This window comes from Taudactylus pleione, unplaced genomic scaffold (genome assembly GCF_031769625.1).
Source record: "Taudactylus pleione unplaced genomic scaffold, aTauple2 ptg000279l, whole genome shotgun sequence".
Taxonomy (NCBI): domain Eukaryota; kingdom Metazoa; phylum Chordata; class Amphibia; order Anura; family Myobatrachidae; genus Taudactylus; species Taudactylus pleione.
This window is the reverse complement of record NW_028284681.1, coordinates 1,440,363-1,512,451: the sequence shown is the minus strand read 5'-3', so window position 1 is coordinate 1,512,451 and position 72,089 is coordinate 1,440,363. Positions and strand designations below refer to the sequence as shown.

Genomic DNA, 72,089 nt, shown 5'->3' with positions numbered 1-72,089 from the left:
CCCCCTAACCCTAACCCTCCCTTAGGGGTGCCTAACTTCCCCCCCACAGTGCCGAACCCTAATCCCCCCTCTAAGTGCCTAAAGCTAACCTTCCCTTTCCCGCTGCCTAAACCTAAGTCTCCCGGTGGGTGCCTAACCCTAACCTCCCCCTGGGGGTGCCTAACCCCAACCCCCCTTTCCCTAGCCTAAACCTACTAAACCTAACCCTCCTGGGGGGGTGCCTAATCCTAAATCCCCCCCAGGAGCCCTGAACCTAACCCTCCCCCCCGCGGCTGTCCACGCCCATCTTACCTTCGTTCGGTATGCCGGGTGTCGGGCTCCCGGCGTAGGCCTAATGACAGGCTTCGGGATTTTGACACCTGTCATTTGCACCTTGCCGGGATTAGACAGTCGGGAAGCCGGCGATTGGGATTGCGTCCATCGGCTTCCCATGTCAAGGCAACAACCGGTCACTGAGAAGTAGAACAGACTGTTGCCATCAGCTAAAGTAGTTACAGTTTTAAATGGATTGATGCTTTTAGAAAATTTTTGATTCTACGTTCTACGTCATCGACCATCGACAGCACGCCCCCTTTAGTGCGAGACCCATAACGACGGCTTGGCCGTCGTTATTCGGGTCTCGCGCATGCGCACGACGGAGCTCCCTCCGTCGTGCGCATGCGCATGTGGGTACCATCGACCCGCTTGCGAGCGTCCTGCGCTCGCGAGCGGGTCTGAATGAGACCCTGTGTTACAAGTAAAACTAGAAGCCTCAACCTGCACAAAAACAGCCTATCTAGCCACTCTGCCTAGCACTAAGCAATCAACTCTAGGGGGTAAATTTACTAAAGGTAAATTTAACGATCATTTAGTCATTTGCAAAAATTTCTAAAATAACCAGCGATGCGCGTGCCTGCTTGTCTTTTAGACATCTATCATCGTGCAAACATGCTGGACAACCTGACGATAACGTCAGGTTGAGCATGTTTGTAGATGATTGATGAGCCTGCACTGAATGACTGCTCGTTCAAATGACTGCACGTTTACAATGACGTAACCGTGCAGTCGTTTTCATGGCTACTAGTGGATGGGCACCTAAAGATTCGTGTTGGTTCGGGATTGCAATCTTGGGTGAAAATATAACTTTTTTGCTTATCAGGAATTTACTATTAATAAAATCGGGTGATTTTTTCATCTTTTGGGGGTGAAATCGGGTGTGTTAATGCCGCAAATTCGTCAGTTTTTATCCCTAGAAATGAATACACCATCAGCTCAAATCGGAAGTACTTTTCAGTCACTTCAGCCTAATTTGGGAATTTACCATTATTCGTATTGCTCTATTAGGCCATTTTTGCAGCCAAATCAGGGAGTCAATAGAAGTTGCAAATGCACCAAGACCTGAGCTGTGAGCTTCCATCAAACATACACAAATCAGTGTAGTTTGTGTATGTTTAATAATGGAACCTGTGTTTAAGGGTTAATTAAAAAAATAATAATGGGTTCTTCCCCAAAAGACATAACCAGCCCCAGACTGGTCAGCCAGTACTGGTTCCTAAAATTACAAGGGAAAAAAATGTGTAGGGTTCCTCCGTAATTTAGGAACCATAACGTGGCTGTAGGGCCAGTCCAGGTTTTAAATATAGGGGGGGAAAAAATGCGTAGGGGTCCACTTCTCAAATGTAGAATCCAATGGCTGTACCTGGAATAAAGATCTGATACTCACCTCCATCCTCGCGCTGCTCTCCGTAGCAGCCGGACGCTCTGACAGAGTGCTCGCTCTGAATCAGGGCCGTCCCTCTGTTTTTGTAGAGCGGCCTCCTGGCCGCTCGCATAGCTGTGGGTGACAACCGACAGCTATAGCGAGCGGCCAGGAAGATGGTCGCGATGGCCATCGGGCTTGCGACGAGACCCTTGTGGTAGGGTCTCGTTGCCGCAAGCCCTAGAGTGCTTTCGGCTCTACCAGAGCCGAAAGCACTCCCACTGACATCACTTGTGATGTCAGTGGGGCCGGCCCCAAACGATAGGCATTCCCATGGGAACGCCTCCGTCTGGCCAGCCACGCCTCTGGGCCGCCCACCAAAGGGGGCGTGCTGTCACTCAACATCGACAGCACGCCCCCTTTGGTACGAGACCCGGAGCGACGGCTTGTCCGTCGCTTTCTGGGTCTCGCGCATGCGCACGACGGAGCCGGCTCCGTCGTGCGCATGCACACTGGGCCTACATCTACCCGCTTGCGAGTGCTCACCGCTCGCGAGCGGGTCTGGATCAGGCCCAGAGTGACCCACAGCCAAACAGACAAGTATTGGTATGTGTTGTCACACATACCAACACTTCGCGAATGCCAGCTGACTGGCCACTTCGTACATTCCCACGGCCTGCCAGCCAATCAGAGGCCACTTTATATATAGCGGCAGCTCATTGGCTGGTTACATGTGGGTCCCAGCCAATGAGCGGCCGCTATATGTAAAGTGGCCTCTGATTGGCTGGCAGGCCGTGGGAATGTATGAAGTGGCCAGTCAGCTGGCATTCGCGAAGTGTTGGTATGTGGGTCCCGCTCATTGGCTGGGACCCACATGTAACCAGCCAATGAGCTGCCGCTATGTGTAAAGCAGCCTCTGATGGGCTGGCGGGCCGTGGGATTTCCCGAAGAGGCTCTTCAGCTGACATGCGCAAAGTATTGGTATGTGTGACAACACATACCAATACTTGTATCATGACCGGTTTGGGGTGATAATGCTTTGGCCATGGAGACCTGGAGATAGGGTCTCCTGGCTGTGGCATTACACTCCGGTCGGTTTGGGTCCGGTGCTGGTTTTAAATATAGGGGGGACCCCTACGCATGTCCCCCCCCTATATTTATAACCAGGACTTGCCCTGCAGCCAGGTGCTGGTTCCTAAAGTACGGGGGAACCCTAAACGTCTTTTCCTCTGTAATTTTAGGAACCAGGACTGGCTTACCAGTCCAGGGCTGGTTATGCTTTTGGGGGGGACCCCACATCAATTATTTTTATAAATTGAATCCTTAACATGAAAAAAAAAACAAGCAGCCTGCACATATTTCACTGATATGTGCATGCTGCTTGTTCGGGAGATAAAGTCGGGCAGGATCGATCAAATACACCACCAAACAACTCGATCCTGTGAAAACCGGTAGCTTGGTAAATTCACGATTTTTTAAGTGACAAAAGGTCCTATCCGTGTTTAAAAAATGGGACAAATCAGGACCAACACGAAGCTTAGTAAATTTATCCCTAGGTCCAGTTTAATCCCATACGTGAACTGCCAAATTGGACAGATTTGAACATTTGATTAAACTGTTGGATCCTCCCTGATGCACTGACCCAATTTTACATACCCTTTACTGTATATGACATTTATATTTATATCTTATATTAAACATGTTAATGTTTCTGCTGTGTTTGGATAATGATTGCAAAAAACAATATTTTTGCTGGAATTTGTACTCTTTAAAAGCAGATTCTATTTTAGGTTAGATATTATTATTATTGAATACATTTCATATAATTCCATAACAAAAAAATAGCTGTCGTATGAAAGAAAAAATGTTAATCGAATTGTTTGTAAGTTTTCCTAGAATTTCTGCTGTTGCAGTGTATAAAGCCTCCTCTCATTCATATTTATTCTGTACACATCCTGTACAAACAGACAGTGTCTGACATGGGAAATGAAAGCATGTTTTTTTCTGATACTTCAGTCATTTTGGCGCAGTTGCTGGACCACGCTTATGAATTGAGGAAGGGGTTAATTGCAGCCTCGTTGCCAGGTAACTCTGGTGTGAGAAACAGCAGGTCCCTACCCGGCTCACGAGTTGCAGAACTATATTCTGGCTCACAGGCTGCATCTTTTTCCAAAGCAGGCAACACTTGGAAAAATAAGAAGAGGGGGGAGACGCCAAGTCTTTATGGAGAGGGAGGAAACCCCTAAGGAGATACATATGCAATGTTCATGTGTTCATATGTGTAGCATATTTAATATGTGCAGACCTGATGTGTATTCTGACACAGGTTCTTGACATATTATTAACATGGAGAATTTCTGTATACAGATGCAAGTGTTTATTCATCATCATCATCCTCATTTATTTCCAGGTACCCACATATATCAAATAGTACCAAACAGTCATCATACAGAAATTACATACATGAATACAATAAACAAATCTAATAGATACAAGAATATGACTAATCATAGTCAAACATACAAACTAACATAGGGATAGGTACGAATTGCATGCATGTATGTAGACAGCATAAACTTGGCATGACAGGAAGATATGAGGTAGACAAAGAGTGGACAGCCATGAGACAAGGAAGACGGTCTACATTCTAGAAGGAGTGGTCATGATGGATGGAGAAAGTAGAGGAAGCAGATATGAGAATTAAGAGGGAGCAAGCTGGAAATCACGGAGGGATGGGGTTTGAGGGTGTGTTTAAAGTATTGTAGGTGAGGGTCTGGTAGGAGATGGTAAGGAGTTTCAGAGGTGTGGAGAATGATGGGAATGTAGATGGGAATGAAAGGAAGCTTTAGAGGGGTAGAGAGGCAAAGATCAGAAGTAGAGCAGGGTGGTCAAGCTGGAGATTATCAGCCATGCCAGTTTCCCGGCAATCTGCACATGCGCAGTAGATTCAGTAGAGTCAGTCTGCTGCCGGCTGACGGGGAGAGAAGAGGGGGCCCCATATGGGGAATGCATATGGGCCTCCTCCTCTCTTAAATATGGAAACTATTGTGCACAGAAGTATATGCGCACTTTTATTTTGTATTTATATGTGGTGTCTATTGCCTCATTTGCCATGCCTGGCAAATATCTCCTGCACAGTAGTAACCAATGTGTACACCTACAAATAGTTTAGTAAATGTTGTTTAGGGTGTAGTGCAGGCCAGACCAACCTCTGGATCTCCTGTTCCTGCATGCTCTGCCTCAGTTATCTATTAGGGAATGCTAAATCTGTGGCAGGGCATGCTGGAATGTGTAGTTTCAAAACACCTGGAAAGACACAGGTTGGCCAGGCCTAGTGTAATGGTTTTTAAATGTAAAAAGCAAGAATTACATTAAAGGGGTATCTGAGCAAATTGTTCTAGGCAACAAAAAAAATAGTTAATAAACCACATGGGTGGGACTGGTCCCAAATCGATATCTAGCCAGCTCATATAAGCATGTGAAAATACCACGTATGTTTACCTCACGAGGAAACAGCCTATCAATTTTGCCTCTCCTCCACAATCTTATAGAGATCAGATTTGGCCAGCACACGTGTCATGCACATGACTGGGCCAGCCAATGAACACATCGGTGAAGCAGTGAAAGAAGGATATTATCTTGTTAAAAGTATACACATACAGTCCCTTTCCAGTGCAGGCAAGTCACAGGATAAATCCAAATAAAAATCATAAAAGTGGCTTACCAATATCTATAGTCAACGACCACTTGTAGAATGATGGAATGCCATCCCTTTCGGTTGTGGTAGTCTGGGTTGTCTGTGGGAGCAATTATGGGGATGTGGGTGTATCAATCGCCCCAGCACTCTGGGCCTGATTCAGACCCGGTTGCAAGCGCTGAGCGCTCACAACCAGGTCAATGGTGGCCCAGAGTGCATGCGCACTACGGAGCCGGCTCCGGATAGCGATGGGTAATCCATCGCTCCGGGTCTCGCACAAAGGGGGCGTGCTGTCGATGTTGGGTGACAGCACGCCCCCTTAGGTGGGCAGGCCGGGGGGGTGGCTGCCCAGACAGAGGCGTTCCCATGAGAACACCTACCATTTAGGGGCAGCCCCACTGACATCACAAGAGATGTCAGTGGGAGAGCTTTCGGCTCTGTTTGGCAACCCACAGCAATGCGAGCGGCCAGGTGGCCGCTCCATAAATTAAAAAAAAAAGACGCCCTGATTCAGAGCGAGCGCTCTGTCAGAGCGTCCGACTCTGAATCAGGACCACTGTGTGTAACCACGATGCAGTATTCCAAATACTGTTTGATCCAGTCACTGCCTCTGGGGTAGGATAATAAACCGATGGTACAAGGTATCCAGTATTGCTTTTGTCACTTACACACCAAAACACAGATAGTGAAGATCCGACACCAAACAAACAGGAGATTGTGTGGTACTCACCAGGGGTGGCATACCATCACAAGACGATTGCTAGTCTCCTGCTCAGGGAAATGGGCTGTCTCTAGCGGGTGGCGTGCCTGGTAAGTGCCGGGGTGTGGAGTTCCAGGATGTAATTAAAGGTGCCACGCCACATCCTAAATGTGCCATCCATTAATTCTCCGTAAACGCCTCTACCGTAGCCCAGAAAAACTCTACATGTTGGCGATCTCGAGCCCAACATTGTGTCAGATGACACTCCGATGAGATGCTGGACATGACCAAGGCTCTTCTGCAGCATAAATAATGTCAGCGGTTGGTCTCCCTCTAAACCAAAATATGGACCCTTCTTCTCTGGATCTCAGCATGAGCATATTCATCCATGCATTATTTGCTGCATAGTACAGCAAATCCAGCAGACAAATCAAGCTCTCCATGCTACACACAGGGGCGCCGAGAGGGGGGGAGCGGGTACAGATTACCCGGGCTTCTTGAGGGGCCCGGCGGGGCCTGTGTCCGGCGCCGCCCCCCCCCTCCCCCACAGCAGCCCAGCAAAACTTTTTTTTGTTGTTGCTGGGAAGAGGGCATGGCCACGCCCCCCCACAATAAGGCCACGCCCCCTGTTACCCGGGCCCGCCGCGGCTCTCAGCGGGCCTGGCTACACATGTGCTTGTCAGCCATGAATACAGCAATGCATTATGGGAACCCCACCCAGTTCCTTTATAGCAAGCCCCCATCTTTGCTGGACCTCACTATTGTGCCACTTTAAATGACAAAACTGTGTAAAACACTAAAAAACCCTGCTTATGTCTGAAATGGGTCGACCCTGGAATTTCCCAGGTCTCAGGTGTAGTGTGAAAGGGGGTCTCAAACAAAAACACAGGATTTTGCAGAGGAGAAAAACCCAGGCCTGAGCAGGGTAATTCCCATGTCGTATTTCCGAAAGGAGTATAAGAGACGCTAAGGGCCTGATTCAGAGACGGACGGTAATGAAAACTGAATACTCTCATGGATTGCAGTTGCTAAAATATGCTAAAGCCTTCCAAAGCATACCCATGCATAGGGAGGCCCACTGCTGCCTTCTCATATCTGTATGACGATGTGCAACAGTGTAACATCGGTTCCATTGACGCACATCGGGAGTCAGGCAGCATGTAAGTCAAGTCTGACCAGCCACAAACACTGCAGCTCTCCTGACATATAGAGACCTCTCATGCTGTGTAGAAGAACGCAATTACTAATTTATGCACGCCCACGAATCGGCATTTAAGCGGTCAGACATGCCTGCGTTTTCTAACCATCCTCTGTTACCTCCCCCAAACGCTGACTACCTGTCACTCACTTTGTGGGTGGGTCCTCTGCGTGTGCCTGATCGCAACGCAATTACTGCGTGTGCGCAGTGCAGTGTTTCGCGCATGCGTATCAGCAGACAATCCCTCAATCTGTGTAAAAATCTCCATTGTGCCCATCTCTCAATCAGGCCCTAAGTCTACATAGGTGACAAATCTTCTGAAGCCAAAGGAAGGTGCAGATAATGGGTTCTAAGGATGTTTTCCACACCTCAGGGAGGACAGTTATGTACCTCTGCAGATCAATGACTCCCAAATGTTTCCTGCTATATGGGTAATCTAGTCATATACCACTATACCAGAAGTTATGTGGACACCTTTGACAAAAATGTTGTAACTCCTCTGTAGACCCTGCTAGTTTGACAAGGTGACCCCTGTATTGAAAGACCTAGGGGTATCTTAGACCACGCTAGCATGACAATTAGAACCTATTTGAGGGGTAACAAAGGAGGTTGTGTATCCATAAAAAGAAATGTCACCCAACAATGAATGTTCATTCCTTGGGGAGCAGCCACGAGCTGGGGATGCACCATATCTCTTACAATTGTGAAATCCCCCACAACAGAAGTACCAAAGGCCTCTGTCGTAAGTGTCCTGGATTTCTGAAAGTTACTCCTTTTATCTCTGAAACTATGTTTTCATAACAAATCCTTGGAAATATTTTTTGGATGAAAAACATTTAGTCTAGCATATTCTCTGTGATTCTTATTGAACTTGTGAGGCCCATGTAACAAACCTATGTGCAATTAAGTGTGAAAAATTAATATTTGTTTGGAGAACGTAAGGACTCCAAATAATATTCCTGAGTGGTGGCAGAAAAATTGTGTTTGTCCGTAAGTGACTAAAGTGTGCACCGCCACGACCTAGCTAGTCCAGGTTGCTGTACCTGAGAGTCACCTGGGTTTGTGACATCTTCCAAAAAACAACTCTAAAGAGCCTAAATCTTTGATGGACGTAGATGCGGCCGCTGCGTCTTTTGCCGAGGATCTATGCCTTTATGCAGCCTGCAATTAGTAAAGAATTGCAACACCAACTTGCAGGTTCTTGGGACTGGTATTGGGGTGAAGGGCTCTCTGGGCTGGTGTGGCTGGACTGTTTCATGTATGTACACTCTTTCACTTCTTTAGTTGTTTTTTTTTATATATGTAGCACTTTATACACTTTTTATTATATCCTCCTACTTATGTAGGACTTAACACATAGGCGTTCCTTATTATTCTTTAACCCTCACTTTAAATCTCACACTAATGTGATGCCATGGGGCGGTTCTGCTGGGTTGGCCTGTGGGGTCCCGTGCCCTGTATTTGTTCCATAGGAGTGTTAGGGACCTGCCTGATGGAGGTCACCTGAATGCGGTGGGCAGGCCCATAATTATGGCCATCATTATGCTAAGAACCTCTTTGATGCAATTTAACAGTATTATTATTAGGTTCAGCATAGTTAGAGTGTGCATTTGCATTTGTTTCTTTTTTATGCTTGCAGCACTACAAGTCTCAGCAAGTAGCACCTCACATTGTGCTTAGGGTGTGCAATCTAGGGCCCCTCCCCCTATTGGTTCTTAGACAGTGAAGTTCCATTCGGTGCCTATTTAGATGCCACATTGGTTGTACCATCGAAACTTGCAGAAGCCCTATGGCAGGTGCAGTTTTTCCCTCTAAGTATGGCCTGTGTGAGCGGCTGTGCGTCTTTGAACGCAGTCGCTTTCAGCAACATGCATGTGACATGCCTGCTTCTTCTGCTTTTTGGCAGATGCCTACAAGTTGTTAGGTGCGTAGTGGATGTGAGCAAGGAGGTTACTCCACATGTTGATTTCAAACGAGAGTAGGTTTTATTGAATATAACAGGATACACATGATAGAAGACAATCAGTAGTCAATACGATAAGGTATCAATCCCTCTTGGGCTAAGTACTGTACAGCATTGTGAGGCTCTAATAACACAGCGATAGTCTTGTGCACAAGCAGATCCTTTTATACATGCAAGTAAACAAGTCTTGCACCTGGTGTCTACAGAGCCTGACCTTTAAGTTTGGTGAATATTTACTCAGACATGTGATGTTTTTCAGACAGATGAGTCATTCACAATAACAAAGTTAAGAGACAGCACCTGGCGATTAACCATTTAACACAACCATATCAACACTGCTACCTCGCAGGAATGTCCACTAAAATTCTCAGACCGTGCATCGACTTCTGTGCTGTGTCTCTGTGCACAGGCAATCAGAATGCATGCACAGACATAAAACATTAGCCGTTTGCGTGTAATATCGACACTGCGTCCACCTTTGAATCAAGCATCTGTCTCCACATAGTTGCATGAGTGGAAGCTGTCATGTATTTTGCTTGGCTGCGATAACAAAAAAAATTATACAACAACTGAACAATACCCCAGTGCTAGTGGACAGAAACCTGATGAACCTCATCAATCAATATCTAAATACTGTGCTAGCACTCTATTATGCATCTTCCTGCTATGAGCTACCTGTTTTATGCAACAATTGTACAAAAGAATTTATATATTAAAAATATTACTGAATAATGTCTGTCTCTTTAAAAATGGCCATTCTGTAGTCCCACATCTGTCTTGTTCTCTCCGGATGCATTACAGCTTTAGCACCATTATTCATTCCTGTCCACCCCAGCCTCCAGCTGTTTTGAAGCTACAATGCAGGTGTCAGCGCAAAAAAAATGCAAATAAACTAATGACCATACATGATGTTCTTTGTCTTGAAGACATAAACATAATTAAACATGAGAGTGGAGAATTGCCTCACATTGTTTCGGATTTAAAAAGTGGGACCAAATTGCTATAGGCCCACTCTGCAGTAGCTGTTGCCTGCTCCACCCAGATGCATCCATAATCCGATTTTACTGTATCCAAATTTAGGGCAATACAAATGTACAAAAAAAACAAAACTTTAGAAATTAACATTTCATCTTTCATAATGGAACTTCCTGCAACTATCACTAATAAAAGAGCAATAATCTGCATTGCATATATGTATTAAAGAAAAATATGTTCTTAACATAGGGCCTAATTCAGAGATGTATGGAACTCTGATGTTCACATACATCTTTGATGGTTTGATATCTGCGCAAGAGCAGAAGGGAATGGGTATGAAGTATTGGCGGCAGAACAAATCCCGAACCCGGAAGCTCGAACGCTGAAGATCCCTACAGGTGTGGTAAGTATACTATCCCTACCCATCTCCCCCCCCCCAAACCTCCCTCTTTGGTGCCTAACCTTAACGCCCCCCCCCCCCCCGCCGTAGCCTAACCCTAACGCTCCCCAGGGGGTGCCTAACCCTAATCTCTCCCCCCCCCCCCCGCATCGCAACCTAGCCCTAACCCCCCCTCATCGTAGCCTAATCCTAATCTCCCCCCAGGGTTCTTTATTATATTTTGAAGTAGACTCAAAAGGCAACTTCTGACAACATTCAGTGTCAGACAGCTGTCTGTCAATTTCTTATATAGAATACTCTGGCTACTTTTTCATATTTTAGTAACCACATGGTACTGAGGACTTATAAAAGGATACATAAAATGTTTGCAGTAACCAACTTTAGAATATACATTATTTATACATATGTACATGCATTTATGATATGTATCTATGTGTACCAATTATTTTACATTCCCGGGAATTAATATTTAATACTAAAGTTATAAGACTGTAATTTTTATTGCATATTTAGTTTTTATACAATAAAGTTTGAATTAATTGTATGTAGGTTGTGTGTGTAGCGCCCATTTTGTCACCTTTCTATCATAGCCTGAACTGTTTCAGCAATTTGTGCCACAGTAGCTCTTCTGTGGGATCGGACCAGACAGGCTATGATCCCCACACACATCAATGAGCTTTCGGCACCCATGACCCTGTCACCAGTTCACCGGTTGTCCTTCCTTGGACCACTTTTGGTAGGTACTAACCACTGCATACCGGGAACACCCCCACAAGAGCTGTCGATTTGGAAATGCTCTGACCCAGTCTCTAGCCATCACAATTTGGCCCTTGTCAAAGTCACTCAGATCCTTATGCTTGCCCATTTTTTCAGCTTACAACACATCAACTTCAAGAACTAAGAGCCTGACTCACTACAGATCGCTATTGCGATTGCAACTGCGATTACGCACGCAGACCCTCTGCGAAATATGCTAATGAATGCTATCGCAATGCTGTCACACAGCCAGCATAGAGATGCCCACTACCGCTATCTCACATCTTGCAGTCCTGCGTATACATCGGGAACATCTGTCCCTCATGCACAATTGCAACAGGTCTGACCTTGTCGCATGCACTGAGCTGCGTATGCCTTCGCAGTGGCTCATTTATGTACGTCATGCATGGCGTTCAAACAGACAGGCACGCCTGTATTTCTCCGACCACTCCCCGCACCACCCCCAAATGCTCACTTCCTGTCACTCACGTTGCGATGACTCTGTGATCGCAGTGGGATTGCAGTGATGCCTTCGCACACTGCGATGCATACGCAGAAAGCAACAATCGGCGTCTGCGTGCGTAATCGCAATCCGTAATGAATCTTTCCCTAAAGGTGGGTACACACCTAAGCGATATATCTGCAGATGATGGTCATTCATACACACTGAACAACCATCATCTGCATACTGCAGCAGGTCCTGGCAGCTGGATGGGTCGGTGGGGGGTCGTCGTGGGCGCGGGTGTGTCCCACTCCCCTCCCCACGGCTGCTGCTGTGTGTGTACAGGAGGTCTGCAGACATATCTGTCCATCGGCTGTGCAGCGCAGCCAATGCGATATGTCTGAACGATGCCGTTCACAGACATATCGCTGGTACACACTGGCCGACGTGCAGCAGATATATTGGCCGATCAATTGATCGGCCAATATACCTGTCAGTGTGTACCCAGCATAAGTGTTCACTTGTTGCCTAATATTCCACAGAAGACAGAAGCTGATTAGCAGCTTTGTTTGTCAGACCATCTGTGAGAGGCTAATAAAGGGCATCAGTGTCTGTAGTCGTCAGTCTCTCACTGCCTGAGGCCTGTTGAGAAACACTGTGATTAAGACTTCTGTTCTGTGAGAGGGACTTTAGGTCCTTCCACTCTGGGAGAGGGAATAAATTTGTTTAGTTAGAGCCGGTCAGGCCAGGATTTACTTTAGTTTTATTTTTATGCTGCTTATAGAACTAGCTGGGGTACCAAGGCCCTGAACTGGTGTACTGCTAATTGGCTGCAGCATGACAAGTGCTACTGTTTATCCCAGGAGACGGCACCCTTGCCCTGATCCACAAAATAACATTACTAGAATTGTTCTTGTACAAAGGCAATACTACTGTGGACAAGCAGATTAGCCAACAGATATCTTGTTGTGATATACCAGAAGAGGGGGTATTGGCAAGAAAGCAAAAATAAATAAAAAAATGATTAAATGATTTTAGCAATTGTCAGTTTTTTGGGGCCAGTCAGCTGCTAAGGAACAGTCCACCTTCTGATTGCCTGAGAGCGCCCACTGCCATGGAAACCGGCATCTCCATTTAAGTGAATTGAGATGACCGCAAATTACCTAAGGTCATTTTAGGTTGCAGCAGACACTGGGCCTGATTCAGATATGTACGCTCACCCAATGGTTCGCACATCTCCAATGTTTTGTACTTTGCGCAGGACCCTTTCTGCACATGGGCAGAACAGCTCCTGAGATACCGCATGGAGTTCGCCCAAGCCTCTGCCTGATTAACAGGAAGAAGTGTTTGGGGTGCAGTCTGGGGGCTGCCTACATTTCCATAAATGGGCGCTTGTCGCCCGTTTTCTGGGAGTGCTGAGGCCAGGGTCTGCGTCCATGGATGCAGACTTCCTGGCCTTACAAGCCACCAGGACCTGGTCAGGCTGCTGTAAGCTTCAGCTACTGCGCCCTGGCCAAAGGGATTACGCAGATGCAGAAAGGAGGTTTCTGTTTCCTACAGACACCTCCTGCTCCATTTGAATTTTAGATGGACGGAATGACAGAGCTGCATGTCCGTGGGCTCACAATCAGTATGTTTTTTTACCAAGACCTAGGATTGTTACTGGAGAAGAGAACCGACCTCCTTCAGGGAGTATGTATGTATGAAGTGTGAGTGAATGTATGAATGAATGTGTAAAATGACAATATTCGTTCTCTGTGTACTGTGGTTAATATTTTGTTTCATGTGGGGATACAGCTGCCACCTCCCTGTTGGCACTTGTATTTCTCCAAGTGCCAAAGGACAGGCTTGCCGGTGCCTGTAGTTTTTTTTTTTTGTGTGGGGGGTGGATTGCTGATTAATGCTTTTGCAGGAGGAACCCACACAGCTGTGGCGTTACCACCTTGACTGCTTCAGCCTGGTGCTGGTTAATGGAAAATAGGGGGAACCCCACGCCAGTTTTCCCCCTAATTTTCCATGACCAAAATAGGCTAAAAGGTCCAGGCCTGGTTATGGGTTTAGGTGAGACTCGTCGGCGGTTTTTAATTTTCACTTTTAATCTATTTTAAGCATAAAAAGCATGCACAGATCATAGCGGTTGGCAAAGGAATATTGCATTGAATTCCAGAATTGGTCTCCTGAGTGGAATGACCCGGTTCTTCGTAGCCAGGTCAAGATGGGTTCTGCCGGCAGGTCAAATATATATTACTGCAGTATCCTGCTCCTAATACTTTGAAAAAGCGTATACACTTCTATAATATGACAAACAGCTCTCCTTAATTCTCTCTTTTGCTTTTTCCATCATACCTGCACTTTTGAATCCATGCCATTGCTGGCCCTGACTGATGGTTTTAAAACAGCAATAAGAATTAATGCTATACAAGCCTTGTATCCGATGATCGGAAGGCTTTGATAAACCGATGGTTAGTAAATCTAGCCCCAAGTCTAGGGAATATGGTGGAGGTCCAGCTAGGCTTGCAAAAAATTTCTACAAAAACTCTCTATTACTCCCCACTTGTAAAGCCTTTGGAGGTACGTAGTTCTCTTTAGGGGAGCTGTGGGAAATATCTTGGCTATTGGCCTAGAAAATGTTCAAATATTCCACTTGTTGTAATGAATCCTTCTGGCCTTGTCTAACGAACAGTTATGCTTGTTTCAAATTCAGTGTCCCACTCCTTCTAGAGTATCCCTGGCTACTTAAACATAATCCATACATCTATTGGTCTCAGGGAGAGATCTTTTGTTGGAGTGACACCATAATTAAGCATTGTCTTCTAGGCTACCTAAATGAAGACTTTACGCTTTATCCTCTCCAAACTTAAAAAGGCATGGACATCTGGTAGAGCCGAAAGCACTCTAGGGCTTGCGGCCACGAGACCCTACCACAAGGGTCTCGTGGCAAGCCCGATGGTCGCGATGGTCTTGACCATCATCCTGGCCGCTCGCAATAGCTGTGGGTGGTCACCCACAGCTATGCGAGCGGCCAAGAGGCCGCAACTAAAAAAAAAAGCGCCTGCCCTGATTCAGAGCGAGCGCCTCTGAATCAGGCCCTCAGTCCGGGTGATTACAGTAGGAACAGGAAGACTTGGCAGGTAAGTAGGCTATAATCCTGAACTATGGGGAATCATGATACGAAGGAGAGCCTTATCAGGAACATACAGGTGTAGGGGAGCAGAGTACACACTGTGGCAGTAAGGGAGAGGTGTATGTAAGTGTGCCTGTGTGTGTGTAAGTGCCTGTGCATGTGTGTGTAAGTGCGTGTGTGTGTGTAAGTGTGTGTGTGTGTAAGTGCAGGTGTGTGTGTGGAGAAAAGGGTGAGGACTGAGCACATTATTGAAATAAACGGGGTGAGGAGCTACTGTATGTAAATAAAATAAAAATAGGGGGCAGGGAAAAATAAAAAATGGGGGGCACTATAATAAAAATACAGACAGGGGTACACTAAAAGAAAAATACAGTCAGGGGGCATTCTAAGAAAATACAGACAGGGGGGCATTATAAAATTTTTTTAAATACATAATTAAATATACTGATATTGTCTGTGAAAAGGTGTTTTATTTTTACCTTTATAGAGAAATCTAACATTTAAAAAATTCCTGGCAAGAAATTCTGTATTTAGCCCTGCTGCCAGTGGGCATTCAACAGGCAGCATAGGCAGTGTCGGACTGGGCCATGAAGGGCCCACCGGCAGAATGCAGTGATAGGAGCCCATATTTAGGGGTGTGACCAGCCTCTAAAGGGGGTGTGGCCAGCCTCCACAGAAGCTTGGCTAACCATTAGAGAGTGCATGGACTGGGTTCCTTAAAAATGTATATATAGTGACTACTGCTAGTGCATGCATGATAATGTACCAGATTAATAACAGCAATGCATTGTAGAAAATACACCATAGTCCTGTGCAATATAATGTAACATATGTATAATGTATAGTTCAAGTGCTCAGTCTTGAACCTGGTCCCTAGAGGAGCAGGTGGGCCCACAGGCAGTGGAGCCCACCGGGGGATTCCCCTGTACCCCTGTGGGCCATTCCAACCCTGAGCATAGGAGCATATCAATATGAGACAGCTGCATTTTGGTTTGCTGCCACACCATTGTTCATTGCATAGCGTGAGCTGCAGAGCTCTTAAGCTGCATACACACACAATGATTTTATGAACGATTTTCTGTCAGATTATCAGATTTTTTTAAAGTGTAATGAATGATTTTTTTGAACTACAAACGATTTTTGCATATTCCCTTAATGAAAATCGTTCAGTTGGTCAGTCTGAACTACAAACGTGAACGCGCATGAACGAAAATCGTTCATTTTAACTTAGAAAGTGAACGATTTTTTTAACGATGAACGATAATCGATATCGTTTATCGAAAATCGTTCTGTGTGTATGCACCTTTATTCCCTGTATAGTAAGGCAGTCAGTGTTGCACTTACATACTATAACATGTATTTTTACCCTTATATGGTAGCAAGGCCATGTAAAAAGTCTGGGTCACACAGGACTGACTACAGACAGTTAGTGGTCACAGGACCTCATTCAGACCCGCTCACAAGCGCTATGCGCTCGCAAGCGGGTCGATGGTGAGGGCCTGTGCATGCGCAGCGCTCGCACTGTGCGTGCGCAAGCCCTGGAGCGAGTGACAAATGCACTCGCTCCGGGGCTCGCTACAAAAGGGGCGGCTGTCGATATTGATCGACAGCTCGCCCCGTTTTGTAGGCGGGGTGGCCGGACAAACGGAGGCATTCTTGAAGGAACGCCTGGCGTTTGTAGGCGGCCCTATTGACATCACCAGTGATGTCAGTAGGGAGCTTCCTGCTCTGTTAGAGCAGGAAGCTACCTAGGGCTTGCAGTAGATGAGACCCTGCCCCAAGGGTCTCGTTGCAAGCCCCGATGGTCACAGCTTAGCGAGCGGCCAGGAGGCCGCCTTTCAAAAGAAAAGTGGCCGCCCTCATTCAGAGCGAGCGCTAGCTTTTTGCGAGCGGTTCTGAATAAAGTCCACAGTGTGTATGTAGTACATAGGTCCTACTACATGCCGGGTGGGCGCAGTGTTCAAGGGGCATCATTTTACTTAGGACGCCATTTGTCCTGACTGCCACTTACCCTAGTTACGCCTCTGACTAATATCCCTATGACAGGACGCCGCACCACTGAATGAGAGAGGAGGACTGAGGAGCAGCCAGAACAGAAGGAGGAAGGTAACTAAGGTAAGTGTTTGGGGTTGGGTTCCTGCCTATTTTGTTTGTCCCGGGCCCCATATTTTCTGATGGCAGCCCTGATTACATAATCCGAATCAGAAGTGGCGATGAGTGAAAACTGCCATCAGTACTCCGTCTGGTCACTACGAATATCTTGTTATGCCGCTTGGTTTATGTAATGCATCAGCATTTGATGTCCTTTGTAAACTTGTAAGCACATTTTTTTTAGTAGTGTATTTAAACGATTTTCTTGTTCCCTTTCAAACATTGGAACAATACTGTCTTCATGTTAATTGGTGATGCAAACACATGCTTCATCATCCCAATACTGAATTACCAATTATTATTGATATTGATGCCTCTGATGACATAATAATCTTTCAAACAGATTTTCTAGCAAAACAAAAATCCATTTCCTTTCTCTCTTTTCGCTGCTGAGTCCAACTATGACGTCGTGAAATGAGAAATTCTTGGTGTCAAATGGGCATTAGTTGTAATGAGCTAACCTTGTGATTACAGTATATGCTGATCACAAATATCTACAATACATTGAATCTGCCAGGAGGCTGAACTCCAGGCAAGCTTGCAGGTTCCCCTAATTTTCTCAGTTCAACTTCATCACCTCTTATAGACCTGGTTTCAAGAATCTCAATGCCGAAGCTTAGCCTATCATACCTGCTTCATCAATTTTAGCTGGCCTTACACAAGACCTTAGTTCTGAATTGCTGTAGGTTCAAGATCAAGCTAGAGCCAGAAATCCTGGACATACTGTATATTGCTTCTACCTGAAGCTCCAAGAAAGGCAGTCCATGTAACAAAGGGGGTCATTCAGACCCGGTCTTTAGCGCCGATGCGCTCGGACCGGGTCGATGGCCCCCCACAGAGCATGCGCACGACGGCGCCGGCGCACACATGCGTGAGACCCGCTACGACCGACAGCGCCAGTCGTAGCGGGTCTCGATCCAAAGGGGGCGAGCTGTCGATGTTGATTGACAGCTCACCCCGTTTGGAAGGCGGGCCGGGGGGGTGGCAGCCCAAACGGAGGCGTTCCCATGGGAACGCCTACCGTTTGGGGGCGGCTCCATTGACATCACTAGTGATGTCAGTGGAGAGCTTCCGGCTCTGACAGAGCCAGAAGCTCTCCGGGGCTTACGACAAGGGAGACCCTACCCTAGGGTCTCGTCGTAAGCCCCGATGGTCGCGATGGTCTCTGACCATCGCGACCATCACCGGAGTGGTCGTTAGAGCTGTGGGTGTTAACCCACAGCTCTAACAACCGCAACAGAGGCGGGCGGTCAGGATGCAAGTGGCCGCCCAGTTTCTGAGCGACCGCTTGCATCCTCCGACCGCCTCTGAATGAGGCCCAAAGTCTTTGGACACCCTGGTATCCAAAAGACATTCAGACTCAGTTTTGTATGATCCAATGTTTCCTCACAATGCACATTTTTTCTCTAATATACTAATAATGTGTTTGGGGTGGCAAAGGCAGACAGGCTCCCATACGTATAGGAAATATATTCAGTTACATTCCTCTGTATTTAAAATACACATTGCTCAGCGTGTCATACCTAGGACTTGATTTCTAAACCCCATACATCTCAGTCAGACACCTAACACAGCAAGCTATTTGCTCATGCATTTTAAGCCTAATTCTACTTATATGATAGATACAGGACACTGCTGCCATATCACTGAAGGTCACATAACCACAAGCATATTTTAATACTCTGGTAGCTTACTCATAAAGGAGGGATCTGGATGGTGCATTCAGATTTACATGGCAGGAAGTGCAGATTCCTCTTGATGATGATTGTATCCTACCTGTATTGATTTATTCACGTTGTGCAAGGCTCAAAGACTGTTCCTGCTACCTTTTCTGACCCTTGGTCAAGTCACAGGAATTGTTGTCCGATACCTGTCCTGACCTTGGTTACGTAACCTGGAAATTCTGTAAGCAGTGTATCTCCAACAATGTAGCTGCGGTCAGGACAGCAGTCTGAGATATGCTCAAATGCCATTTCCTTTGATCTAATGCTAGTCTCTATATTCCTTTTCTAGATAATGCTCAGGTAAGTCCATATGACTAAGGGGTCAATTTGTATCAATTTAAAATAGATGAGAATCAATGTTGTTTTTCTGGGGCTAAATTACACATTTACTAACAGACAAGTTTTGATTTGGTTTTAGTAAATGTGTGATTTAGCCCCAGAAACACATAGATGTTAATCGATTTTAAATCGATCAAAATCTACCTTTAGAAAATAAGCCTTAAGTATTCGGTTCAGCTGAGTCAGGTGAGCATATCAAGCCTTATGAGAAAGCCAGTGTACAACAGGCTAAGGGCCTGATTCAGAGATTTACATGTAATCGCAACTGCGAACTCTCAGTTCGCAATTGCGAATATATGCTAATTTCTTCCAAAGCTTAACCAAGCATAGGGTCGCCCACTGCTGCCTTCTCATATCTGTTTGACGATATACAACAGCATAAACATCAGCAACATCAACGCAGACCAGGAAACCACGCAGCTTCTAAGTCAAGTCTCTCCTGACACACTGAGAGCTATAATGCTGTAAAGACAATCGCATGGTTGATTTAGGAACGCCCATGAAACGACATGTAAATGGTCAGACACACCTGCATTTCCTTAACCAGCCCCTTTACCTCTCCCAAACACTAACTACCTGTCACTCAGTTTGCAAGAGAATCCTCTGTGCTGGTGTAATCGCAAACCAATCGCTGCTCGTGCTCAGTGCGACTTACACACATGCTCAATGGCTAAAAACTGCTTGAATCTGCGTAAATATCAGCATTGCGTAAATCTCAGAATCAGGCCCTAAGTCATCAATACATCAGCATCAGTTTCTAGGTATCTAATGCGCATCAATAAAAATATATATACAAAAGCTACACACATAGACCAGCTGTTAGGTGAATACCCAGATGCCAGACTGCACATGCTTAAGCAGTTATATTTAGTATAAAACTTAGCTTTTGAAAATAAAAATCAGTGTGGCTTCCAGTAAGGGTGACATCAAGAAAGAAGTGATTGTTGTTAGCTCTAGTTCAAAAGTTAGGCCAAATAATAAAATCACTAATGCTGGGCAAACACTGTCCAATGATCGGCCCAATCAGCTGCTAAACACCTGATCAGGACGATAATTGAATCGTGTATTGCCGCGAACAATCAGTAATTATCGGGTCTGTCTAACATGCAAAATAGTCCAGCATGTCCAAAAAAATCAGATAATCGGTCGGCTGCTTCTGGCAATGTATGCGCTGCTGCGGCTGACCGCCCAACGTTTCCCATTCCTTCACAGGGTAGTGTTTCCTTCCCAGGAGGAGGAACGTAGATATCGTGTGGCCATACACTTTGAAATATCTTAGTGAATGGCTACGATATTTGCTGGGTTGGGTATGAAATCCCCGCAGCTCAATAGCCGCCGGGATGAAATGCAGACACTGGAAGCCCGACAGAGGAGAATCCTGACAGAGCATGTAAGTACCCTAATCCTCCCTTAGGGGTGCCTAACCCTAAAAATCCCGGGGTGGTGCCTAACCCTAAGTCCCCCCCCCGGGATGCCTAACCCTCCCGAGGGGTGCCTAACCCTAACCTCCCCCCCAGTGGCGCCTATCCCTAACCCCCCCTTCCCCTAGCCTAACCATTCCCCGGGTCCGGCATCCTACGGCATTACTGGCATCGGGATTAAGATAAAATAGGTGTTGAAATACCGACGCCCAAGTCCCTTGTCGGGTTTCTGCTGTCGGGATATAGACCGGCGGCATTTAGTCTGCTAGTCTATAAACTACATCCAAGATAAAATGTTTGTGAGACTGACAGGCATTTTATGTGACAATGTATGCCCAGAATACAATAATACCAATAATCACTGTGCTAAATCGGCTGATCTTCAGGATTGCTGGCAGTTTTAGACTCACACATGAAGAGTTGTCTATGCAGATTAGTAAATATAAAATATAGTCTATTACTAAGCACAATCTGTGATGAATGTGAACATAAGAGGGCATATTGTACACAAATATTGCTAGATAGAAGCTTAAAAAAAGGATAGATCAAAGTATGTTATTGTGTTTACATTTTAATTCATGTTATCTATATTACTAAATTGCTTTCCCTTTCAGTGTTAGCATGTACCAATGTAAGTGCTAGTACACTCTCCCCTCCCATAAGATGTACACAGAGTAGCAGGGAAGAGAGAGCTGCAGCTAGAGGCGGGATCCTGTGCTAGGAGCTGTGTATTTTCCCACAGTGGAAAATGGACAAGCTCCCTCTGGGAATCCGGCTCCATGAGACTTTAATCAGCAGAGCAGCTGCTTCCTGCCATTATCCTATTAAACACGCAGGTTGAGCTTCACACAAAAGGATTCTTCTCCTCACCTCTCTAAGTAAACTGCGGCCCAAGAAGGGATGTGACAGGCGGCACGGCAATTTGAGGAACTCAGAAGGGGGCAGGTAAGTTCATGTGACATGGAAGGCCAGGGAGAACAAGATCTGACAATATGAGTTTATAGCATATGCAGATAATAAGGAGCAATATTCTTTGTGTGCTAGCTGAATCACATCATTTTAAGGGGAGCCTGTATAGATGAAGCAGGACTGGGTAAAATGCCATCAGGAGTGAGTATTGAGCTTGGAATGGATAAAACTGTCCCCAGACTTGCAGACAGAGACACATCACACAGCCAGTGACATGTCGCAGAGATGAGTGATTGGATGCTCTTGTGTTCAGCAAATATAAACAGAATCACGTCCAGCCAGTATAAAGAATCAACAGGATCCTCCCAAGACTGAGAGCAAGAAACATGATCTCTGAATTCATGAATGTATGAGGTAGACCAAAACAATTTATTAAAATAGCTGTGCAGTATTGTAAGCTGCTATTTTATTTACTAGATATTGTCAGTTGCGTATATGGAAGGCGGTAAGGGTTAAGGTCAGCTCTCAGATTAGCAGATATGTCAGTACCTTGTAAATATAGTGAACCCATCAATGTGAGATATCAACAGGCTTGCTGCAAGTCATTGCCTATTCTCATCCTCATTATTTGTCCTCACATTGTTTCAGGCGATATATATTGATTTGTACAGTGTAGTGATGACTTATATAAAAGCAGCTCACATCTCTTTGTAATTTATTTCCTGCACTGTAATAAATAATACCCCATTGCAAATGCACAGCATAGGATTCACAAAATTAGCTTGTTTTAATATCAAGAATGCACGAGTCCTGTAATATAACACTTGTAAAAACAGAGGTCTTCAATATAGCTTAATGGTGATGCTTTTCTCTGCTTCCTTGTCCAGGTGCCCCCATGTCAGAATAAAAACAGCTTAAGCATGTCAGCCCATGAAGGTGCCAGCCTGGCACCACCTCACTTGCAGCCCATCACCAGAACTTTAACGTTGCGGGGAATACGTGGGCACACAGCAGAGGGTAGCAATCAGGGGACAGTGGCAGGATGCAAAAAGGCACATAACTCGCTGAATAAGGTGACCGCCTGTTATCGGCAGCTGGTGATGTGTGTTGGTGGAACATCAGACTGTACTCGACTGCGAGAGGAATTGGAGGAGAGCAGGAAGAAAGCCTTTGAGCTAAGCACAGGTAAGTGACAAACAGGAAAACACCTATGTGCAAGAGAAATAAATATATCTTTGATGTAAATAAACAATATATTGCTATATTATTATTGCTATATTGCTTTTTTTCTAACATGTATTACTATGTTGTTGTATTGTAATTGAAAGCCGGAGATGGAATACTTCATGCTTGTATTTTAATTGAAAGCCAGAGATGGAATACTTCACCAACTGCATGTGCAAAAGTCTAACATTGGGGTTCAGGTGCTGCTCCTCCAAAAAAAAAAAAAGTGCCCCCTTTACTTCCTAAACGTCAAAGAGTCCAAAACGTCCATCCCTATTTCTCTGCAAGATACATAACACTTCACCAGTTAGTTCCCCGATTTGTTTCAGAATTTGTCAGGCACTGTTATTAGGATAGTTCAAATAATGCCATCACTTTTTGCTGAAAATATTTTTTACTTGACATTTCATCAAAACAAGGGAGCATACTACAAATACTTTGCAGCCTACAATGTACTTGGGAGTCAGCTGTAACACAACTTATCAGTAGTTATCAGACTGCTACGTGTCAGCCAAGTCTAAATCCATTTTATAATGCAATATTGTTTCCTGCACTGCTATTTAGGATAAAATAATATCCATGGAAGTGTTGTTGATATACAAATAGATAAAGGCAAGCCTGAATGGTTTCTTGGCTCCAGAAGAAAAGGAACTGTAAATTCATGATCTCTCAAATATTTTTGTTCACCTGATTCTTCATTTGACACAGTACTGTTTCCATCTGGACTTAGAAATGGCCTTGTCATATTATTTTCTAACCTACAGCACACAGTCATCTGGTCCTAGACTGTGTGCTGTAGGTTACAAAATAATATCTGTTCTTTACTACTATCTTTTACTGGGGGAGTTGCACAGTGGGACAAGAGTTTTATATAGCAGATGCAAGGGTCTATGCTTGGAGAGAGCAGCTCTTGGAATAATAGAGAGACTGAAGCTTCAAAGACAAAGCATGATTCAGAGCATGGTGGTGGGCAGAAAATTTATATAGAAAATGGCAAAATTCATGGATAAAATGAATTAACAAGGAATGTGATTAGAGTGCAGTAGCAAATGACAGACAGGGCATTTTTTTTCCCCCCAAGTAAAAAACCTAAAATGCTAGAACTTGGCTGTACTATGAGGATTACTGCAAAGAATGAGGAAAATATAGACTGGCAGAATGACAATATTCAGCAAACAAATGTGATCATACTGCAGAACATATCAATTATGCATTACTGCACAGAGCATAACATTCTTATCTATGCATTGTCCAACAGATCTGATGAACACATTGATGGTCTTGCTGATGGAGCAAGAAGTGACTCAGGAGGAGAGAGTAGACTTGGAACGTACTTGGGTCCTCTTCCTCTCCACTCTAGAGCTTTTCCAGCAGGACCTGTGTAAAGCACACCACCTTTGCCAACACTTTCCTCTGCATGCCCGACGCAAGAGATTAATCAATACTGGGGTTATAGGCAAAACTTCAGAAGTTGCCTACAGGGCCCGCAACATCAAGTCACCCAGCAGCAGATTACGGGAGAATCCACAGCGAGCTGAGAGACCCTGCTCCCCAGACATGGCTGATCAGATCGAACATGTGGAAAGGATGCTTCATGATATGCAGATGAAAGTCAGCATTCCCATATGGACAGTTGAGGCCACCGAGGAGGCTTGGGCAGAGGTTAGCTCAACCTGTGACCTTGATGAGGGCTCAGACAATGAGATTTTAGCTGGTGAAGATATTTCTAGTAGGGGCTGTTGTGCTCAAAGGCAATCACCTGCACGGCCTCTGTGTATGGTTTCATAATGAACTTCTACCACGGAATTCTCAAACAAACAGCTGGATATTACAGCGCAATCATGTGGCAAGATCAGTTTAATAGCAGAGGGCCCGTCTCACAAACCAGAAAAAAACAATTATATCTGATTTTGGAGACAACTGTTTTGAGCATAATTTACTGGGAAGCAATATAAACTTAGTATAGTTTCCCACCTGTTGCTTCATCAGTGACCACCTTTCCTTTACCCTAAAGGTGTACATACCATTTGGCACTCAATCACCTATGTTCCAGGATGTATCGGAGTAATTTCCTAGATAGATGAAAGATTTATTTTTTTTTTTAATAAGAGCTAATGTGTCAAATGATGGCTCTCAATGCTTTTATAGGTCAATGGAGAAGCAGGATTCCACTGGGTGAAACCACAAACAGCATTTCAATGGACATTAAATGTTAATATATGCATCAGTGTGTTAGTGCATAATGACCACTATCTTGGATTTACTTTGTTTTCACTTATGGCATTTGCATGAGTCGAGCAATCTAATCTATTGCGAGACAGGCATGTCCTTCTCAGGGTGCATATAAAATTAAGCTCTTACTGGAAGGAGATTCTGTTTCCCTGTTAATGGTCTCTCTCTCTCTCTCCTTCAAAGTAAGAGTGGATAATGTGGCCTTTCCATCCAGATCAGCTATTCCGCAAAGAATAATTTTACATGAATAACAATGATAGTCAGGTTAGTCAGTTTGCAGTATAAATAATAAAATCTATATAATTAGTTCCCCCCAACTCAAGGGCATTTAACTGACATCCAACCCACTTTATAAATTATTGGTTTTTTTTTTTTTTTTTTATTATTACATAATTTGGTCAAAACCATAAAACTATTTTAGTAAAACATTAAAAAAAAAACAACAAACCTTTAATTAGGGGATGTCTAGCACTACCCTATGGCATCTGTAATTCCTAGAAGCCCATAACTTATCTTATTTCCCCCCACTCCATTGGCCATAAATCCAGATATAAAAACTTTGTATCCCCCCCAATACATATGATCAGTCCCCACTGAAGCAGAAGTAGCAGAGGGACAGATAATCACAACCCCTCTATGTGTGCACAAACTGGTGCTCAGAAGAAAACTTCAGCTGGCATTCTGGGACACACTGACACTCTCTCCTTAAACCACACTAAAAAGGTACCAAAAAAAAAAAAGTTTGCAAAAGTATTCTAGCCCTAAAATGTCAACAAATGTGTCTGCATTACAAATGACACTAAAGGTGCGTATCTACTACCCGAGTGGAACGACTGTACGATTACAACATTGCATGATTATAATCATTCTTCATCCTGTGCAATGGATAATGTGCCCACACTAAACGATATGCTGTTCAGTGCAGGCATCCTCCCTCATCCCCGAACATGCACAACCTGTCTATCGACAGGATGTCCTGCATGTTCAGGCGATGTCTAATGCCAACAACGACCAGCGGGAAGCGCTTGTCATTGCCGGCATCTTACTGCACGATTACGATGTCGTAATCGTTCATTTTTCTCATCTAGTGGATACGCACCTTTACTCAGATTGTGCCAGACAGTTATTTATTGAGAAGCAATATGCTCATATAAGTAATTGAAAACTTAATTGTCCACAGATTTCTTTTTAAGTAACATGCTCCTAGCATAAGCATTCAAAACCTGTGCCGTGGAAGCCCCAATTATACACAAATGAAAGCCAATATTTTTCAATTAGTCTTTACCTGTGAATTATTTAAAAAAATTAATAAATAAAAATAAGCTTCTATGAACAAATGACTTCTAAATAACAATGGTCAGCCTGGTCTTTATTTTCACAGCTTTCTTTAAGATTCACAAAGAGCATTCCAAGAAAATTAAAAAAAAAGTTATAGACATGCACACAATAGGAAAATTCTACAAAATAATATCCAAGCACTTGGATAGCCCAGTGAGCACTATAGTATCAACTGAGGAATGGGAAGCTGCCTAGACATCATCCCTCAAAACCAGAGGAAGGAGGAGACTTGTGAGGGAAGCCAGAGGCCAACTTACTTTGAAAGAGCAACACAGGTAAGTGGTTGAGGCTGCAGTGAAGATGCACCAGTCAACAATATCAAGAGTGACCCAGCTAAAATGTGGGATAAGGTTTTTCTGTGATCAGAGACAAATCTGGAGCTTTTTGGCTGCAATTCAAAATGGTGTGTGTGTGTGTGTGTGTGTGAGAGACACAAACCAAATACTGCCCATTCCATAGTGAACACCATCCCAACAATGAAGTATGGAGGGGACTGGATAGTTTAGTGAAATTGAAGTATCAAGTGATTGTCTTGCAGTGTCTTCCTGTATTTTGCACAATTTGCTAGAACAGAGGTTCTCAAACTCAATCATCAGGACCCCAAACAGTGCATGCTTTGCATGTCTCCTCACATAGGGCTGAATTCAATTCAGTGCGATGTTGAATAGCCGTGGGAGGAAGCTCCCGCAGCTATTCAATACACCGCGCTGTTTGGGCGGCTAAAGGATTTCTTCTCACACCCCCCTAAGGATGCAAGGAAAAATCCGACAAAAGTGGCTTAGCATGGCGCCAACAGCCACGCGTCCAGCACTTTAGTCAGAGAATGCCTGTTATCGCTCCTTACCACCCAGGTTAAGTCGCGAGAACCGGCATGCTCTGACAACCAGCTCCCGACCAGGCACACAGAGTGTTGTGTTGAATAGCTGCGGAAGCTCCCTCCCGCAGCTATTCATCATTGCACAGAATTGAATTCAGCCCATAATTACTAGTGAAATAATTAGCTGCACCTGTGGATCTTTTAAAAAACATGTCAGTGAGTAATGAATACACCTGTGCACCTGCTGGGTGACCTGGAAAATGTGAACTGTGTGGGGCCCTGAGGAGTTTGAGAACCACTGTACTAGAAAACAAAAAACATAAGTGAAAGTTCATCTTTCTACAGAACAACGAGGCCAAGCACAAGGCCAAAGCAAAATTGTCATTGATGATGATTATGACCAAACAAAGGCAGCACCACATACATGAATCAGTTTTAGCATCACTGCATGTATCCCATATTCATTTGTAAGCATATGCCAAACCTTATTACAGGCCTAAATGTCAAAGTTGCCCTTCCTTGTAAACAATGGTTTTGGATCCAATTAACATGGATTTTCGCTGTACCTGCTGCCCATACATCTGTATTTTGCTTAATACATAATAGCATCCATCCAGTATTTGGCAATGGTGTGTAGTAAATGGTGTTTACAATATTGATAGAAATGCACTTCAAGCCAAATTTTATATATATTTTCACAGACCCAGCACTCACCATACCAGCAGACAAATTGCCCAGCTTGCACAGCCAAAGCAGAGATTCAGATACTTCAGAATGGGGAGGCACTCCCGCACTTGCACAAAAAACAATCAAAGTGGTGCCAATGCAACATTTCAGTTTATTATCAATCTATCATCAGGCCTGATGACTGTTTAATAATAAACCAAAACATTGCATTAGCACCACCTTGATCATTTTTGGAGTGCCTCCCCCATTTTGAATAATAATATATATATTCTGTTAAAATATAAAGCTAAGAGGGAACTGCATGGTGAATAAAAGGTTTATCTATAAAACATGCAGTATAAGAACTACTGCTATTGAGTACTCCCATACCAAATAGCTCAGAGTTGGCTGAATACCACTTGGTTAATAACAAAAACCCAGGCATATCACCATCCACCGCTCCTTCGCCACCGGGGACAAGCCGCGTACAACCCACTTCTCCAGGAGCTGCAGCACGCCACTCCACCTCAGGCTTGATGCCGGGCTTCAAGCCTCGTCCTAACAACGTTTCATAATCTACTTAGTCAGAGGGCTGGCTTACCTGACGCCAATACAAAAGTATAAAAACCAGCTACAGCCAATCAAATCATCATACACGGCCGGTTTAAAGTAACAATCAATTACTGTATACCAACTTGGTGAAAGAACCAGTGACTCATTTGTATAGTGGTTTTAATTCACTTCCAAAGAGTGTTAGCAGGTAATAGGTTCTTATAACACCTTTATTATAAATTACACACATCCAGTACAGCGTGCCAGAGTTTGTCTGCTTCAGACCTTGTCCCAAACAGCAGTGAATTAAACCTTATATCTGATTAAAGACCGATTACAGTTGCAGATAGGAGTTGTGTCTTATTTAATGGATATTTATCATGATATATTGAGATAAACGTATTACGTGGTAGCATAGCCCAGGAGCAAAGGAAACATTTCTTCTCTTATCTAAAAGTCCCTACATTTTAGCCATTTTAAAAATTGCAACGCAAATGGAAATATGGTTACAGGTAGATGTAAAAACATGAGCTCACATTCATATTAGCACAAAAACATAATGGCCCAGAGTATGTCCTTGTTTTCCGATATTGATCATGTTATACAGGAGTGCTATAGAATACTCTTCCATATGTGCTGGCACACAAATATTATACAGATATTTCCTTTGTCAGATATATGCCAAATGGCTAGTGGTTACACAAGAGCAATCATTTATATGGCGCCACAAGTGTTCCGCGGCACCTTACAAAGTGACTAACAGTACAATACAAAAGGAGGACAAGGACAGGTATATACATAGCTACATTGGGGATCATAACACCCAAATAAGCAACCAAGTGTTAGGTGCCCTAGTGGGGAGTAAGAAGTAGATGAAAAGTAAGGAGAAGCACAAGGAGGGTAGAGGGCCCTCCTCGCAAGACCTTAGATTCTAAAGCAATGGTTCTCTATTCCAGTCCTCAAGTACCCACAACAGTTAATTTTCAATAATTATTTAATCACGTACAAGTGTTAAACCTTTTGCTGGGTCAATAATTCTCACCTGACAACATAAGGGGCACCTGAGGACTGGAGAGGAGAACCACTGGACTAGAGTATAGCCTTTGTGAATCTGTTCTTAGTCACTACATTGGACTGCATTACTAAGGGAATATTGAAGACCTGTTCCAAGCAGAGCTGTTGAATCTCAGCACCAAAACAGGATATCCAATTATATGTAATACCACTGTAGGCAACTTCAAAATAGTTTTTCTGCCAACAGTGGCAAATTCATTTATGTGGTTGAGTGAAATAAAAACCTGTCCCTAATCTGTTTGTAATGTACAGTAGGGCCTCCAATAGTGACAGTAGCTGACAAAGGTTAAGATGTGGTCTAGGCCCACTGTGGAATCTACAGCTTATTTGTTAAAGCAAAACTGGATACATAAAAGGCAAGAGTGTGCCCAGGAATGCATTCTAATGGTGCGTACACTGTATGATTAAAATGAACGATAATGATCATATCGTGCAATTTTTGGTGCCCAACGACCTGTGATGGGCAGGCACGTATGGTCGATATCGACCACCGCCCATGCATGCAGGCCAACCTATTGGCCAGGTTACTATAGAGACCTGCAATAGTTGATCGCTATCGTAGTTGGTGGCGTGCTGGATGATCGATACTCCAGCACACCCAGGAGATTGAACAACGATATAGTTATGGTTATCCATCATCCGCGTCTGTATAAGACTTGGATTGTAATATAGCCATTTCTTCAAGCCAGACTTCATAGCATACCCAGACATTGAAAGTGTACGAGTCGTTTCGTAAAGTCAAATTGTGATCTGGATCCCTACACTATTGGCCATTTTTAGCAGTTTAATTATGTTCGACCCAATGACCTGTCACGGATTGGCTCACCATGGACCATAACACTAGGTTAGGTTGACACACACAATTACAGTAAGGTGCCATATAAGCCACAAAAGGTAAATCATCAAAGATAGGAATGTCACCACATTGATATGTTCTGTAGTCAGTGACCTGTTTAAAGAGAAAATAAAAGTAGTAATAGATTGGGGACCTTGAGATAACAGGCAAAGGCAAGGAACTACAAAAGAAGAAAAGCTCAGACTTGTTGGAGGGTAGGTAACACTCCTGTCTACTTTTTGTTCAAGCCTTTACTCTGTCAGGTCTTACGCTTACTAAGTAAACAGAGCCCTTAGTATTTCCATGAAAAAAAAAAAAAAAAAAAAACTCACTTTGACAGGGAGAAGATTACATTCATAATATCACACAAATGTCATAGCAAGCTGTTCAGGAAAAAAAAGTTTTCTATTCTACCAAATTGTTCCAGCTGCATGCCTACATCATGTGATGAAGCCATAGCATAAAGCAATGCCTTTGGATGATCAATAGCTTTGCCTGAGAGGTAGAGCAGATGCCATGGTCTCACAACTACACAATTCAGTGTAGTGTGTCAGTGTAAAAGAAAAACCCAGCTCAGCAAGCCCCCACTACCACACAGCATTTCTAATCAGTAGAACATAAAAGGAGAATTTTCACAATACCCTGTGAAACATTTTTCAATTTAGTCTAGTTTTGAGCTTTACTAACTGAAATGCTGGATTGGAAGAAGAAACTAGTTTAGAGATTCATCGTAAGCAGAATAGACTGAAAAAAGGGCAAAATTATAAAATCACTTTATTTGTACAACACAATCAGACTAGTATTAAGTTAAGCATATATTACAGCAGTCATGTACAGAGCAAAACACAGGGAGTCAGATGTCCTTTTCTCGAACTTGCTTCTTGTACTGCTCATGTAGATGCTTCTTGTATGCTGGAAAGACAGTGCTCGTTACAACTCACAGCACAGGCAAGACGGTGACACTCATACATAGTCTGCCACCAATGGGCAGACACAGATACTTGTCAGAATCACTACAATGTACAGCTTTAGATTTTTATATAGTAGAATACAACATTTAGAAGTCTGTTAAATTACAGACACATACAAGACAGATTGTGAATATTCCCTTAGAGAGTGCTCTAATTAATAGAACTATCCTATGTAACTCATTCCTAGACACAGTGACCCAAAACTGACCTGCAACAGCAGATTGCTGATCTGTTAGGTCTGCTAGCGGTGTACTTTCTGGAGATTTTATACACACACTTGCATGAAGGGAATAAAAACAAAAGCCACACGACAGCACACAATTAGAGGCATATTCAATTCCAGGCAAGAAGTCTGGTACTTTTCGCATGCATCGCTGGTTTTCAATGAGAAAAAGGTACCATGCCCGTGCCTGCTTTCCCCATATTCAATTACAAATCAGGAAAGACACACGGCGAAATTCACATGCGAAAAGTACTGTCAGATTTGGGGAAATCAGCCTGACATCGCCAAATGATGCACTGACATTGGGGATCACTCTAGATACCCCCAAATAGCCCTGCTGAAGGTATTTGGGGTACTTAAATGCTCTCAACAGCTGCTATTTCACATCTTTGCATAAGTGTTGAAGAACAACATTTAGCAGGTTTTTTTGCTCAAAATAAGTAGTCCCAGCAAATTTGGGGTACCTGAAAGTGGGTGCTAGCACATTTTTAAGTTGCTTGTTAAAATAAAAACATAAAAAAAACCCTTCCACAAGCACCTGCAAACAGTAAAAACACCTGGGGCATACTTGGGGACCCCCCTGGAGCCTATTACGCTAGTTTAAGTGTCCCCCTAACTTTGGACTTTTTCAACCCCAAAATGAAAGTACTTTTTTGGGGTGATCTAATGAATTTGATAGTCTACCTTTGGGGACTGTCCAAGGATGCAGAGGTGTTCCTGCAGCTTTGCACCCCAAAACCACAATTCTGCACTTTTTTTCCGACACCTATTAATTGGCAAAGCTTTTTCGCAGTTCCCATTGCACTGATATTCTACACCGGCGAAAAGTTTTCTGAATTGACTACGAAGGAAACTTATCGCAAGGCGAAATGACATCACTCGCGATACTTCTCAGCAGAAACTGACTTTTCACACCTAATTGAATACAGCCCTTAGTGTAATAATTAGTATTCCTGCCTCACGGCACTGACGTTGTAGGTTGATTATCACTATGGCCCTAAATCTGTGGAGTTTGTATATTCTCCCCGTGGATGTGTGGGTTTCCTCACAGTCCAAACATATACTAGTAGGTTAACTGGCTTCTGACAAAATGCGCACATGTACATATGGTAGGGAATATAGATTATAAAATCCACTGTGGCAAGGACTGAAGTGAATGGCCAAATATTACCTTTTAAGTGTTGAGTGCACCCTCTGGGACAACTCCCTAGCTCTGGGGACTTACTCCATATCTGCAGGAATACCACAAATGAAATTTGGCCAGTGATTGAATAGCCCCATACATTAAACCCAAAGCTTTTTACTGTTAAGCTGAACAAAAATTATGAAGTGACCAGAAGGTACATAGTTAGCTAATCAATTGCACAAGGCTGTCACTTCGGCTGCAAGCTTCCATATTCGGAAGAAGGTGCTTAGTCCCTATGCATTAGTGGACTGACAGCTAGGCAGACTAGTGCATTCTCATTTTGGCGTTTTGCTCCACATAAACAGGCTGTATTGCTTGGCAGAGCACATGTATATGAATTACATAATGTTACCTAGGAGACCATCAACTCAATGCATGTTCTGGCTTGATTGCAAAAAATGTACAGATAACTGTTGTAGACCTGTACATCTTCACCTGCTAAGGGGCAATGTATTATACACCATTCTCCTATGAAACGTAGTGTTAACCACATCACTTACCTATCTGATTCTGCCAGAGCTCTGCAGCATGTGGGTTCAAAGGACTGTCATTATTGGGCTCTGGGGAGAACAGAGCACATTAGCACAATAACTGAGGCACAAAGAAGCCACTTTTTTTTTACAAAGGAAAAGCTAAAGGCAAACATTTGATTACTTGCTATGGGCAACATCATTAACTAAACGGCAACAGTTCCCAGTGAAGAGCCATGCCTTTTTGTACCGACACCCATAAAGGTTGGACAAGTCTTGTCCATTCACCCGTGTGGAATCTCATGAAATCCCATCCAAACAAGTCTCCTAAACATCATTGAAGTCATATGCTATCGGTAAAGAAAAATGTGCGCTTTGAGCCTATGGACATCAATAAAACAAATTGTTAAGCCCCCAATGTGTTCTAGTACTATAAATGGAAGCTGTTCTCACCTCCCAGAAGGCTCTGGAGAGACAGTAATATGGTTCTGACATCATACAGAGCTGACCACTTATCCTTCAGGATGTCCAAGCAAATGTTTCCATGGCCATCAACATTGGGGTGAAAGCAAGGAGTAATAAACTTCACAGTAGGGGCATTGTAGGGATAGCCACTTGGGAACTCCAGTGACAGCCTGTACCTTAGATTCTCATAAACCTAGAAAAGTAGATGTATGAAATATGTATACATTAGATATACACTTACCCATCTCACTATCAGTATTTGGGTTGGGGTTGGGGTTGGGGTTGGGGGGGGGGGGGGGGGGGGAGGTGAATTATACATACACATCATTAAACTTCTGACAATTTCTGGGTAGCACATTTGGGGGGGTTTGGCGATGCATCAGGCAGTCCGTACACACTACGCGATCTGGTGCACGACCACCCAATATATAGTTCCCCACCTGCATCCAGAAGCATGGTGTCAGCTACAGATTTTCAGATTGGCCTATACTGCAGGCAGATCTGAAGATACAACAAATGATGCATGGGAGCTCACAATGGCACATGCTGAACAGGTCATACAGATTCTCCTCAAAATGACAAATCTAGTGTGTACCCACCTTAAGGGGCCCATTTATCAAATTATATTTGAGGTATAACCCCCAAAAACACCAGTTTCTGGGGGGGGGGGGTGTTTCACCCCAAATATTAAGTATTCCCCATATGTATTGAGGGACCGCAGCAGGTGTCTCCAATACCTGTCATTACCACTGGCAGCTGCATCCACCATAGGTTTCTATGGGGGATGCGATGCTGCCAAATTTACCAAAATCCAGAATGCAGAATATCTGAAGAAGGAGTTAGCCATCTTATGGGCTGCACCATGCATAATTAGCCAGCGGACGAATCCGCCAGCCCTCCCCGGTTATAGCAGCTGTGCATGTGCAGTCCACGGGACTGCACATGCACAGCAGCCCCTGCACTGGCCAGCAGCTCTCCAGAGACATTGCCGGGAAGGGCTCCTTTCAGAGTCAGTGTCCCTGCATGTCCCGGATGATACATCAGGCTGCTACGATCGCATTTTGGAATGAGATCATGGGGGGTACTGTCCTGCCCTGATCACGTTGCAAAAGCAATAAATGGGGGCCATAGTATCTCAGCCCAATTAGGGATGGACATCAGAAGCCCACTAAATGATGGATGGGACTAGACCATCTAAGCTTTCAAGTCAATGGCAACTACTCATCACGTCAAAATAATTTGTTGAAAACATTCAGATAATTCACATACATAAAAAACACACACACATTAAACAGCTTAATTCAGTTGTATTTTATCATATAGCCGTCACGTCCACACCATTCAATGGCAGCTTACATCAGAAAGCTGCATTCAAATGGTGAAACCACTAAGATTAAAAGAATATCAATGGTGTTAAGCAATCGGGAACAGATGTCCATCCCTAGCGTACATACTGCCCTGACAGGGGGCTGCCAAATTTGATCCAAACAGAACAAATTGCCTTAAGGGGGGCTGAGAGGAGGAAGCAGTTTATATGGACTCACCGTTCCCACAGCTCCATCAATGGTACCAATCCACTTGAACAGGTTATCAGACTCGGGGAAAGCAGAGATACCTTTGTCTCCAGACATCTAATGGAAAGCAAGGGAATATCATAAGACAGTTCTGTGACACCAGGCTGATCTAAGCTGTAGTAGAAGATGCAGAGCACACTAACCATCAGGGTCATCAACTCCTGCTGTAACCTGGAAGAGAAGAGATGCGCTTACAAATCATAGACAGACAAAGCAATGACACAGAACCGACCCTATACCCCATTATGATACATAGCATCCTGTGGATGGTTACTACTACAGCGGGACAGCCCTAATAAAAGATGATAAATAGCCGACACTGCGTCAGATGCGTGGTCACGAAGACGTTATACAGGGGAAATAAAGCCAGACATATATGTGTGGGTGCACGAACCGCGCCTCACCGTTTCCCCACAGACCCTCGGGCGGCCTGAGCGCCTGGCTCCAGCCCCTTCCGAGCAGCGGCTGCCGGGGTTGCGGCAGGATCTACATTCTGTGAGGCCATCGGTGAAAGAATAGGACAAAGTGTAGCTGCCGCACCGCTCTGCGCACTGTAGTCGTGTGCGTGTAACCAGGAACACCGATCTTCGCTCCGGCCGACCGCCCTCAATTTAAATGTTTTAAACGCCAAGCTCGCCAGCCAATCAGCTGCACAAGATAGTTTGATTCAACCAATCGCTGCACGTTGTTACGAGAGTCTCCACGGTGATGAGTGGCTTGGCCTCGCAATGAACGTTTAAAAAGAAAGGGAGCGATTGGCTGTTAGCCGGTTGCCGCCTCTCGTCTGGGTACGTCGCGTCGGACTCGTCTCAACATACGTCAGTCTCACAACAAGCCTGTCCACGCAAGTCAAGGCGGTTTAACCCCTTCACTTCTCACTCAATGTATCCTAAATCATTTGGTATCTGTTCGTTCTAATTACATTTCTTCCCCTCTTATGTGATGGCCTGTGCTATAACATATCAGCAGTGCTTTCTCCTGCCCTCATCTGTGATGGCCTGTAATGTAACATATCGGCAGTGCTTTCTCCTGCCCTCATCTGTGATGGCCTGTACGGTAACATCCGCACTCTGCAGTGCTTTCTCCTGCCCTCATCTGTGATGGCCTGTAATGTAACATATCTGCAGTTCTTTCTCCTGCCCTCATCTGTGATGGCCTGTGCTATATATATCAGCAGTGCTTTCTCCTGCCCTCATCTGTGATGGCCTGTACGGTAACATCCGCACTCTGCAGTGCTTTCTCCTGCCCTCATCTGTGATGGCCTGTAATGTAACATATCTGCAGTGCTTTCTCCTGCCCTCATCTGTGATGGCCTGTTCTGTAACATATCTGCAGTGCTTTCTCCTGCCCTCATCTGTGATGGCCTGTTCTGTAACATATCTGCAGTGCTTTCTCCTGCCCTCATCTGTGATGGCCTGTTCTATAACATCTGCAGTGCTTTCTCCTGCCCTCATCTGTCTTGGTCTGTTCTGTAACATATCAGCAGTGCTTTCTCCTGCCCTCATCTGTGATGGCCTGTTCTATAACATCTGCAGTGCTTTCTCCTGCCCTCATCTGTCTTGGTCTGTTCTGTAACATATCAGCAGTGCTTTCTCCTGCCCTCATCTGTGATGGCCTGTAATGTAACATATCTGCAGTTCTTTCTCCTGCCCTCATCTGTGATGGCCTGTGCTATATATATCAGCAGTGCTTTCTCCTGCCCTCATCTGTGATGGCCTGTACGGTAACATCCGCACTCTGCAGTGCTTTCTCCTGCCCTCATCTGTGATGGCCTGTAATGTAACATATCTGCAGTGCTTTCTCCTGCCCTCATCTGTGATGGCCTGTTCTGTAACATATCTGCAGTGCTTTCTCCTGCCCTCATCTGTGATGGCCTGTTCTGTAACATATCTGCAGTGCTTTCTCCTGCCCTCATCTGTGATGGCCTGTTCTATAACATCTGCAGTGCTTTCTCCTGCCCTCATCTGTCTTGGTCTGTTCTGTAACATATCAGCAGTGCTTTCTCCTGCCCTCATCTGTGATGGCCTGTTCTATAACATCTGCAGTGCTTTCTCCTGCCCTCATCTGTCTTGGTCTGTTCTGTAACATATCAGCAGTGCTTTCTCCTGCCCTCATCTGTGATGGCCTGTAATGTAACATATCTGCAGTTCTTTCTCCTGCCCTCATCTGTGATGGCCTGTGCTATATATATCAGCAGTGCTTTCTCCTGCCCTCATCTGTGATGGCCTGTACGGTAACATCCGCACTCTGCAGTGCTTTCTCCTGCCCTCATCTGTGATGGCCTGTAATGTAACATATCTGCAGTGCTTTCTCCTGCCCTCATCTGTGATGGTCTGTTCTATAACATATCTGCAGTGCTTTCTCCTGCCCTCATCTGTGATGGCCTGTTCTATAACATATCTGCAGTGCTTTCTCCTGCCCTCATCTGTGATGGCCTGTTCTATAACATATCTGCAGTGCTTTCTCCTGCCCTCATCTGTGATGGCCTGTTCTATAACATATCTGCAGTGCTTTCTCCTGCCCTCATCTGTGATGGCCTGTTCTATAACATATCTGCAGTGCTTTCTCCTGCCTTCATCTGTGTTGGTCTGTTCTGTAACATATCTGCAGTGCTTTCTCCTGCCCTCATCTGTGATGGCCTGTTCTATAACATATCTGCAGTGCTTTCTCCTGCCCTCATCTGTGATGGCCTGTACGGTAACATCTGCACTCTGCAGTGCTTTCTCCTGCCCTCATCTGTGATGGCCTGTTCTGTAACATATCTGCAGTGCTTTCTCCTGCCCTCATCTGTCTTGGTCTGTTCTGTAACATATCAGCAGTGCTTTCTCCTGCCCTCATCTGTGATGGCCTGTTCTATAACATCTGCAGTGCTTTCTCCTGCCCTCATCTGTCTTGGTCTGTTCTGTAACATATCAGCAGTGCTTTCTCCTGCCCTCATCTGTGATGGCCTGTAATGTAACATATCTGCAGTTCTTTCTCCTGCCCTCATCTGTGATGGCCTGTGCTATATATATCAGCAGTGCTTTCTCCTGCCCTCATCTGTGATGGCCTGTACGGTAACATCCGCACTCTGCAGTGCTTTCTCCTGCCCTCATCTGTGATGGCCTGTAATGTAACATATCTGCAGTGCTTTCTCCTGCCCTCATCTGTGATGGTCTGTTCTATAACATATCTGCAGTGCTTTCTCCTGCCCTCATCTGTGATGGCCTGTTCTATAACATATCTGCAGTGCTTTCTCCTGCCCTCATCTGTGATGGCCTGTTCTATAACATATCTGCAGTGCTTTCTCCTGCCCTCATCTGTGATGGCCTGTTCTATAACATATCTGCAGTGCTTTCTCCTGCCTTCATCTGTGTTGGTCTGTTCTGTAACATATCTGCAGTGCTTTCTCCTGCCCTCATCTGTGATGGCCTGTTCTATAACATATCTGCAGTGCTTTCTCCTGCCCTCATCTGTGATGGCCTGTACGGTAACATCTGCACTCTGCAGTGCTTTCTCCTGCCCTCATCTGTGATGGCCTGTAATGTAACATATCTGCAGTTCTTTCTCCTGCCCTCATCTGTGATGGCCTGTGCTATATATATCAGCAGTGCTTTCTCCTGCCCTCATCTGTGATGGCCTGTACGGTAACATCCGCACTCTGCAGTGCTTTCTCCTGCCCTCATCTGTGATGGCCTGTAATGTAACATATCTGCAGTGCTTTCTCCTGCCCTCATCTGTGATGGCCTGTTCTATAACATATCTGCAGTGCTTTCTCCTGCCTTCATCTGTGTTGGTCTGTTCTGTAACATATCTGCAGTGCTTTCTCCTGCCCTCATCTGTGATGGCCTGTTCTATAACATATCTGCAGTGCTTTCTCCTGCCCTCATCTGTGATGGCCTGTTATGTAACATATCTGCAGTGCTTTCTCCTGCCCTCATCTGTGATGGCCTGTTATGTAACATATCTGCAGTGCTTTCTCCTGCCCTCATATAACATATCTGCAGTGCTTTCTCCTGCCCTCATCTGTGATGGCCTGTTATGTAACATATCTGCAGTGCTTTCTCCTGCCCTCATATAACATATCTGCAGTGCTTTCTCCTGCCCTCATCTGTGATGGCCTGTAATGTAACATATCTGCAGTGCTTTCTCCTGCCCTCATATGTGATGGCCTGTACGGTAACATATGTGCAGTGCTTTCTCCTGCCCTCATCTGTGATGGCCTGTTCTATAACATATCTGCAGTGCTTTCTCCTGCCTTCATCTGTGTTGGTCTGTTCTGTAACATATCTGCAGTGCTTTCTCCTGCCCTCATCTGTGATGGCCTGTTCTATAACATATCTGCAGTGCTTTCTCCTGCCCTCATCTGTGATGGCCTGTTATGTAACATATCTGCAGTGGTTTCTCCTGCCCTCATATAACATATCAGCAGTGCTTTCTCCTGCCCTCATCTGTGATGGCCTGTACGGTAACATCCGCACTCTGCAGTGCTTTCTCCTGCCCTCATCTGTGATGGCCTGTAATGTAACATATCTGCAGTGCTTTCTCCTGCCCTCATCTGTGTTGGTCTGTTCTATAACATATCTGCAGTGCTTTCTCCTGCCCTCATCTGTGATGGCCTGTTCTATAACATATCTGCAGTGCTTTCTCCTGCCTTCATCTGTGTTGGTCTGTTCTGTAACATATCTGCAGTGCTTTCTCCTGCCCTCATCTGTGATGGCCTGTTCTATAACATATCTGCAGTGCTTTCTCCTGCTCTCATCTGTGATGGCCTGTTATGTAACATATCTGCAGTGCTTTCTCCTGCCCTCATATAACATATCTGCAGTGCTTTCTCCTGCCCTCATCTGTGATGGCCTGTTATGTAACATATCTGCAGTGCTTTCTCCTGCCCTCATATAACATATCTGCAGTGCTTTCTCCTGCCCTCATCTGTGATGGCCTGTAATGTAACATATCTGCAGTGCTTTCTCCTGCCCTCATATGTGATGGCCTGTACGGTAACATATGTGCAGTGCTTTCTCCTGCCCTCATCTGTGATGGCCTGTAATGTAACATATCTGCAGTGCTTTCTCCTGCCCTCATCTGTGATGGCCTGTAATGTAACATCTGCAGTGCTTTCTCCTGCCCTCATCTGTGATGGCCTGTTCTATAACATATCTGCAGTGCTTTCTCCTGCCTTCATCTGTGTTGGTCTGTTCTGTAACATATCTGCAGTGCTTTCTCCTGCCCTCATCTGTGATGGCCTGTTCTATAACATATCTGCAGTGCTTTCTCCTGCCCTCATCTGTGATGGCCTGTTATGTAACATATCTGCAGTGCTTTCTCCTGCCCTCATATAACATATCTGCAGTGCTTTCTCCTGCCCTCATCTGTGATGGCCTGTTATGTAACATATCTGCAGTGCTTTCTCCTGCCCTCATATAACATATCTGCAGTGCTTTCTCCTGCCCTCATCTGTGATGGCCTGTTCTATAACATATCTGCAGTGCTTTCTCCTGCCCTCATATGTGATGGCCTGTACGGTAACATATGTGCAGTGCTTTCTCCTGCCCTCATCTGTGATGGCCTGTTCTATAACATATCTGCAGTGCTTTCTCCTGCCTTCATCTGTGTTGGTCTGTTCTGTAACATATCTGCAGTGCTTTCTCCTGCCCTCATCTGTGATGGCCTGTTCTATAACATATCTGCAGTGCTTTCTCCTGCCCTCATCTGTGATGGCCTGTTATGTAACATATCTGCAGTGCTTTCTCCTGCCCTCATATAACATATCAGCAGTGCTTTCTCCTGCCCTCATCTGTGATGGCCTGTACGGTAACATCCGCACTCTGCAGTGCTTTCTCCTGCCCTCATCTGTGATGGCCTGTAATGTAACATATCTGCAGTGCTTTCTCCTGCCCTCAACTGTGTTGGTCTGTTCTATAACATATCTGCAGTGCTTTCTCCTGCCCTCATCTGTGATGGCCTGTTCTATAACATATCTGCAGTGCTTTCTCCTGCCTTCATCTGTGTTGGTCTGTTCTGTAACATATCTGCAGTGCTTTCTCCTGCCCTCATCTGTGATGGCCTGTTCTATAACATATCTGCAGTGCTTTCTCCTGCCCTCATCTGTGATGGCCTGTTATGTAACATATCTGCAGTGCTTTCTCCTGCCATCATATAACATATCTGCAGTGCTTTCTCCTGCCCTCATCTGTGATGGCCTGTTATGTAACATATCTGCAGTGCTTTCTCCTGCCCTCATATAACATATCTGCAGTGCTTTCTCCTGCCCTCATCTGTGATGGCCTGTAATGTAACATATCTGCAGTGCTTTCTCCTGCCCTCATATGTGATGGCCTGTACGGTAACATATGTGCAGTGCTTTCTCCTGCCATCATCTGTGATGGCCTGTAATGTAACATATCTGCAGTGCTTTCTCCTGCCCTCATCTGTGATGGCCTGTAATGTAACATCTGCAGTGCTTTCTCCTGCCCTCATCTGTGATGGCCTGTTCTATAACATATCTGCAGTGCTTTCTCCTGCCTTCATCTGTGTTGGTCTGTTCTGTAACATATCTGCAGTGCTTTCTCCTGCCCTCATCTGTGATGGCCTGTTCTATAACATATCTGCAGTGCTTTCTCCTGCCCTCATCTGTGATGGCCTGTTATGTAACATATCTGCAGTGCTTTCTCCTGCCCTCATATAACATATCTGCAGTGCTTTCTCCTGCCCTCATCTGTGATGGCCTGTTATGTAACATATCTGCAGTGCTTTCTCCTGCCCTCATATAACATATCTGCAGTGCTTTCTCCTGCCCTCATCTGTGATGGCCTGTAATGTAACTTATCTGCAGTGCTTTCTCCTGCCCTCATATGTGATGGCCTGTACGGTAACATATGTGCAGTGCTTTCTCCTGCCCTCATCTGTGATGGCCTGTTCTATAACATATCTGCAGTGCTTTCTCCTGCCTTCATCTGTGTTGGTCTGTTCTGTAACATATCTGCAGTGCTTTCTCCTGCCCTCATCTGTGATGGCCTGTTCTATAACATATCTGCAGTGCTTTCTCCTGCCCTCATCTGTGATGGCCTGTTATGTAACATATCTGCAGTGCTTTCTCCTGCCCTCATATAACATATCAGCAGTGCTTTCTCCTGCCCTCATCTGTGATGGCCTGTACGGTAACATCCGCACTCTGCAGTGCTTTCTCCTGCCCTCATCTGTGATGGCCTGTAATGTAACATATCTGCAGTGCTTTCTCCTGCCCTCATCTGTGTTGGTCTGTTCTATAACATATCTGCAGTGCTTTCTCCTGCCCTCATCTGTGATGGCCTGTTCTATAAGATATCTGCAGTGCTTTCTCCTGCCCTCATCTGTGATGGCCTGTTATGTAACATATCTGCAGTGCTTTCTCCTGCCCTCATATAACATATCTGCAGTGCTTTCTCCTGCCCTCATCTGTGATGGCCTGTAATGTAACATATCTGCAGTGCTTTCTCCTGCCCTCATATGTGATGGCCTGTACGGTAACATATGTGCAGTGCTTTCTCCTGCCCTCATCTGTGATGGCCTGTAATGTAACATATCTGCAGTGCTTTCTCCTGCCCTCATCTGTGATGGCCTGTTCTGTAACATATCTGCAGTGCTTTCTCCTGCCCTCATATGTGATGGCCTGTACGGTAACATATGTGCAGTGCTTTCTCCTGCCCTCATCTGTGATGGCCTGTAATGTAACATATCTGCAGTGCTTTCTCCCCCTGCCCTTATCTGTGTTGGCCTGTACTGTAGAGATGGGATTCATTTGATGTTTTATAGGAACCATGATCGGCAGAGCCGGCCCTAAGAAATGTTATGCCCTATGCATGATTTTTGTTGGTGCCCTGGCAGATAATCCCACCACCAAGATTAGTGTTTATACACAACATCAAAAATAATACATTGGTTTATGGTTTAATTTGTATTCTTAAAGAAACATGTGCTAAAAGCACAAAATATACAAATAGCCAGGCATCCTCCTTTGTTATGGCCCAAGGCGCAGAGGTGAACGGCGTAAAATTAGGCAGTCAGACTTATTATACTGCTGTGGGCCTCTTCTTTGCGGCGGGCCCAGGTTGGTGCAATATACTGGCTGCACTGCTGCTAGTTCCGCCTCTGACCCAGCACCCTTCTCCCTGTCTCACAGCACAGCACCCATCACACAGCAGCACAGATCACAGAGGCAGGCACCAACACCCAGCACCCCTTTCCCACACAGCAATCCTCATCCAGCACCCCTCACCCAGCACAGCACCCCTCGTACAGAACCCATCAGCCCTCTCCCAGCACAACACCCCTCACCCAGCAGCACAGCCACACCCAACACCCCTCACACGGCCAGCACACAGCATCAGCACCCTTCACAGCAATCAGATCAGCAGTGCTGAGTCAGCACCCCTCACTACATGCTGAGCTGACGTTAATCAAAACATTGTTATCACAAAGTCACTTACTTTTTAAAACTAACTGGCTGGCTGGTTGTCTGTGCGTCCGCCCCTGCTGAATCTCCCTCACTGCTCTTGTGGTGGTGGCATTGGCAGGCTGCAGGGAGTCAGTGCAGGCTCAGCCTGCTGGAATACGCAGAGGCCTATGGGAGGAGGAGCTGCTGTGGCTGGGCATGCGCAGCAACCCTCCTCCAGAGACTAGCAGCCATTTTGATGCCCACTGCCCCCAATTGTGCAGAGTCTGCTACTGTGCTGCAGCCTCCCTGGACCTGGTTGCTCTCACAGTGGCAGCCCTCTGTTGCTGGCTGTAAGCTGTCTGCTGCAGCTTCTGCCCAATCGGAGCTGAGATTCTAAAACATAACTTTTATTACTTTGCTTTTAATAAACAATTAGTGGTGATATTATCTTGTAATCACCTAAATAAAATTATAGAAGAGTGAAGAAAGTTTAAAAACAAGGCTGTAACTCAGGGGTTCCTAACCACGGTCCTCAAGGCACACTAAAGCTGGCCACACATCTAAAGATTATCTGTCCAACCAGCCAACTAGTTGATTGGCTGGAATGAAAATCTGGTAATGTATGGGAGTAACTGACAATCAGCAATTTGCTCCCAAACACTGGAAATGGACAAAAACTGTTGTTTGAACAAATAGTTTAGATCAAACATTTAACAAACTTGTCTGAATGACCATTTTCATCTGTTTTCTGGCATTTAGGAGCAAATTGCTGATCATAAGTTACTCCCATCCGTTACCAGAATTTTATTCCAACCAATCAACAAGCTGGTTGGATGTAAGGTGGTCTAGTGTGTGTGGCCAGCTTTAGCGTGCCTTGAGGACCGAGGTTGGGAATCACCGCTGTAACTTGTATGTTTCAGAACATATAATATTCCCTTATTCTTATGTAAAGGGGCTCTCTAAGATAGCCGTTATTTATTATTAGTTAAGGCAGTGAAGTGGATATATAACCTTATGATCTTAAATTAAGATACACAAATCTTTTAAATCATTTATAGATCACACCATTCCAAATTACTCACTTCAAATGCCATTGCACATTAAGGACCTGATTCAGATCTGCTTGCTAAATTGCGCTCGCTCGCTCTGAGTGATTTTCGCCCATCTGCGCATGCGTATAATTTGCAGTGCGCGTGCACAAGCCATTCGTTGTGATCTGATTTTGGTAGCTCGTAAGGCACTATCAGATCGCTGCTTTGAGTGACAGATAGTGCCGTTTGTGGGAGGTAACGGGAAGGTGCTTGTGAACGGGGGAGTGGATGTGCGAACGCAGGCGTGTCAGGCCACCAAAACGCCATTTAAAGAGTGTGCATAATGAGCAAAGTAGCGTCATTGTACACGTCACCTGCATATATTTCAGCCAGCGCTGATCGCTGTGCTTGCAGCAGGCTAAAGCGACCCCGAGGGCTGCGAGCAGCACCGATGGCTCATGATGGTCCCGATTAATCCTTTATTTCCCGGAGATGACGTGTGTTGCGAGTGGCAAGGGGGCGTCTTCAGACATTTGCAAGTGCACTTTACCGTAGCTCGCTAAAACATAGTGGGCGTCCTTACGCGATGCAGTGTGAGCGCTTAATTTAAATATCCGGCCCCTTTTTGCCAGCGAGCAATCGCATCTTGCGAGCGGGTCTGAATGAGCTCCTAATCCTTTAACTGGATGGGCATGATATTGTAACAGTGCATATTTTGAACATGTGGCAATCTGATTGATACAATTGTATCTTGTGGTCTTCAAAAGATAAAATCTGAAACAAGTGATCCACAATGACTCAGATCATCTATCCTGTGTGTCAGTGGATAACATTGAAATCATATTTGTGCTTTCTGAGCACATTATATTTAGAGTGCAGGTTATCTCCCACAGTGTATGTAGCACCCGTCTTTATTAATTAATATTTCTTTCACATAATAAGTGCTTAATTCATATATACGTTTAATTATTTCACATGTATCCTACAATTCCATATTCCAGTAACCAGTATTATGCCACAATATTTCACACCACACAGTATTGGTACAATATTTATCAGTGCCGCTCATTGCGGTCACTTCATTAAGTGGTTCTGTATCATCATGGCAGTCACTTAATATTAGTACATTCTTAATCACTGCTGCTTAGCCACGGTCACGTTATTAAATAGTTCAGTGTCAGTCTGCCGGTCATATTAATACCGCTGATCCCAGCCACCTCTAATCAAGCTCCATATTACACTGTGATTGTCTGTTGGCTATATTAGTGCTGCTAACCACGGTCATTGTTATCTAATAGCTCAGTACCATATTATTATCTGCTGGCTAAAACAATGCCGCTATCATGGTCCTGTATTTCAGTGACCAGTATTGTGTCACAGTATTTCACACCACACAGTGGGCCTGATTCAGAGCCGGACGCAATTAGCGCTCGCTCGTCCAGAAAATAGGGGTGGCTATTCAAATCAACCGTTTGCTCTTTGCAGGCTGTTCACGCCTCTAGGTCTGAACGAGCTAACCAAACTTGCGGTCGTTTTTTAAAAAAATACCCCCCCCCTGGCCGCTCGCATCCTATGTCATGTCCGCTATTTATTAGATTAATCGAGTACATCAACCAGGGTATGAACTGCTCGCTATTCTTGGGGTTGGTTTTTCCTACCACAATTTTGTGAGCAGTTCTGACTATAAAATAACCCAGTGACATGGTCAATGACGCTGCTGTTTTAATGATGCACACCCTTAAAACGCCCGTTTTGACCTTTAAGCACGCCTGCGTTCGAATCTCCACTCCCCGTTTTCAAGCACCTTCCCCCGTTACCACCCACATACGCCTCTTTCTGTCACTCAAATTATCAGGCATTCGCTATTTTGCGAGCACATGAATTTCGACCGCACTGACTGGTTCGTGCATGCGTAGAACGATCGGTACGCATGCGCAGTTGGGCAAACATCGCTCGGAGCGAACGAGCGGCCGCTTACGAGCGGCTTTGAATCAGGCCCAGTATTCATATCAGCCTGCCAGTTACTTGATATTAGTATATTATTTGTCAGTGCCACTTAGCCACGATCACTTTATCCAGTGCTTCCTTATCTGTCTGCCGGTTATATCAATGCTGCTGATCCTGGCCAAGTTTAACCAAGCTCTGTATCATACTGTGATTGCTTACTGGCTATATTAGTGCCGCTGACCACAGTAACTGTCTTCTCTAGCTCAGTATCACAATGTTATTCTCTGCTGGCTAAATCAATGCCTCTATCTCGGTCCATCTCCCCTGTCCTTTATGCCACTGTTGTTCTGTTTTAGTCTTATATATTACAGCATATTATACATTGTTTTGGGAACTTAATCAGACAACTTACAGCTAAATGCCGAGGCACGTTTTGCTAGCTTTTTTCAATAGGCAAGCCGACCGTTATCATTCCCGGTTCTTTTATGTATCCCTTATCCAATCACCTTTCAGTTTTCCTTTGAAAGTTCAAATTCACCATTTTGATTAGTTACTATAATATTACTCATATTATCCTTAAATTTCATGGATATATACCATATTATATGATTTCAATGTGAACCACTGACACACAGGATAGATGATCTGAGTCATTGAGGATCATTTGTTTTAGATTTACCTTTTGAAGACAAGTTACAATTGTATCAATCAGATTGCCACGTGTTCAAAATATACATTGTTACAATATCATGCCCATCCAGTTAAAGGCTTAGGGCCTGATTCAGACCCACTCGCAAGCGGCTGTCCGCTCGCAAGTGGGTCGATGGTGTGCACTGAGCATGCGCACGACGGAGGGAGCTCCGTCGTGCGCATGCGCCAGACGCGACGAGCGAAGGAAAGTCCTTCGCTCGTTGTGTCTGATCAGAGGGGGCGTGCTGTCGATGTTGATTGACAGCACGCCCCCTTTGGTAGGCGTGCCGGGGGCGTGCCTCCCTGACGGGGGCGTTCCCACGGGAACGCCTCCCGTCAGAAGCCGGCCCACTGACATCACTAGTGATGTCAGTGGGAGTGATTTTGGCTCTGATAGAGCCAAAATCACTCCGGAGCTTGCGGTTGAAAACCTCAACCGCAGGCTCCGGCTCGCAGTTTCGATGGTCTCGATGGTCACGACCATCGCGGCCATCAAACTGCACGCTCGTATAGCCTGTGGGTGGTGACCCACAGCTATACGAGCGTCCAGGAGGACGCTCCATTTTCATGGAGGGCGGCCCTCATTCAGAGCGTGCGCTCTGCTCAGAGCGTACGGCTCTGAATGAGGGCCTTAATGTGCAATGGTATTTGAAGTGAGTAATGTGGAATACTGCGATCTATAAATTATTTAAAAGATTTGTATATCTTAATTTAAGATCATAAGACTATGGACCTCATTCAGACCCGGTCGCAAGCGCTGCGCGCTCGCAACCGGGTCAATGTTTTGGTCCTGCGCATGCGCACCGGCCGCACTGTGCGTGCGCAAGCCCCGGAGCGAGAGAGAAACTCTCTTACTCCGGAGCTCACTACAAAAGGGCCGGCTGTCGATGTTGATCGACAGCTCGGCCCGTTTTGTAGGCAGGGCAGGGGGGTGGCTACACAAACGGAGGCGTTCCTGACGGAATGCTTGCCGTTTTGTGGGCGGCCGCACTGACATTAGCACTGATGTCAGTGGGGAGCTTCCTGCTCGATCAGAGCAGGTAGCTCCCTGGGGCTTGCAGTTGCCGAGACCCAACCTTAGGGTCTCGTCGCAAGTCCCGATGGTCGCGATGGTCTGGACCATCGCGACCATCACCCTGGTCGGTCGCTAAGCTGTGGGTGGTAACCCACAGCTTAGCTAGCGACTAGGAGGCCGCACTAAAAAAGCAGAAGCCCTCATTCAGAGAGAGCGATCGCTTCTTGCGACCGCCTCTGAATGAGGGCCTATATATCCACTTCACTGCCTTAACTAATATTAAATAACGGCTATCTTAGAGAACCCCTTTAAACTTTCATCACTATTCTATAATTTTATTTAGCTGATTTTAAGATAATATCACTACTAATTGTTTATTAAAAGCAAAATAATAAAAGTTATGTTTTAGAATAATTTTGTATCTACGCAATATACTGTATGTGTGCATTCCAGTGTAAGGACTACTGTTGTATGGTTTGGACTTGTGGTTAATAATAGTTCTGGAGTAGCACCCCAAATCACATATATATAATGTGTATTTTAAATGACAGTTATACTTGAGGATATGGGATGTATTGCATAGATTATTCACTAGAAGTGTACTTTGGTGTGACCTTTCTATTTTGTTTTGCTATGGCTGGCTCTAACCATCAGTAAGAAGGTTCCAATGTTTGATGTTTAACCCTGTAATGGTGAGGATACAATGTTTCATCACCATCTCTAGATTTCTCCTACAATGTTTTTCTGAATTTTTTCAATGTTTTTATTTTTTTTTGTGACACTGGGCTCTATTTATTAACATTATTTTGACTAAAATAAAGTGAAAAAGGGTGTTTTCACACCCTTTTCACATTATTTTAGTTGCACCTAAAGTTACTACAGGGCAATTGGAGTAGAATTCATAAAATTCTACTCCAACCCCAAAGTATCACTTATTTTTAGTAATCAGATCGCATTTCCCATAATTGTAATGGGAAATGTGATCCGGTCAATGTTATTAAAAATAAATTGTGAAAAAATACCGGGAAAAGCCCTGTGATAAGGGTCTCCCCCGGTTACTGGACTCCTGCTCCGCTCTGACGAGGAGAGCAGAGCCCGGAGCCGGCCCCAGTGATCAGCTGTGTGGTCTAAACAGACCACACGCTGATCTCTGCTAAAAAAAAAAAAAAAATCAAAGTTAAAAAAACCCAAACTTACCTGACTCCAGGGACTGGTGATCGGGGCTCCGGTGATGTCCTCTCTCCAGTCAGCTGGTCTCCCATGTTGCACTGCAGCCTGGTCGCCACCTGACAGGGTCCCCAGTGCAGTATGGGATGTCAGCTGACCGGAGGACATCACCGGAGCCCGGATCATGCAGGTAAGTGTAATTAAGGGAGAGGGGGGGTCGCGGTGGGTCCGCTTGGTGATGGGGGTGGGGCTTAGCGATGGGGGGTAGCAGCGGCGGCCGGTCGGCGCATGTGCGGGGCACTTGTCACGGTATTTTTTTGCGAAAATACCGTGACTAGTGGGCTGAGGGGATTCGCAGGGACAGAGCTTTCTCGCAAGCTCTGTCCCTGCAAGGGATTTGTAGTAAATCCCTGTGATATTGCCTGAATTCGCAATGCGAATTCAGTCTGTAATATCACACTACAATCTGCATTACCAATGCAGATTGTAGTAAATAGAGCCCACTGTGTGGTGCTTTCACTCTTTTAAGGTGCCAGCTGGCTTTCTCCTTGTTTTATATACAATCACAACTGATACAAAACACATTGACTGGGCTACTTAGGTATAGTCATCGACCATCGATAGTTGCCAAATATAAATGGTTTACTACTGATGGGCGATGGTTTTGCCATCTATGGCATAGAGACAATGGTTTTCTGCCATCAATGGCAAAGTGGCACCCAATGGGTTTTTTTTCCCTGCTCCCGACACGAAGCTTAGCCCCGTCTGGCTGCCTGCTAAACCGCACCCCCAACTTTTCATTGGCCCGCAGCTTGCCATGGCCATTAAGTGGTGCAAACTATTGATGCTTCACCAAAGATGGTTATTGTACCATCGATAGTTATCACCAATGGTGCCATCGATGGTAAACCACAGATTGCCAATCCTAGGGCTACTGCTGCTGCGTGCATGCTGCTGCTGGGGGTGGTGGCTAACAGAGTGAAAGACACTCTGGTCAGCCAATCAGTAGCATCACATAGGACATCCCCACCCCTGACTCACTGCCATTGGTGCTGCTTTCAGTAAGTTGCTGGGTTGACTGGCTGCTGCAGATTGTGGTAATTGAACAGTGAGTAACAGTGTCAGGCACTCACTGCATGTGAGCTGCATGACAGACCCAGCGTTGCCTGAGTGTCATGCTCTGGAATTACATAATTGGTGAGGAGCTGAGAGAGAGGGATGACTTGAGACAGTGGGGGTCATTCAGACCCGGTCGCAAGCACTGAGTGCTCGCAACCAGGTCGATGTGCCCCACTGGGCATGCGCACATCGGAGCCGGCTCCGACGTGCGCATACACGAGACCCGGCTAATGACGGGCGCTCCGTCGCTAGGGGTCTCGCACCAAAGGGGGCGAGCTGTCGATGGTGAGTGACAGCTCGCCCCGTTTGGGAGGCGGGCAGGGGGTATGGCCGGCCAAACGGAAGCTTTCCCGAAGGAACGCTTGCCGTTTGGGGGCAACCCCACTGACATCAGCAGTGATGTCAGTGGGGAGCTTCCTGCTCGATCAGAGCAGGAAGCTCCCTGGGGCTTGCGAGTGCTGAGACCCAACCTTAGGGTCTCGTCGCAAGCCCCGATGGTCATGGCGGCCATTTTCCAGCGTTTGAGCAGCGCTGGTAGACCTAACGCGGCACCGCACACCCTGCACCCATTATAAATACAACCCTGGCTCCCAGATATTTCTACGTCAGGTTCCATAGGGTATCCACAGGATACCTTGGGGTATAGGCGATGGCGGTAGACATCCAGGCACCACAGAGTTCAATTTTCAGCCTCCCAGGATGCACTGGGGTCCTTCTCCTATACACCGCCCCCGAGCCTCAGGCTACTCAGTTTTCGTCGGAACCAGTCGCACCGTACAGAGGGGGGTCTTTTCAAGGCCCCTGAATATTTCTTTGCAGCTGTGGTTGCACAACTAGAGTGCTACAGCATAGGGCAGTCAGTACTGACATCCATGCTGTCACTCCTACAAACCCTGCTGGTACCAGAACGCCGGTACTGATCCGGGGATTCTGGTGGGCAATCGGGGTCATAACTAGCGGTGCCCCTCATTGCATGGACTGTGGCCGGATACACTGGGGTCTCAGGTAAGCGGCGGGACCTGCGGTGGGTTCCCGCCGAAGATTGTATCACAGTCCTTTGGTCACCAGGCAGGGGGAGCCAGGCTCACCATACCCTGCGCTTCCACTACCCCCGGGGACACAGGACCGCGCGATAATAGAAAATGCCCGGCGTCCCAGGGGTTAAATGCATGCCAGGGGACTGTGCTTTTCTTGCACAGCAGGCGGCGCCTCCCCAGCTGCACACAGCCTTTCCACTGCGGTCTGGCATCTGCATGCGTTCCTCCCTCAGCCCTGCCCTCACTCTGCTCCTCAGCGGCCATTTTCTGTGACTTGGCAAGCGCTGCTGGACGCTGAAAACGGCGGCATTAGGGTCGGGGGTCCCCCTGCATACCTCTCCTCCAGGTAAGGTCAGGTTATGCTGCACTGTTTCCTACCAGGCTATCAGTCTCAGTAGTTGATGAAGCGCTGATAGTGCAGGTTGTTATTTCTGCATTGTGTGTGACTAAATCGCTAGTGTCTGCTGCTTGTACTTTCACTTTCAATCTGTCAGACATTTTCCTATCCCTGTCTCTCTGCTATTAGCCCTTGTGGTGCGGTGTTACCAGGGGTCAGTGTCCCACTATACAAGCCTGTTAGTGAGACGTGTCACACACAGTTCCGGTCATTCAGCATGTCTGACACTGACTGGGACTTGCCCCTTCAGCCAAGGTGTACAGTATGTCTGGCACCATTGGTGGAGGGAGATGGCAGCTCTGAAGGGGTTTGCAACACGTGTCTTACAAGGCACAGCAAACTACTGTCCCTGCACCAGGGCTTGTTTTGCTAAGGCACTTACAACCCTGGCGGGTCAGCTAGCAATGCCCCCTGCATTTCCCCATATGGGGGTTTCACAGCAGTCTATTAGCGTTCCCGCTAGGCTGTTTTAGCGGGGCGCGGCGCCCTGCCCTCCTTCTGGAGGACAAAAAGCACCCTGCCCTCCAGGAGGAGGACAAAAAGCGCCCTGCCCTAACAGCCTGCGGGAGCCGTTCTCACCCGCGGGACGCAGAGTCCTGCGGGTGGACAAACATGCGGTGACCCGGTCACCGCCGGAGAATAGACGCCGGGCGCATGCGCCCGGCATCTATTCTCCCTTTCTGCAGCGCTTGGGGGCTGCCCGGCATGTCCGTAAGCGCCGGGCACGCCCCCAAGTATGACGAAAAGGGGACGCGTTTTATAGACACGCCCCCTTTTCACGCGTGCGCACAAGGTTTCCCTCTCTAGCTCCGGCGTCCTGCCTGCTGCCGGAGCTAGAGGGAGCATTAGTCTATGGCGTCGTCCCCTATACAGGGGTTCCCTAGACAGTTGGTAATCCCTTAGAGTCTCTCGGTCTTACCCCCCCAGGTCATGCAAGAACCTGCGTGGGCGTCGGTACAACACCTAATGGACGCTTGCAGGGAGAGCCATCCTGGCGGCCGCAGAAGCGGCAGCTGCAAACTGATCAGGGTGATCAGGATGGTGTGTCTCCTGATGACGGAGAAATATTTGACACTTCCGGTCATGACCCCTTCCGTAATAAAGACACGGAGGCTATATCCGAAATATGCTAGGCCTCATACGGGCGGTCGGCATGGCCTTGGTTATTGAGGATGATTCTCCGCCTGTGGCAAAATCTAAATATCCCTTTTTTAAGGATATTAAAGGTGATGCTGCGGTATTCTGTTATATTATGTTGCAATGTTATATCTGTTAAATTAGTGGATCATTTAGAGGAAGCTTGGAAATTGCCAGGTAGGCGTTTCCAGCCCCAGAAGTGTCTGGCAGTGGCATATCACTTCATAGAAAATTTTTCTAAATGGGGAAACCCCGCCACAGGTCGACACTCGCCTCGTCAAGACTGCGACGTTTTTTGAATGGTTTTAGTAATCATAGTGTCTCTAGACACTATGCATCACAACATTCTAGGGACCCCAAATCTTTAACAGTAGTAGGTATAGAATATATTCCCCCTACAGTTAGGGGAGGAGATAGGTTTCGCAGATTGTGTGTACGTGAGGCTTTTTGGATACACACCCTGCTGACTTTAGTCCCGGATGGATTGAATGAAACAGTTGATTTAGATTTTTAGGTATTTCTCATGGGTTATTTTTATTTTATTTTAATATATATTTTTTTAATTTTATTGTGTATATATAAAAATTTACAATTCAATTTTTTTAATATATTGATTATTGTTCTCCATTCTTCTTCGTTTTTTCCTTTTGTGTATGTATTATTGTTTTGTGACTGGATCATCCAGTGCGGTATTTAATGGTATTTAGATTGGTTAACTTTCCCCTTATGGGTTAAGTAGTGTTTTTTTTCCCCTTATTAGGTAGTATCATTGCTCTTTGGTAGTAGTGTATGGGTAGTATTCATGTCCAAATAGGTCAATATGTGTGAGCCTAGTTATCTGTTTATTTGTTTAATAATGATTAGGGGGATTCATTTAATTTTGGTCTCCTTATATTTATTATATTATATATTTATGTTTTTTATTATTAGAAGTGTATATATATATATATATATATATATATATTTGTTTAATTTATTTTTTATTTATGGTATTTCTTCATATATATTTATTGATGCCCTTCTGTGAAAATGTAATCTTGAAACAAACAAACCAGAAAGTATGTTTTACACGTTCTATGTTTAGAACATGTAGAAAGTTGTTAATTGACTAATTGTATCCAGCTTGTTCTGAAAGCTTGCTATTGGTAATTGTGTATTTATAATCTCCTCCCAAGAAGGAGAGTTTCATCTTGCCTTTTGAAAAAACCTCATTTAATGAGGAGAAACGCGTCAAGGTTTTGACCTTTTTCTGAACTGCTGCTCCGTAATTCAGACGGACCATTGCCGCTACAGGAGACCGCACACACTGGAGTGTATATCCCGGTCACAGACCATTGCGGACCTTGCGGCTCATATCCTTCACTTTGTGGCATCTCCCCGCTGTCACCACCGCTTACCTGTTCTCAGCTGATCCCGGGTGTTGGAGCTTACATCACATCACCGCTTACCTGTTTCAGCTGATCCCGGGTGTTGAAGCTCACATTACCGCTCCTTGCCTTCTGTTGTCTGCAGGCGGCAGATATCATCTTGTCCGTGGGATTTACACTCTCTGAGATGGTGCATACCAGCCCTGAGTCTGGAGACTCTCGTAACGGGTAGGCTGAATTTCTATTTGCCTACCATTGCCCCTGTGGAATTTTCTGCTGGCCGGGTTTCCTATCATCATCATATGTCCATTCACTTACTGGCTTTCTTGGAACTTTAATTTATCAGCAGTGAGTAGCCCCCCTTTTTTTGGTCCAAGGAGATGCGGTAACCTATACCTCTGGGACAATTGTTTGCCATCTTTATTGAATCATTATACCCAGATATCAATATTCAGAGGACTTTTGTCATCCACCCAGGAACTGGTTCATTTTATTTGTTTTTCATTTTTATATTTTTTTATTATCAAAAGTGGTTTATTATATCGCTGCATTGTTTTAATTTATGTCCTGAGGAGCTGCAGTTCTAACTGGTCTATTGTTATTGAAATAAATTCATTCATATTACTTTTCTGGTTTGTTTATATGGTCAGGTGTTTATAAGCGCAGACACTAGTGTTTTTCACGGCTTTGGACATAGGCATGCTTGCTTCCAGGATTTCCTCGGCAGCAGTAGCAGCACAACGTACCCTGTGGTTGCGGTCTTGGAAAGTTTCCAAGAAAGGGTTAGAGGGTTTACCCTTTAATGGTGAAGTTTCAGATGGTAGTGCACTCTATGCTCCAGGCTGGGGTCATAGTGCCAGTTCCTTGGTCTCAGAGGGGATTGGGGTATTACTCCTATCTTATTCTGGTACAGAAACCCAGTGGGTCCTACCGCCCAATACTCAACCTCAAATCTCTCAAAAAATTTTGAGGGTTCCATGGTTCAGGATGGAGACCCTGCGTTCCATCATCCTAGCGATGGAGCCTGGGAATTTCATGGTGTCGTTAGATATGCAGGATGCTCACCTGCATAACCCCATTATCTCAGCGCACCAACGCTTCCTCAGGTGGGCAGTGGTCAAGGATCATTTCCAGTTTTAGGCTCTGCCTTTTGGTCTAGCCACAGCACCTCGTGTGTTCGCCAAAATTATGGCAGTCATGGCAGCTCACCTGCGGATGCAGGAAGTCCGCTTGTTACCCTATCTGGATGATCTCCTGCTGCTGGCAGAATCTCCAGAGCTACTTCAGCGCCATCTGCACCTGACTGTTTCTGTATTGCAGACTCACGGCTGGCTGATAAATTGGAAGAAGTCCTCCTTGGTACAATCACAGAGTATGCTCCATCTAGGAGCTCTGTTGGATGCCCAACATCAGAGGATCTTTGTAACGGAGGAAAAGATCTCTGCGTACATGAGGCTCTTGGGTTCCATGGTTTCGGTATTCGACAGGTGGAGTTTGCCCAGTTCCACTCCAGGCCTCTGCAGAAGCTGATCCTCTCCAAATGGAATGGGTTGCCCCACCAGATAATGACACAAATTATGGTGCTTTCTCTGGAGGTATGGCTGTCTCTGGCCTGATGGCTACAGACTGCTCACCTGAACATGGGGCTCCCTTTTTGGATAGCGGACTGGGTCCTTTTGATGATGGACACCAGTCTCCGCGGCTGGGGAGCAGTGACGGGACCACGCTTCTTTCAGGGGAGGTGGACTCCAAGAGAAGCAGCACTCCCAATAAATATATTACAACTGGGAGCAGTCTTCAATGCTCTCCAGCAAGCAAGACATGTCCTGCAGGGAAGACGTGTGCAGGTACAGTCAGACAACGCCACCACGGTGGCTTACGTAAACCGTCAAGGAGGAACACGCAGTCAGGCGGCTCTGACAGAGGTGTCCCAGATCCTACTCTGGGCGGAAAAACACCTCACCGCAATATCGGCAGTGTTCATTCCAGGAGTCCTCAACTGGGAAGCAGACTTTCTCAGCCGTCAAGACAAGCATCCAGGAGAGTGGTCTCTTCACTGGGAGGTATTTCAACTACTAGTGTACGGGTGGGGCTTGCCAGAGATAGATCTTAGGCCTCCCGACACAACAACTAGTTGCCGATGTTCGGGTCAAGAACAAGAAATGCAAAGGTGTGTCTAGTGGACGCTCTGTCAGTCCGGTGGACCTTCCAGTATGCGTATCTCTTCCCTCCGTTCTCTCTTCTTCCTCGAGTGATACGCAAGTTCCAGCAAGAAGGCGGCAAGCTCCTGCTGATAGCTCCAGCGTGACCCAGATGGCGTCGGTACTCAGACCTGCGGAGTCTTTCAGTGGACACTCTGATGCTGTTGCCTCAACGTCAGGACCTGCTGTCGCAGGGTCCTTGTCTTTATCCGGACCTGAGTCGGCTGTCTTTGACGGCGTGGCTATTGAGACTGCCATGTTAAGGTCCAGAGGTTTCTCTGGCTCGGTGGTTAACACCATGTTGCGAGCTCGGAAACCTTCTTCTGCATGCATCTACCATCGAGTATGGCATGCTTGCTTTCAATAGTGTCGCCCTCGAGGGTATGCTCGGGCATTTCAGGTGTCCAGGGTTCTGGCTTTCTTGCAGGCAGGCTTAGATAAGGGTCTTCGCCTTGCCTCGCTGAAGGTATCTGCCCTATCGGTGTGGTTTCACCGTAAGATTGCTACACTCCCTGATGTCCGCACCTTTATGCAAGGTGTGCTACATATTCAGCCTCCCTTTGTTCCACCTGTGGTACCTTGGTATCTGGCTGTGGTCTTAAAGGCCCTTCAGGGGCCGCCTTTTGTACCACTGGGTTCAGTGGAGTTGAAATGGCTAACTATTAAGATTGTTTTCCTCCTGGCTATTGCTTCAGCCAGAAGTGTCTCAGAATTAGGAGCTCTCTCCTGTAGATCTCCTTTTCTAATATTTCACGGAAACAGGGCAGTACTTCGCACTCTGTCTGGTTTTCTTCTAAAGGTGGTATCTAGTTTCCATATCAATGAGGAAATTGTTGTACCAGCCTTTAATTCACTGGACCTGCCGGCTGGTGGGACCACCTTGGATGTGGTGCGGGCTTTACGAATCTATGAAGACCGCACTGCTTCCTTGAGGAAGTTGGACTCCTTGTTTGTCCTTTTTGGCTTTCACAAGAGAGGTTGGCCTGCCTATTAAACAAACTTTGTCAGGATGGATTCGCCTGGCCATTTCTGAAGCCTATGCTCCTGAAGGCCTTCCTATTCAATCTTCAGTGAAGGCTCATTCCACTAGGTCTGTGGGTCCTTCGTGGGCAGCTCCATGTGGTGCCTCAGCGGTTCAGCTTTGAATGCAGCCATGTGGTCATCTGTCCATACTTTCGTACGGTATTATGCATTTGATACCTACGCCTCTCAGGATGCTTCCTTCGGGCGTCGGATTCTCCTTACAGCACAGGAGCGTCCCCACCCTTGAAGGATACTGCTTTGGGACATCCCCAAGGTATCCTGTGGATACCCTATGGAACCTGACGTAGAAAATCTGAGATATGGTAAGAACTTACCCTTGTTATCTCTATTTCTACGAGGTCCATAGGGTTCCACAGGACTCACGCCCTGTCGCACCTGTACTGCAGATGGGCTTGAATCTGGTCACCGGTTTTCTGTCTCCCTTTGGTGAGAATGTGATTCTTGTGTGTTCCAGACTGTCTTCTCTCTCTTTTTGTTTTTTGCTCCTGCTCTGGCCTATGGCTTGTTACGAAACTGAGTAGCCTGAGGCTCGGGGGCGGGGTATAGGAGAAGGACCCCAGTGCATCCTGGGAGGCTGAACATTTAACTCTGTGGTGCCTGGATGTCTGCCGCCATCGCCTATACCCCAAGGTATCCTGTGGAACCCTATGGACCTCGTAGAAATAGAGATAACAAGGGTAAGTTCTTACCATATCTCATATTATTATCTGCTGTGTTGGAGAAAGAGAGTATTTCATCCAATTGATGATCCAACCGTGCTTTTGTAGGCAGGCTATGGTCAGGTGAAGATGGTGTTGTAAAACAACTGGAGTTTGTGCCAATATCAGAAGATCATCCAGATATGGTAGTATTTTGATTCACTGACGCCTGAGATAGGCCGACATGACTGCCATTATCTTGGTTAATACCCGGGGGGCCATTGATAGGCTGAAGGGCAATACCTGAAATTGGTACTGTTATTGTAGGACAGCAAACCGTGGAAAATGTTTGTGGCATGGTGTAATAGGAACATGCAGATACACATCCTGAATGTCCAGGGAAACCATAAAATCCCCAGGCTCCATTGCCAAAATAATTGACCGGAGAGTTTCCATATGGAACTTGGGTACATGGATAAACCTGTTGAGGGTTTTTAGATTTAGACATATTTGGTTTCTGAACCAAAAATAGATTGGAATAATAACCTCTTCCTTGCAATACAGGAACCGGGATATTACCCCTGCCTGCAACTAGACGGCTTGGAGGAAGATTGTTCCTTTGTTCGTCCCTGAAGATGACAGGACCGAAAAGAAAAACTGCCTAGATTTTATTGTACCAGTTAATGGCAGACCTGCAGACTTTGAAGCCGCCAGAGTAGCTATTATCTTATGTAACTCTGGCCCTGATTCAGAGCTGGACACTCTGACAGAGCGCTCGCTCTGAATCAGGGCTGCTCGTATAGCTGTGGGTGACAGTCTTTAGATAGACGGTCAATATGTCGACACAAAATGATCAACAGGCAATAGGTAGGCAGGGTCAAGTGGTCGACAGTTAAAAGGTCAACAAGCACTCAAAGGGTCCGTCACGGATCCTGTGGGCCGACCCTCCAGATACGCCAATCTGAGAATTGCCGCCCGTGACTTTTACAGGTTACCTCAGCACGTGTGGTTAAATAAACCGGGTAACTACCACCAGCGGAAGAAAACTATAATGCTAAATCATAAGGTGGGCTTCTGCTCCCACCTGCACACACAATTATCACTACTACCTTGGGTCATAAAAACACAGATCCAGAACTAGAATTAATGTTTAATTCAAGAATATCTTCAAAGCTTAGTTACAAAAAGTTACAAGAATATAATAATGTTAAAAGGAATCACACCGTTACTTACAATTTCCAGAAATAAAATAAAATAACAAAATGGGAGAAACAAACCACTCAGAGCATGTCGACTAAAGTGATTCTGGGATGAGACCGTCCAAATGGCAAACTTTGGAACATCTGTATCTTTCGATAGGAAACATGGTTAATTTTGCATGAGGCTATCACACACTTTTATTTCCTTTCACAGGCTGCTCTGGGGCACTCCCCCCGCCCCCCCACTAACCCCCACTAACCCCCCCCCCTCTCCCCCTCTCCCCCCCTCCCTATCGCCTGAGCAGTGGTTAGGTAACTGCTCACTCCCTCCTGTTGGAAGCTCAGAGGTTAGGAGAAAGAATTGACACCTTGCTGGTCAGTCTGTCTCTCGTTGGCCTGTAAGCCTGACCCCCTGTGGGGTTATAACCAGAATCCAGTCTTTGGTCTCTGACCCTACACAGAACACAGGACTTTCAATGACAGCTTATCAAGGGCCTGGCCAGATGTCCTGTAATTTTCACAGACATGTTTCTTATATGCCACATATAATTGGACATATTTATGGCTAAGGCAGGAAGACAGAACTTCCTATAATCTCTCTTGCTCATCTCCAAAAGGGAATTAGTCCAGAGGAGTTTTGTCACCTATCCACATACAAAGAATGCTACACACCAATTTATAAAGGAAAGTTACAGGTTTCTATTAACGCAATATCATGTGCAGTTATGCGAACTAAATTTTTCCACGACAGGGTCAACACATTTTTTTTTTTGTTATTGTAACCCTAAACCTCACCCTAACCATGCCCCTAGTGCCTAACCTTAACTGTTTCCTTACGCAGCCTAACCCTAACCTTTCACCAAGTGCCTAACCCTCATTCTAACCATCATGAAGCTGAGCTCCATTCAGCAGTGGTGATCGAGGAGCTGGCGAGTACCGCTCCCAGCCAGCGGCACTGTCACTATGGAGCAGGAGCAGAATTGTGGGATGCCCCTAAGGCATTCCAGATGCCCTAGGCATTTGCTTAGAATGCCTACGCCTAGGGCCGGATCTGCCTGCCTCATCTGTTCTCCTGCCTACAAGAGTATAAGTGTTTGATCCACTTTAAAGATGCATTCTTAACATGAGTTTTCTTACATAACAAGAATTCAGGGTATTGATCTATCTGATAGTTATCCCTCGGAGATGGAATCTGAACCAGTTATTATTATCATTTACATATGGTGCCACAAGTGTTCCACAGCGCCTTACAAAGTACATGAACAAATAAGTTACCAGTGACTTACAATACAATACAAAGCAGGATATTGACATGTATAATAAGCATTGCTATATTAGCGACCTTTACGCCCACATAAGCAGCCGAGTGTTGGTTGCCCTAGTGGGGAGTAAGAGAAATTAAATTACAGTAGGGAGAAGCACAAGAGGGTAGTTACAACTATTTCTTTAAATTATGACACTTTATCCCCTTTATAAATGGCTACACCTTATTAAATGTGATACCATCAATAGCCAACTAATTAACCTCTATTTTGATATTGTTTTATTTATTTACTAGCTGATGTACCCGGTTTCACCCAGGTTGACCTCAGATCAGACCCGGCCAAAAGGTTGATCGCGATCTACCAGTAGCTTGCGATCAACTTAATTACAGCAACTGGGAACACTGGGCCTGATTCAGACCCGCTCGCGAGCGGGTTGATAGTGTGCTCTGCTCACGCGTAGCGGCCGCACTGCGCGTACGCAAGCCCCGGAGCGAGAGAGAAAATCTCTCGCTCCGTGGCTCACTACAAAAGGGACGGCTGTCGATGTTGATCGACAGCTCGTCCTGTTTTGTAGGCGTGGCGGGGGGCGGCTTCACAAACGGAGGCGTTCCCAAGCGAACGCCTGCCGTTTGTGGGCGGCCCCACTGACATCACCAGTGATGTCAGTGAGAGAGCTTCCGGCTCTATTAGAGCCAGAAGCTCTCTGGGGCTTGCGGCCACAAGACCCTACCACAAGGGTCTCGTCGCAAGGCCGATGGTCGCGATGGTCTTGATCACAGGGCTTCCCCCGATATTTTTTTCACATTTATTTTTAGTAACTACCAGGCAGATCACATTTCCCATTACAGTTATGGGAAATGCGATCTGCTTTTTCTAAAAATAAGTGATACTTAGGGGTTGGAGTAGAATTTTACGAATTCTACTCCAAATGACCTGTAATAACTATAGGTGATACTAAACTAATGTGAAAAGGGTGTGAAAACACCCCTTTTCACATTATTTTAGTAAAAATAATGATGATAAATAGAGCCAAATATGTGAGGTCAGGTTATGAATAAGGAGCTCTACTACAGGGAGAACAGCATAATGGGCACAAATACAGGGGGCATTGCATAAGGGGTAATACTAAAGGTGGAACTGCATAATGGGCACAAATACAGGGGGCATTGCATAAGGGGTAATACTAAAGGTGGAACTGCATAATGGGCACAACTACAGGGGGTATTGCATAATGGGTATTACTACAGTGGTCATTGTATAAGGGGCACTACTGTGGGCATTGTGTATAAGGGGCACTACTATGTGTTGTAACGTGAATAAGGGACAGTACTATGTGGTGTAATGTGAATAAGATTGTGCTGCTGTGTTGCGTAATTTGTATTGGGGATACGATGTGTGATTTTCTTGCTGCGAGGCCATTCCCCCTTTTTTGCATATCAGGCCTCCTTTTTCGAGTCCAAAAGTCTGGCCTCCCCTACCTTAGATATTTACTGTTTCCATTTTCATCTCACCACTCCAGTAACACATTAATCCTTCAACTCTATAGTAATGCATACCCTCCCTCACCTGTGTACTAACACATTCTCCCCCAGGCAAAATGCAGGCACCACTATCCATTTTCACATTTACACAGACCCAGCTGGAATAATCACTGGAGCACAGGAAGGGTTTAAAACTCTCACACACCTGATGCTTGTTGCCCTGATGCTGAGTAGCAGCCAGGCAGTAGGGACAGTGTTGTAGTGCCAGGGTCAGGCGCACCGACAGCCGCACCGGGCCCGGGTGAAGAGCGGAGCGTGGCCTAATCATGGGAGGTGTAGCCATGGCCCCTATAAAAAAAAAATATATATTTTTGCAGCTGCGCTGAGAGCAGGCATCGGGGCGCTATGAGCCCGACGCAGAGCCAGTGGGGGCGCAATCAGTGTGATCGTTCCCCCCACAGGCATAGGAGACTGCTGCTGATGTAAGAGGGGGGGGGGGGGGTCGCCGGGCCCCTCCAGCAAGCCCGGGCAATTGGTACCCGCTCCTACCCCCTCTCGGCACCCTACCCAAGGGCTGTGCTGGGAGAGTATGCCCAAATTGTGGCTGCAAGTCACTGCTGACTGAATAGCCCAAGCAGTGCTGAAACTTTTGTTTGTTTGTTTATTGGATGTTATGTGTCTGTATGTGTGCAGGTCTAACCTCACGTATGCTAAGGTGCAGTGTTTGCTGCTATTAAAAAGACACTGCTTTACCAAAAATACCTGCCTGTCTGGAATCCTCATTTCAATACCCCATGTTATATTATTATATACTGTATATATACATACACACACACTTTACTACATAGAAACATTTAAGCTATTTTGATATTTTTTACTTTTCCAATTTATGCATCTCATGGCTTTTTAACAGTATTTGATTTGTATTTTTCAAGTAGATCTTGACATATAGCCTATTATTGCTGCCCCAACTATTTTGATATTATTTGTCTTTCTTGAATTAGCAAAATCAGAAGGGAATGTAGTAAATTATAGTAAATTAAAATTCAGATTTAATAAAAAAAAAATGTATTATAACCATCCATAGAAAGAAAAAGATGCTTACAATTGTATTATTCCTGCAGAGAATAACAGACAGTGTTGTGCCAGGAATGGACTTGCTGAAAGAACACTTATACTCTGCGATCCCTAACATGGCACAATAGTACCAGTGCGTTTGTCCCACCAAAGACCCCCTGAAGTCCCTGCTGACAGTCCAAATATTGGTGTAATTACTTCTGTAACAATTCTCTAGCTAAAATAATCTCTTCTGTGTAATGTAACTCTTCTGATATTACATTTGTTAGTGAGCAATCCATAAATGAAGTTCAGGCTCTCACAAGGACTAATGTACTCATTGGTTTAAGGAGCCCTCACTCCCACAGACAATGTATGTGGTGCTGAAAAAGAAACTAAAGGTGCCCATACACAGTGCGATATAGCAGCCGATCCGACGGATTGGTACGATATCGCACCATGTGTGGGCATGATATCGGCCAGTGCGCGCTTCCGTGGGGTCGTACATCGCATCTCCAGATCTTACTGTATGTTCACGTGATCTGGGGATGCGATGTACGATCCCATGCAGAGCTATGTGGGTGGGGGAGGAGGTGCCGATATATCGAGCTGTCGGCCACTCGATCGCTCAGTGTGTAGGGACCGCCCAATATGTCGGTCGTTGGATCGCAAGTCGCATAGCAAGGTGCATATCGCACCATGGGGCATATTCAATTGGGTGCGACAATAGCAAAAAACCCGCACCTGCAAGGTTTTTCCTGCAGGTGCGGGTTTTTTGCTATACAGATAGATATTCGGTGCGTGTTTTTTTTTTTTTTGCACCCAGGGAGGTTTTTATTCTCACACCTCCAGGGCAAGTGTGATTTTTCCTAAAATCGTTAATTTTAGGAAAAATCAGTGAGACTTGCTCTGGCACCCCGGCGCCACCCCCCTTAGGACTAATTAAGCAATTGGAAGTTTCCAATTAGCTTCATTAGTCCTTAATTACTCACCTTCCGAAGTGCTGTCTTCTTCATCCAGCGTCGGGAGCAGGCTATTCTGCAGCAGGGTGAGCATGTAGTGTGTGTGTGATGCTTGTAAGTGTGTACGAGTGACTGTATGTGTGCGTGCGTGAGTGTGCGTGATCCCCGGTGTATGTGTGGCCCCGCGGAATGGGAGCTGGGAGAACTACATCTCCCAGCAGCCCTTGCCCCTTCCACCAGCCCCAGGAGCCCCCTGGACTCCCAGCAGTCCCCTCTCCAGTAAGAAGACCACCAGAGACCACCAGAGACCCCTGGCCAGGTAGGTGAAGGTTTTTATTTTTTTTTACGCGGCGCTGGGTTTTCAGAGCTGAAAACCCCGCAACCACTATTTTTTTAATTGAATACCGCAGGTATTGGGAGCGCGCATACCCACGGTATTCCTAAATTGGGCGCAAGGTTTTTCCTCACTAAACCTTGCGCCCCAATTGTATATGCCTCCATGTATGGGCACCTTTAGAGAAAAAAAAGGTTTCCAGTATATTTGTAATGACTATAATGCAATAATAGGACATCTAGGAAAGCAATACAATGTTACCATTCCATCTAGTGGGAGGTTTATGGTTATTCAGTAGCCAAAATATTTTAAGGTGTATAAAATGACTCAGATACAGGTAGGTGTAAAACTACCAAGACCTTTAATAATCTGTCCTATATAAACAAAAATGAGTGGCAAATTTAGAAACATAACCAGGTTACAATGTCATCCATAGTTATTTCACAATAGGGATTACACAATTCTAGCACCCCTTCACTAACACTGGCACATATAAAGTATTTACAGATTTTGTTTTAGCATATGGCACGCCTTATAAATGAGTTAATTGGATTTATTTTTGTACCTCCTTATAGAGAAGTCTTTTTATACATCTTCAGCCTGCCTAATAAGTAATATGGTCATTTGATTTTACTGGTTTACAACAAAGGCTGATTCCAATTAGTGGAAACTGCAATAAACAAACTAATAATCCCTACCAACTACATTGGCTCTCCAGGGATCCCCTCCTCTGTGCTGTTGGGGTACATGATTCTATAGGTCCTCACAATGGACAACTTGATGCATGATTTCACCCAATTAAGCTATATGGTGCCTTTGCCCTCAGCACTCATTTTGGCACCTATTCAGGACAATGACATTCTAGTTACCATCGCCAATATAATCTGGACTTCATACTATCGGACTGAATCAGCTCCATGAAAAGACCAATAAAAGGCGCCAACATGGTGCTCAGATGCAGCCTATTCCACCATTCTGCTCTTGGTCATAATTCAGTTATGGGAGATCAACTTTGTAATAATCCTGCATCTCACCTATCAGGTTTTTGTTGTATATTGCAGAGTATTCCACATGTTTTATCTCTTTGGTGGAAATAGGTTTGTGATACAGGTTTGATATTATTTAGGGCAAATCAGGCTGCTTCTTCAGCATTTCAAAAGGATAGTCCAATGGATAGATTGTGTTAATGCAAAGTGTGCTAACTACTCTTGTTCTGTACGCATCAGATCCATGTACTTTTTCATCTTCTCAATCATCCATAGTGGGGCAGTAAATGGCTTCAGTTCATCCAGCTTCAACTCCAATGAGTCTCTGTAGAAAAACAATCTGTTAGAAACAAGGTACAAGAGCAAAAGGTACAGAGAATGGGAAAACAGGAGCAGATCCAAGTATTCTGGGTGCTTAAAAGCAGAATTTTAGATTATATAAAGTGTTACAACTACACATGACAAGAGACAGCAGATAATGAAAATGTGTCCACATTTACTGTGTTGTACAGCTATATAGTCGTTTCTTATAAATCCACCTTTTTACATGTCTGCATGGTGTATGTGTAAGTTATGGGTAGTTCTGAATGTTCCTGAGTGGTAAAGAGAGTGTGACCAGTCTATGTAGTGGCAAGAGCTCACTATATATTCTGCTAGCAAACTCCTTGTGACAAATCAAACTGCCAGCTTTCCATACATTGGCTCTGAATAGTCAAATGAGCTCAAAAGCTTTATAAACATTGGTCTTGGCAGATGCTCCTGTGACAGAGGAATTTATGACACAAACGGTACAGATTTATAGCTGGTTTTTGTAAACAGTGGTAGATGTATTAATAACTTCACAACATTCTTTACTCAGACTGCACAATTAATGTTAGACTTGTCAAAACTGCAGGTCGGTTAAAATTTACATGACACAATCATTTAAAGAAAGGAGAGAAGTCTCCCAAAAGCATTAACATTATCTAATAGCTAAATATGCTATGGAGCAATTTTCAATGCCGCCTTGTCTTTGGTGCTGGATTTAAAGGGGCAATTATATTCAGTACAAAACAGGTGTGTTTTGCATCGTATATAATTGCCCCTTTAAATCTAGCAGTTGAAACTGACTAAGACATGGAGGCTTTGAAAAGTGTTGCATAGTAAATTGTGCCCCAAAGGATTAACCTGAGGTGCAGTAATAATGTGACCGCATGTAACACAAGCAAATCAATTAACCCCTGGCACGATAGTTAATTTGTCAAAACAGATAAATTATATGAAAAGGGCTGACCTGAACCTTTATGATGGTATATGCTGGATACCTCTTGTTGAGGATTATTATTATATACTCATGGAGTACCACTCATGGAACTCATAAAAGTACATATCACAAAAAGGGAGCAGTGAGTTATTTTCAATAGCGCACACATGTTCATTAGGAGTTAAAACATTTATATTTTATTTAGTAAGCATTACATTTGTACATTAATTCCATAGATTGGAATATAATCAGATTAGTGGGCAGAATATTAAAATAGATTGCGAAAGAAAATAATACCTTAGTTTTAATAACACTGAAAATGCTTTCTTTTCTTTCACAATCGGTTTCTTTATTTTAATATTTCACTCACTAATCTGATCATATTGTCAAACTTTGGAATTGATATGCATCAATGTCATTAGTTCACAATGGAAGTAATGTACACATAATACATCATATACACATTCTCTCTCTCGCTTTCTATATATACACACACTGACGTGCCAAAAGTCATGGGATAGATGCCTAGTATTGTGTAGGACACCCTCTAGCCCGGCGAAGTGCAGCAACTCGATGTGGCATCGATTCCAGAAGTGCAAAATCGAACTCTGGAGAGATATTGGCCCTCATTCAGAGGCGGTTGCAAGAAGCGATCGCTCTCTCTGAATGAGGGCGGCCGCTTCATTTTTGAAGTGCGGCCTCCTGGTCGTTAATTAAGCTGTGGGTTACCACCCACAGCTTAAGGACGGACCAGGTTGATGGTCGCGATGGTGATCACGACCATCCGGGCTTACGACCAGACCCTAAGGTTGGGTCTGGGCACTCGTAAGCCCCAGGGAGCTTTCTGCTCTGATGGAGCAGGAAGCTCCCCACTGACATCACTGATGATGTCAGTGCGGGCGCCCACAAAACGGTAGGCGTTCGTTAAGGAACGCCTCCGTTTTGGAAACCACCCCCCCGGCCCGCCTACCAAACGGGGCGAGCTGTCAATCAACATCGACAGCCGCCCCTTTGGTAGCGAGCTCCGGAGCGATAGAGTTTCTCTGTCGCTCCGGGGCTTGCGCACGCTCAGTGTGGCCGCTGCGCACCACTAACCATCGAGTCGGTAGCGAGCGCATCACCGCTCGCGACATACTCTGAATAAGGTCCATTGACCCATGCTGTCTGTATAGCTTCACATAGCTCCCTGATATTTGTAGGTGCAGGATCTTGGGAGCGAATGGACATCTCCACTACGTCCCATTAACGCTTGATGTAGTGGCCACACAATTTGTTGTGACTCTCCTGAATGCTCCTCAAACCAATTCTGCACAAATTGTGATTGATGGTATATTCCACCATTGTGGGGGTGCATGAAGTCAATGAAGGGCTGTAAATGGTCATCAAGAAATGCAATGTAGCAGTTACCAGCCAATGATGTGTGCAGGCAGACCAGTTCCCGTGCCACGTGAACACACCCCACACCATTATGGAACCACCACCAGCCTGCACGGTGCCTTGTTTACAATTGGGGTCCATGGCCTCATAGGGTCTGTGTCACGCCTGTACTTTACCATCAGACAGAAACAACTGGAACCATGACTCATCGAACCATACCACATCTAGCCAGTCCTCCAGGGTCCAATTAGCGACGTCAAGAGCCCAGGTGAGGCGCTGTGTCCGGTGTCGTAGTGTTAACAGAGGCACTCTGGTGTGTCTTCTGCTTCCATATCCCATGGAAACTAAAGAACGCTTCATTGACCTGCTGTGTATATACGTCTGGTATCTCCTGCATTGAATGTGGATGTGATTTGAGCCAGTGTCACATGTCTGTTACCAGGGACAATTCTGGCCAGATGCAGCAAGTCACAATCATTAAACACCCGTGGTCAGCCACTGCGCTGTCCATGCCTTCCATGAGGTATTCCCGGTACACACATGACACTGTTGATCGAGGAATGTTGAACATCTGCACAACATTGTAAATGGAATATCCCATCCATCGGGCTACCATGCCCCATTCGAACGCCGATAATTCCTGTCTCCTTGCCATGAGCAGCCTAGCTGGTATTCAAACTGACCCACAAGATGTCAGATTACAACTGGTGCAGGTCTGGCAATTTTCAAAACGACACAGTACGGTGGCGCCACCTACCATTACCTTTCATACTGCTATCCCATGGCTTTTGGCACAAATATATATATATATATATATATATATATATATATATATATAGCGTTCCCGCTAGGCTGTTTTAGCGGGGCGCGGTGCCCTGCCCTCCTTCTGGAGGGCAAAAAACACCCTGCCCTCCAGGAGGAGGGCAAAAAGCGCCCTGCCCTCACAGCCTGCGGGAGCCGTTCTCACCCGCGGGACGCAGTGTCCCGCGGGTGGAGAAACATGCGGTGACCCGGTCACCGCCGGAGAATAGACGCCGGGCGCATGCGCCCGGCATCTATTCTCCCTGTCTGCAGGGCTTGGGGGCTGCCCGGCGTGTCCGTAAGGGCCGGGCACGCCCCCAAGAGTGACGAAAAGGGGACGCGTCTTATAGACACGCCCCCCTTTCCGATGACCGCGCCCCCTTCGGTGCGCGCGGGCATGCCCTCTCTAGCTCCGGCGCCCTGCCTCCCGCCGGAGCTAGAAGGAACACACACACACATATATATATATATATATATATATATATATACACACACACACACAGACACACACACACACACGAGAGAGAAAGAGAAACAAAAACAAGAGCATCTTAGCAATACAGTATACTAAACCACGTCTTTTATTATTTACAGTGTTGGTTCAAATAAAAGACGTCAGATAAATAACAGATAGTTGTTTCTATACCTGTATTCATCTGTGGCTGCCAAGTCCAAGATATCTTGGTCCAAAAGGAGATACACCTATGTCACATGCAGAAAAAGGGTCAATATTCTGAATGCATGCTAAATAAAAAGGAGTATTCAAATAATCAGAACATTAAAAGAACAAGGTTGAAGCATACTGCGATCACTTCTCCAGTTTATCGCCTCATAAAATAAACTGCTCTAAATCCTACAATCATTCTTAATTCCTCCCATCAATAATGTACTCACAAGATTGCAGCTTAAATCAGAGTGTAGAAATAATAAATCATAGTGAAGAGGGGTCAGTGTCTTCTTGATGAATGTGAAATATACTCTCCAATATATGCAATAAATATAGAAAGTAACAATAGTGCATTACATCAAAAGGAGGATAAATAAAACGGTCATAATTACAGTGTTTATACGGAATGGATAGGGAGACCATCCTTGTGCACTATTGGGAGAAATAATGGAATGTCTATTTGTAGCAGACCTCCACTCCGCCATTATACCCACCAACAGTTGGCGAGTAAAGACTTGATACTATAGAATGAAGACTTTGGAACCGCCATCAAATATTGCAGCCTAGTAGCCGATAACCAGAACTTCTTAGTTCAAGATATGACGCATGAATCTACCAACAGCCGTTTTAGTGTCGGAAGACTTTTTAAAACATGCCACGATCATCATGGTACCATATATGACCCATAATTCATATATAAGGTTTTCTTATTATTTTATCTACAGTTACTTATATAGAGCCAGCATATTCCGTTGCGCTTTATAATTGGAATAAACACTAATAAAACAAGACTGGGTAGTAACAGGCAGACATAGAGGTAAGAGGGCCCTGCTCGCAAGCTTACAATCTATAGGGAAATAGGCATTGATACACAAGGATAGGTGCTACCTACTGCATAAAAGTCCAGCCAGATTGCAGAGGTTCTTGGTAGGCTGTATGATCCAGTTACACAGCTATGTTGGCCAAGGGTCAGGAGGTTGTGAAGGAAGACGACAACAAGTAAAGTTGTGTGTGGACTGTATTAGTGGAGATGTAATTGTGTAGGATAGCTTGTGGAGGAGGTATTAAGAATAGCACGCATATATAAACTTTGTAATTTTCTTTATCCACTATTTGAAGCAATACTCTATTGTTAATTTTTATATTAATAGTAATATACTGGAGAGGGTACTCTACATCCATCAAGCAGACAAGAATCCCCCTTCACTTCATTAATTAGTTATACATGCTGATTTAAGCTGCAGTCTTCTGAATACATGACTAATGCGGGGGATGTTTCCCATTATTTCTATGGTCATTGATTACTCCAATGTCCATAGGGGGAGATGTATTATTAGGGCACTTATTGGGCCGCAAAGCTCTTTCTGCTTCGCCTCTTATGAACTGATGACACATCTCCCCCATAGTGTGAATTCTGTAATTGCCTCATTACAGCCATTTCCATTATATTGGGTAAAAGAACCTCTCCATTTATATTAAACATGTTTGCTTGAATCTGTGTGTCTTCATTGGATAGCACCTTAGCAACTTACTATTTGTTTATTTATTCTTCTATTACTGATGGGGTGGTATATGGTTCTTAACCTGGGTACAAACTGTGCAGATCACTCTGCAGATCAAATAAACGTTCCCATCCTCGGAGCGATTATCTGATCAGTGTGCACCCCGTACTATTTTTAGCCTAGTGTGTACGTCCTACACTGGCATCGGGAGGTCAGATATCTTAATTATTAAGCAGCTCATAAGAAGCGACCTCCCAATCAGACCATTTCAGACGCTTTTGAAGCCATTTATTGGTTAACACTCCTGCATACACGCCTATGCAATTATTGGCCCAATCAGCCTGATAATTGCATAAATGTGTACCAAGCTTTAGGTGTCTACTGGCTATCTATCCGTATTACACTATAGTGAAGTATTTAACTGTGATTATGTCATTCCTAAATCCTGGCTTTCTGGGCATCTGGGATCAGTTCTGTCTATTTACCATTTTGGGCAGAAGAAACAATCCAAACCTGGATACATTTGGCAATAAAAAAAAAAAAAAATCAAATAAAACATACCATTTTGCCACCAGTGGCTTTCATATGCTGCTGTTCTGTCAGCCACTGTTTGTCCTGGGCATCAGCTGCATACTGCAAATTGAACAGATCATTACTTGAAGTGATCCTCCTATTGCATATTTTACAGTAAATAAAGCAATATTAATGGTAGAGCCCTATTTGGTACATACAAAGACAGAAGAAAAGACAGTATTCACGATTTTCTGATACACTGTCTAACCTAAGATACTTGTTTTGAATATTTAGCTTGGTGCCATTTTCTAAGAATACCTGGAAGGGTTTGAAAATACAGATCTGTGGTGCGAAGGGCCAAATTAGTACATACAGATCAGGAAACTACAATAGGGTGTCTGGCAGAACATACAT

At 45.2% G+C, this 72,089-nt stretch overlaps 3 protein-coding genes across 4 annotated transcripts in view; 1 reads left to right on the top strand and 2 right to left on the bottom strand.

The window, feature by feature from the left end:
• Nucleotides 1-21,256: 21,256 nt before the first annotated feature.
• Nucleotides 21,257-26,457, top strand: LOC148512630 (regulator of G protein signaling 9-binding protein-like). Of its 2 annotated transcripts, none has more exons than XM_088481945.1 (3): nucleotides 21,257-21,513; nucleotides 22,365-22,662; nucleotides 23,960-26,457. In XM_088481945.1, the coding sequence occupies exons 2-3, from the start codon at nucleotides 22,398-22,400 to the stop codon at nucleotides 24,487-24,489; spliced, it is 795 nt and encodes a 264-aa protein (XP_088338071.1). In that variant the 5' UTR covers nucleotides 21,257-21,513; nucleotides 22,365-22,397; the 3' UTR covers nucleotides 24,490-26,457. The 2 variants fall into 2 exon arrangements, with proteins under 2 accessions (XP_088338071.1, XP_088338070.1); XM_088481944.1 differs by lacking the exon at nucleotides 21,257-21,513 and adding an exon at nucleotides 21,524-21,891.
• Nucleotides 26,458-30,971: 4,514 nt separating this feature from the next.
• Nucleotides 30,972-35,712, bottom strand: UBE2C (ubiquitin conjugating enzyme E2 C). The gene is made up of 6 exons (XM_088481943.1): nucleotides 35,509-35,712; nucleotides 35,248-35,275; nucleotides 35,075-35,161; nucleotides 33,519-33,723; nucleotides 33,096-33,155; nucleotides 30,972-31,127 (listed from the first exon to the last, which is right to left on the bottom strand). Exons 1-6 carry the CDS (start codon nucleotides 35,607-35,609, stop codon nucleotides 31,069-31,071), a joined length of 540 nt encoding a protein of 179 aa, XP_088338069.1. The 5' UTR covers nucleotides 35,610-35,712; the 3' UTR covers nucleotides 30,972-31,068.
• Nucleotides 35,713-64,930: 29,218 nt separating this feature from the next.
• The window catches only part of DNTTIP1 (deoxynucleotidyltransferase terminal interacting protein 1), a 19,541-nt gene continuing 12,382 nt past the window's right edge, over nucleotides 64,931-72,089 (bottom strand). Inside the window, exons 11-13 of the mRNA XM_088481906.1 lie at nucleotides 71,724-71,795; nucleotides 69,640-69,695; nucleotides 64,931-65,897 (exon numbers count right to left, since the gene is read on the bottom strand). Of these exons, the coding sequence (XP_088338032.1) occupies nucleotides 65,789-65,897; nucleotides 69,640-69,695; nucleotides 71,724-71,795 (237 nt within the window). The 3' untranslated portion in view covers nucleotides 64,931-65,788. The remainder of the gene's footprint in view (nucleotides 65,898-69,639; nucleotides 69,696-71,723; nucleotides 71,796-72,089) is intronic.

Bases quoted from the DNA above. Each gene is read 5' to 3' on its own strand.
- LOC148512630 (XM_088481944.1), top strand. The intron at 22,663-23,959 runs GTAAGTGACAAA...ATTGTCCAACAG, and splicing joins AGCCTTTGAGCTAAGCACAG to ATCTGATGAACACATTGATG.
- UBE2C (XM_088481943.1), bottom strand. From the start codon at position 35,609: ATGGCCTCACAGAATGTAGATCCTGCCGCAACCCCGGCAGCCGCTGCT. The intron at 33,724-35,074 runs GTGAGTCCATAT...CTACTTTTCTAG, and splicing joins TTGATGGAGCTGTGGGAACG to GTTTATGAGAATCTAAGGTA. The intron at 33,156-33,518 runs GTGAGAACAGCT...TGTTCTCCCCAG, and splicing joins TCTCCAGAGCCTTCTGGGAG to AGCCCAATAATGACAGTCCT.